This window comes from Sceloporus occidentalis, unplaced genomic scaffold (genome assembly GCF_023333645.1).
Source record: "Sceloporus occidentalis isolate IW3139 unplaced genomic scaffold, rSceOcc1.0.p SCAF_2, whole genome shotgun sequence".
In the NCBI taxonomy this organism is placed as follows: Eukaryota; Metazoa; Chordata; class Lepidosauria; order Squamata; family Phrynosomatidae; genus Sceloporus; species Sceloporus occidentalis.
The window spans coordinates 273,290,709-273,359,721 of NW_028316982.1; the positions used below are offsets into that span (position 1 = coordinate 273,290,709).

General features: G+C 46.9%; 6 protein-coding genes and 3 non-coding genes across 11 annotated transcripts; 2 read left to right on the top strand and 7 right to left on the bottom strand.

Annotated features, from left to right (window-relative positions):
- Positions 1 to 4,504: 4,504 nt before the first annotated feature.
- LOC149320225 (olfactory receptor 51G2-like) lies at positions 4,505 to 23,217 on the top strand. Of its 3 annotated transcripts, XM_089513167.1 has the most exons (3): positions 4,505 to 4,557; positions 5,750 to 6,781; positions 23,002 to 23,217. In XM_089513167.1, the coding sequence occupies exon 2, from the start codon at positions 5,772 to 5,774 to the stop codon at positions 6,744 to 6,746; it is 975 nt and encodes a 324-aa protein (XP_089369293.1). In that variant the 5' UTR covers positions 4,505 to 4,557; positions 5,750 to 5,771; the 3' UTR covers positions 6,747 to 6,781; positions 23,002 to 23,217. The 3 variants fall into 3 exon arrangements, 2 of the variants coding, with proteins under 2 accessions (XP_089369293.1, XP_089369292.1); XM_089513166.1 differs by lacking the exon at positions 23,002 to 23,217 and having other exon boundaries at positions 5,750 to 8,760; XR_016280290.1 differs by lacking the exons at positions 4,505 to 4,557; positions 5,750 to 6,781 and adding an exon at positions 20,918 to 21,250.
- On the bottom strand, positions 14,851 to 15,858 carry LOC149320226 (olfactory receptor 51G2-like). Its single transcript, XM_089508490.1, has one exon. The coding sequence runs from the start codon at positions 15,856 to 15,858 to the stop codon at positions 14,851 to 14,853; it is 1,008 nt and encodes a 335-aa protein (XP_089364616.1).
- Positions 23,218 to 23,810: 593 nt separating the features above from the next.
- On the bottom strand, positions 23,811 to 37,681 carry LOC149320227 (cytochrome P450 2G1-like). The gene is made up of 10 exons (XM_089508302.1): positions 37,667 to 37,681; positions 33,283 to 33,527; positions 32,430 to 32,592; positions 31,463 to 31,612; positions 31,208 to 31,368; positions 29,567 to 29,743; positions 27,704 to 27,845; positions 26,424 to 26,611; positions 24,389 to 24,530; positions 23,811 to 23,992 (listed from the first exon to the last, which is right to left on the bottom strand). Exons 2-10 carry the CDS (start codon positions 33,499 to 33,501, stop codon positions 23,811 to 23,813), a joined length of 1,524 nt encoding a protein of 507 aa, XP_089364428.1. The 5' UTR covers positions 33,502 to 33,527; positions 37,667 to 37,681.
- A 2,978-nt stretch (positions 37,682 to 40,659) lies between these two features.
- LOC149320228 (small ribosomal subunit protein uS17) lies at positions 40,660 to 47,022 on the bottom strand. Its single transcript, XM_089513168.1, has 5 exons — positions 46,914 to 47,022; positions 45,249 to 45,380; positions 43,733 to 43,808; positions 42,377 to 42,506; positions 40,660 to 40,844 (listed from the first exon to the last, which is right to left on the bottom strand). Exons 1-5 carry the CDS (start codon positions 46,926 to 46,928, stop codon positions 40,721 to 40,723), a joined length of 477 nt encoding a protein of 158 aa, XP_089369294.1. The 5' UTR covers positions 46,929 to 47,022; the 3' UTR covers positions 40,660 to 40,720.
- Positions 41,774 to 41,856, bottom strand: LOC149320229 (small nucleolar RNA SNORD35). Its single transcript, XR_016280315.1, has one exon. It is a non-coding gene; the product is annotated as a small nucleolar RNA SNORD35 (small nucleolar RNA).
- On the bottom strand, positions 42,713 to 42,804 carry LOC149320230 (small nucleolar RNA SNORD35). Its single transcript, XR_016280314.1, has one exon. It is a non-coding gene; the product is annotated as a small nucleolar RNA SNORD35 (small nucleolar RNA).
- On the bottom strand, positions 44,210 to 44,304 carry LOC149320231 (small nucleolar RNA SNORD35). The gene has a single exon (XR_016280316.1). It is a non-coding gene; the product is annotated as a small nucleolar RNA SNORD35 (small nucleolar RNA).
- Positions 47,023 to 49,587: 2,565 nt separating the features above from the next.
- LOC149320232 (olfactomedin-4-like) lies at positions 49,588 to 59,954 on the bottom strand. The gene is made up of 6 exons (XM_089508491.1): positions 59,931 to 59,954; positions 59,217 to 59,300; positions 57,045 to 57,206; positions 55,604 to 55,807; positions 52,242 to 52,383; positions 49,588 to 50,390 (listed from the first exon to the last, which is right to left on the bottom strand). Exons 1-6 carry the CDS (start codon positions 59,952 to 59,954, stop codon positions 49,588 to 49,590), a joined length of 1,419 nt encoding a protein of 472 aa, XP_089364617.1.
- A 6,986-nt stretch (positions 59,955 to 66,940) lies between these two features.
- On the top strand, positions 66,941 to 67,894 carry LOC149320233 (olfactory receptor 52B2-like). Its single transcript, XM_089508303.1, has one exon. It carries the CDS (start codon positions 66,941 to 66,943, stop codon positions 67,892 to 67,894), a length of 954 nt encoding a protein of 317 aa, XP_089364429.1.
- Positions 67,895 to 69,013: the final 1,119 nt, after the last annotated feature.

A 69,013-nucleotide genomic window follows, 5' to 3' on the forward strand; every position in this document is an offset into this window, starting at 1 on the left:
ACACAAAGTTAAACCGAAGTTAAAGCGGAGAAAAATGCCACCTTTTTACTTTTGGAATTTCCCGAAAGTAAAAAGCTGCCGTTTTCCTCCGTTTCAACTTCGGTTTAACTTCGCGTTATTTCACCTTAACAGCTGCGTCGTGTGATAAACTTCGGGCATTTCCAGGTTTTCTCTAATTTAACTCTCGTTTAAATCCCGTTTCCCCGCGGGATCTCGCTAGTGTGATAAACTCCTGTGGTTGTGTATTGTGATATTGTCCTAAGATTCTTGGACTCTGTAGCGAAATTCTTGAATCTTGTTAACCTCAGATTCATGAGTATTCTCTTCTTGAAAGCTCAAAAGAACCTCACATCTCTGGAGAAAGACAGGTTATAAAAGAAAGAAAGAAAGAAAGAAAGAAAGAAAGAAAGGCAAGATGGAGGATTGGAAAAACAATTCTCTTTATCAGCATCACCCTGTTCCTTCGTTTGATCTTGCGCCTTACGTGTTCATTAGGAATTCTGTGAAATGCTATTGCCAAAACCACTGTATTTTAGAATCATAGAATCACAGAATCATAGATTTGGAAGAGACCACAAGGGCCCTGATCCAGTCCAACCCCCTTCTTCTGCCACGCAGGAAATCACAATCAAAGCACCCCGAACGACAGATGGCCATCCAGCCTCTGTTTGAAGACCTCTAAGGAAGGAGACTCCAGCGCACTCCTGCTCAGAGGAACCCTTAATTGGTCCGAATCGCCAATGAAAATTGTGAGCAATGAGAATTACACAGCACCAGCCCTTTGGGGTTTATTTCCAGGAAGCCCATGGACACCAAAATCCATAGATGCTCAAGTCTCATGCTAGACAACAGAGTAGTAAAACGGTATCCCACAATCCAAGAAGGATGTGGACAAGCTGGAGCGGCTCCAAAAGAGAGCCACCAAAATGGTGAAGGGTCTAGAAACCATGACTTATGAGGAAAGGTGCCACCAATGCTCCCCAAACCCTCCTTTTTGGCAGAAACAGGCTGTGGCATCCATCTGTTTCCCTTTCAAATGCTTTAAAGGATGTTGGGAGCGGGGTGAAGCTCAGTGAGGGGGGGGAGGAGGGGCCCCAGAATTTTGTTGTTTAAAATTCACATTTCAAAATTTTAAATTAATTTTACCTTTTTAAAATTCTTCTTAATTTTTTTTTAAAAAACATCACATTTTAACCAAGTATTCACTATGCTTATGCAAATTACATTTGGATTGTGCATATGATATTGTAATTTGAAGGTATAATTTTAATTTCCCTTGTTGCTTATGACACAACTATTAGCATTGCATTCAGTGCTATGTGGGAATTGTGATTTACGAGTAACGTTAGTGCAAAAAAGCATTGCTAAGGATTCTGTATGGCGTGAAATGGAGGAAGGAGGAGGTCAATGGGGGGTGCCACCATGAGTGACCGCACCAGGGGACACTAAACCTAGGGAAGCTGCTGGCTGGATGTCCCTTGGGATCTCTCCCAACTCTATGGTTCTATCTCTTCCCACCAGACGTTCCTGAGGCAATGGGAGCAGAAGAAGGGCCTTCCCAGAAGATCTCAAACAGAGGGCCAGGTTCATACAGGGAGATCCCATTCTTTCATATAACCTGGACCCAAACTGCATAGGTCCAGTATGTGCAGAACATTAGTGACTACTATCGAGTGAAGCAGTGTAGTGTAGCAGTCGGAGCATTGGACTATGACTCTGGAGACCAGGGTTCAAATCCTGTCTCAGCCATGGAAGCCCACTGTCTGACCTCGGTCAAGTCCGACTCTCTCATGGCAATGGCAAGCCCCCCTCTAAAGAAACTTGTCAAGAAAACCCCATGATAAGTTCACTGCCTTAGGGTCACCATAAGTCAGAAACGACTTGAAGGCACAACAACATCAACAACAACAATGCCTTCTGCTCCCATGGGTCCTGCTTCTCCGAATGTACATGTCCCCTGTCCCCCTGCCCCAGCTTCAGAGATGCCTTTCCTTTCTCGCTGCTCCCAATAGGAGAGTGATGTGTCTGCTCAATGATGTTGACGGCCGCCGCTGCCACGCTGCAGCCGCCTGACCCGATATCAGGGTTTCCTTGTAATCCCTTCTTGTGTTTCACCTTCCTGCCTGGCATTGTGTTGGGTCGCAACATTTCCTGCAGAAATCTCATTATGCCCTTTATCAGCTGAGCCGCCTGGCCCTCTTTTTGCTGCCCCAAAGCCAAAGGACCTGCCCAGATCAAGCCAGTTTCCTCTGCCAGTTTCAGCCTCAGAGATTCACACAGCGACAGCACCAAAAGGACGGATCTCCGGCTGGGCTAAGGTTGCCATCCCTCTCTCCCACAAAACCAGGACAAAAGGATGCCAAACAGGATTGAGGCGGTTAATCAAAAAAATCCCATTTCCACCTATAAAAAGCCTCCTCCCCACATACATTTTGATATAACGCTGAATACAGTCAGACACCCGATATCCACGGATTCAACCAGCCATGGCTTCAAAATATTACACACCCGCCCCAAAAAGGTGCAAATCCCCCCCCCCCAAACAAACCTTGATTTTGCTATTTTATAGAAGGGACCCCATTTGACTATGCGACTCTATAAAATGGGACTTTAGCATCCACGGATTTTGGTGTGCGTGTGTGTGTGTGGGAACCAAACTATGACTGCTGATGGGCAAAGGCAGGAGGAAAGATGTTGCCTGAGACCTGGGCCCCATTCCCACCGGGCGATAAAGCGATGAATCTCGCTGCGAGTCTCGCTTGGATCAAGTTCCTGAATCGTATTTGAATCACGTCCATCGTTCCCATTACAAAAGGGAGCAAATGGACTTGGTTTTTCTTGACCCATGTTCTCGTTTCCATTGATATTTCTCCATTGCATTTTGACGTGGACTTTTTTGTTCCCCGTTTCCATTGCCTGTCTGGAACCAGTTTTTCCTTTTTTATGCTGTCAAACAAGCGCTTAAGCGATTAGACGTCACAGTGACATCCGTTGCTTCAATGCATTTTGACGTGGGCTATTTTTGCTCCCCGTTCCCATTTGCATCTTTCAAACCTGTATTTCTGGGGGTTTTTAAGAGGTCAATGGATGGCTGAAGCGCCTGAGCGCTTGGGCGGCTCGGCGTCATTGTCATTGGCCAAGAAGCAAATGGTTGCAAAGCCCATCTGCCGCCCAGACGCTGGAGCACTGAGGCACTCAGTAAGAACAGAAAAAGGAAAAAGAAGAAATAATAGTTATAAAAAGGGTGTGCAATGGGTCTCCTCACATGGGGGTGTGTGGCAGGGGGGCGCCATGCGCTTTCTGCGTTTGGGGGCCAAGGGAGCAATTTGCAATGTTCAGACACCCGACAGAGTGCCAAGGCGATCGAAAGCTTAATTTTTGAAAAAGAAATACATTTGTCTACACACACGATTGCCTTGCCCTGCTTCATGCTCCACCGGAGAAAGGCTATGCGAACGGGGGAAATGGCACCAGGAATGCAGGAAAGAGACCAAAGCGGGAGACACCCCCGGGACAGCCCCTTGAACATTGCTCCTCCCTTCTAAAATACCGATTCAGACTCCCTTGTCTTTCCCATTAGTTTGCCCCAGATCCGACACAGCAGCTGCAAAAAGAACCGCTGGAAAAGTGGTGTCAGGATAACCCGGGTCATCAATCACTGATTCGGGTTTTCGAGAAATCGATCAAAGTAGGATCGAACGCGAGTTCAAATGGGAATGATTTTCCTTAAACAAGGATCGAACGCGAGTTCAAATGGGAATGATGTCCCTCTAATCTGATTCTTGGTTTGCTTTATAGCCCAGTGGGAATGGGGCCAAGGTTTGGTGGATGACCACATGAATGGTGGAGGGAGTTTTGGAATGGAGTCCATGAAGGCTGAGAACCCAAAAGGAGATATGATGAACTGGCCAAGAGTGCCCTCCTGAGGCTGGCATGTTAACCAGTGTTATAATATGTGTGCCAGGAAATGTCCAGGGAATCAAGTGAGACATGGGAGGCACAGGTCAATTGCTATGCATCGCCTAGGAATTGCAACTGCAGAACTGGGACCTTGTCCATCTAGAGGACACCCCTTCAGTCAGTGTTTGAATGGCAGGTTGACATGTAGGGAACAGTAGGGTTTAGTAATCATATCCAGGGGTAGCTGCGTTGGCCATGTAGCAAAGTACACTAACATCCAAAATCCCCTAAACAGGGATGCCTTAATGGCCAACCAAGATGCACAAAATACATTTTTGTCATGCTTGTGGAACTCTGCTTATCCCACCATGAACTAAATGTGTCCATTACACAACTGCCAAAATCCCCCCAAAAGTGAAACCTCATGGAAAAGGGAACTCACACAATGGTAAGACACCAACAGAAACTGGTAAATTTGACTTGTTAAATAAGTTTTATTCAATTTGTCCACTGATTTATTGTTTCTGTTCCTTTGCTTTTAGATAACATCCTGGTGCGTCATGGACAGGCCTTCCCTCTCATGCCAGAGAGAAGAAGAGGAAGGCTGAGCCCATCCCTAACGCAGAGGGTCCCAGGGTCAGCCACTGTCCTCCCCAGGTAGGGCTGGGAGAAAAGCTGAACATGGGTCATCAGTGTAATGCAGCAGCTAAAAAGGCCAATGCGATTATAGGCTGCATCAACAGAAGTAGAGTGTTTAGATCAAGGGAAGGAATAGTGCCATTATCTCCTGCTTTGGTCAGGCCTCACCTGGAATAATCCTGTGTCCAGTTCTGGGAATCACATTTCAAAAAGGATGTTGAGAAACTGGAGCGTGTCCAAAGGAGGGCCACCAAAATGGTGAAGGGCCTAGAAACCATGCCCTATGAGGAAAGAGGGAGACACCCCCGGGACAGCCCCTTGAACATTACTTTTATTGATGCAGCCTAAAATTGCATTGGCCACCTCGACATTAGGAGGAACTTCCAGACAGTAAGGGCTGTTCGACAGTGGAAGTCATTCAATCGGAGTGTAGTGGAGTCTTCTTCCATGGAGGTCTTTAAACAGAAGCTAGATGGCTATTTGTATGCTTTGATTGAGAGTTCCTGCATGGCAGCAAGTTGGATGGCCCTTGGGGTCTCTTCCAGTTCTATGGTTCCATAATTCTGTGACCAGATGTCCTAATCATAAAGGAAAATAAGGTACTGTACAATGTGGGGCATTCGAGAAAAAGGTAGGACATTGCGGGGCAGGGGGGGGGAATGGAGTGCCTTCCACTGTCGAACAGCTCTTACTGTCAAGAAGTTCCTCTTAATGTTGAGGTGGAATCCCCTTTCCTGACCCAGTCTCTGGAACATAGAATCATAGCATCATAGAATTATAGAGTTGGAAGAGATCCGAAGGGCCATCCAATCCAACCCCATTCTGCCATCAAAGCATCCCTGACAGATGGCCATCCAGCCTCTGTTTAAAGACCTCCAAGGAAGGAGACTCCGCTACACTCCGAGGAAGGAGTGTATTCCACTGTCAAAGAGCAGCAGAAAATAAGCTTTCTCCAGCTGCTATCAAAGCTCTTACCATCAGGAAGTTCTTCTTAATGTTAAGGTGGAATCTCTTTTGCTGTAGCCTGAATCCATTGAGACTCTGTGTCCTATTCTCTGGAGCATCAGAAAACCAGCTTGCTCTATCCTCACTATGGCATCCCTTCAAATATTTAAACAGGGCTATCATATCACCTCTTAACCGTCTCTTCTACAGGCTAATTAATTAATTATGGCTTAATAATGTACAGTGGGTCTTCTTTTCATTCCAGGCCATGCAGCATCTGGGACAGGATGGAGACCCCCTCAGCCTCAGCCTCAGCCTCCAATGCCACCTTCTACCAACCTCCGGTGTTCTTCATGACAGGCATTCCTGGAATGGACAAGAACCTCCATAAACTGATCTCCATCCCCTTCTGCATCTTTTACTTCACGGCCCTCTTGGGGAACAGCACCATCCTCTTCATCATCAGGAGAACCCCGAGTCTCCACGAACCCATGTACTTCTTCCTCTCCATGCTGGCCACCACGGATCTGGTCCTTGTGATGTGCACCCTTCCCACCACGCTGGGCATCTTCTGGTTCAACATCCAGACCATCGGCTTTGACGCCTGCCTGACCCAGATGTATTTCATCCACATCGTCTCCGTCCTGGAGTCCTCGGTGCTTCTGGCCATGGCCTTTGACCGCTTTGTGGCCATTTCCCGGCCCTTGCGGTACAAAGCCATCCTCACCAAGCCTACCCTGCTCAAGATAGGGCTGGCCATTTTGGGGAGGGCGGCCCTCTCTCTGCTCCCCACCCCTTTCCTGCTCAAGAGGCTGACCTACTGCAGCAGTAACCGTCTGGCCCACTCCTTCTGCTTCCACCCGGACATCATGAAGTTGGCCTGCGCGGACATCAGCGTCAACGTCATGTACGGCTTGGTGGTCATTCTCTCCACCGCCGGCATCGACTCCATCTTCATCGTGCTCTCTTACATCCTGATCATCCGGACCATTGTGAAACTGGGGACCAAAAGGAAATGCCTAAAGGCTCTGAACACATGCGCCTCTCACATCTGTGCCGTCCTCATCTTTTTCATCCCCATGATCAGCCTGTCCATGATCCACCGCTTTGGAAAGAACACCCCTCCCATCCTGAGCAGCATCGTCGCCTACGTCTACCTGATCGTGCCTCCGGCTTTAAACCCTATCATATACAGCATCAAGTCCAAGCAGATCCGGAAAGCCCTCCGGAAGAGTTTACTTTGGAAGACGGACCCTGTTTGAGAGGCCGCTGGGAGGGCAACCGGTCAGTGTTTTGGGTCAGTCTGGTTTGGGGTCATGGTGTCACTGGGGATACTGGGACCTCAAGGCCATGAGTAGCTCTCTGGCTAGATTTGCATTCCATAAATCTTATTTAGATGGATTCTCAGAGGAAGGCAGCACAGTCGTTTCTGGCAACAAAAAACTGGGAGGCTACTGAGGAAGGAAGGCACAAGAATGTTAATACCTCTGGGCCTTTTATTCAGCTGTTGAATCAAATCATTGGGCCTTTTATTCAGTTGTTCTGTTTGGGGTCCGAGTTCTGATTTCCACCCTGGAAAGTCTAAATTACGGCAGTTTGCACATTACAGAAAGATTAAGCAAAATAATCTTTGGCTCTCTCATGCACAATGAATAGTGTTGGCTTGTGAAACACACTTCCACTGTATGATGGAGAGAGACTTTGAACATGTCTTTGGTGGTAGATAATCCTAGAGATAAATCAACCTAAAGCAAGATGTCTCTAGGCCAAGTTACTACACCCCTGAGCAGGAGGCTGACCGGAGGCATTCTGCTCCCTGGGATTGTAGGAGTAAGACCAGAGACCGGGGAGGGCTGGTCATTCTGACCTCACTGGCAGTGGTCAGTCACTAGTGATGACCATGTCCATAGTGCTGTGGATTTGCTCTGGCCTCCAGTCCAAACTTTAAAGGTGTTAGCACACCCTGCATCCCCATGTTGTAGATGGGCTCTGCATATTTATCGTGTCTGGAGCCAGGCATCATTTAGGACCACAATGACCTTTGAAACACAGGGAAATTTCCCACAGGAAAGGAACGCAAACCTGAGGAGTGCTGACCACTCTATCCTCCCCCATGCGCTCTGCCTAGCCTCTGGCACCAAGAGACAAAGGATTTCTCATTGCACCAAAGCTAGTAAACTAGGATCTCCCCCCTACTCCCTGCTGGGTTCCCAGCCAACCTTCCTAATCTCTACATTGGGGTTGTCCTAAATCCAATCACTGTTTTCTCAGTTCAAAGTTAAAGCCATCAGTCATTCCAGAAACCCGTTGTCGGTTCCAAGAGGGGCTGCACACTTTCACTCTTACTCATTCCTGGTCCTTCTCTGCTGGGCTCTGCAGTGCTGCCAGCACCTACTACTGCACAAGATGGCAAATAAATACTCAGAGGGGCTGAACAGATCGCCCCTAAAGAGTGGCCAGCAGCCTCCCCTTTCAGTGCTGGATCGGGGCCATGGCAACTACATGCTGTGGCCATGATCTGGCCTTTCAGAAGCTCCTTTTTGTGCCATGGAAAGGGCACCATAGACGCTGGTGCCACGGCTTTTCAGCGCTCCTTTGGCACTGCATTATCTGGACCCAGCGCCAGAGAAGCACCTGCAGTGTGGTGGGGCACATGGTATACGCCGGCATGGGGGCAGAGTTGAGGCGTGGGTTGTGCAGACACCACATTCCCACTCCACCTCAATGCCCACATTTGATGCCGGTCTGTTCAAGGCTCAGAGTCCCCAAGTTCTGTTTATGGAACTTTACTACTAAGTATATACAGTACTATACACACGACAACCAACGAACCACTACTAAACAATAACCCACACTGGCCATAGCATTATGGCCATATTTATACACATTGACCATGGCATGATCTCCTTGCGCAGGTGCCTGCAATTGCCCCTCGCATCATGCCTGTTCAGTCATCCTGGGCATGTACTCCAAATGGTGCAATGCTACTATATGTCTTTCATCATTCTGCAACCTTACCAGATGTGGCATCAGTCCCAGCTCTAGCGCCAGATGTGCCCAGAGCGCCTCCTTCACCTGCTCTCTATGGAATTCCCTGCTTTCCAAGGGCTCTTCTGCAGGACTTGTGACTATCACCCGCCTCTACAACCTTCAGCCTCCGCTATCCAATTCCCATACCTCCTTTCGGTTCACATTATATGGTGTGTCTGTTTGAATTGCCATCATGTATAGGCACTATATTTTTATTTCAAAACAAAACCTTCTTTATTGCATTAAACGTGAAGTTCTCTCACATTAGCACCGGTATTTGTTGTTTTTCTATGCCTTCAAGTCGTTTCCGACTTATGGCGACCCTAAGGCAAACGTTTCACGGGGTTCCCATTTCTTGGGAAGATTTCTTCAAGAGGGTTTGCATATTCTAACACATTTCTCTTTTGCATTTTGACTGCTTCATATTGTTTTCAAGTTTCCTCTCCTTCTTTAACTTCTTCAAATTATACATTTATACATCATTTTATTATATATTGTTAAGCCTAGTTCTCATTACATCCAAGCTTTTCTGAATCACTAAATACCGATTTATTTCCTTTTGATGCTAATTATTGACAGATTTCTTTTCTTATACTGTGGACCATCTTTCTTTGCAGTGATTGATTGATTATTATGTCCTAGTTTTCATTTCTTTTCATTAATTACTTTAGCCTTTAACAGAATTGACTTTTCCAAACATTTAAAGATGCTGACATTGTTGGTGGGGACCCCAAACCCCCCTAACCCCTTTTTTTGGTAACAAAGGAACTCTCCAAAGCATTGAACCCAATCCTTTTTAAATGGCTCAAGCTCCTTGGGAACTCTGTTCAAGTTCAGACTACAGATTCACTATCGCATGGACATGGAAGTGGGAGCCTTTGCAGGGGAAAGGCTGGTGAGGGTTGGAAAGGGGTCCTGGCCTGCTGCACCCTCAGCAATATTGCAACCCAGACTGGGGTAGGAAATGACCCCTGTTTTTTGATGGCTGGTGTTACCCCAAAAGGTGGAAGACCTTGGAATCCCCAACAGCAATGATAGTGACTCTTTGAAATTGGGGAAATTATCGCTCAAAAGAAGAACTTGTGAGAGGAAGATCTTTTCACCTGTGTCTATCAGTACTGCCAGCAGAAAGAGCTCCAGTTTCAGTCAATGTAATTATCTATCTATCTATCTATCTATCTATCTATCTATCTATCTATCTCTATCTATCTATCTATGTGTGTCCTGACTAAGTTAGGAACATAATCTTGTGCATTTTTGCAGTATACCTCACTTATCAGTATTTCATTTAGCTCTATGCATTCAAGTCATTTCAACTTATTGGAACCGTCAGGTGAACCTCTCTGGGGTCTCTCTTGGCAAAATTTGTTCAGAGTAGGTTTGAATCATAGAATCGTAGAGTTGGAAGAGACGCCAAGAGCCATCCAGTCCAACCCCATTCTGCCATGCAGGAAATCACAATCAAAGCCTCCCTGACAGATGGCCATCCAGCTTTCGTTAGACTGTCAAAGAAGGAGACTCCATCACTCTGCGAGGGAATATGTTCCACAGTCAAACAGCATTTATTGTCAGGAATTGCCTCCGAATGTTTAGGTGAAACCTCTTTTCCTGCAGCTTGCAGCCATTGCTCCATTGTGCCCTATTCTCTGGAGCAGCAGGAAACAAGCTTGCTCCCTCCTCAATATCTGAGATATCTTCAAATATTTAAACAGGGCTCTCAGATCACCTCTTAACCTTCTCTTCTCCAGGCTAAACATCCCCAGCAATTCCCTAAGTCTTTCCTCATAGGGCTTCATGGTTTCCAGACCCTTCACCATTTTAGTCGCTCTCCTTTGGACACATGGCTCCAGTCTCTCAATGTCCTTTTTGAATTATGGAGCCCAGAACTGGACACAATATTCCAGGTAGGGCCTGGCCAGAGCAAAATAGAGTGGGACTATTACTTCCCTTGATCTAGACACTAGACTTCTATTGATGCAGCCTAAAATCACATTGGCCTTATTAGCTGCCGCATCACACTGTTGACTCATGTTCAGCTTGTGGTCTACTTAGACTCCTAGATCCCTTTCACATGGATAAGTCTCCTTAAGACAGGTGTCCCCCATCCCATATCTATGCACTTCATTTTTCCACCCTACATGCAGTACTTTACATTTCTCTGTGTTGAAATTCATTTTGTTAGTTTTGGCCCAGCTTTCTAATCTATTGAGGTCATTTTGAAATGTCCTCTGGGGTATTAGCTACTCCTCCTAGTTTGGTGCCATCTGCTGATTTGATAAACATGGCTGCCTTCCTCTGAGGCTGAGAGAGTGTGACTCTTGCCAAGACCACCCAGTGGGCTTCCCTGGTGAAGCAAAGAGGATTTGAACCCTATTCCCTAGAGTCCTGTTCCAACATTAAAACCACCACACCATGTTACTTTGCTATTGGATTTCTAAACTGGATTAAGCAAAGGGGGCAGGGGTGGGGTTGTATTGGGGAGGAATAGATTAGAAGGATAAGCAATGAATTGTGGGGGGAACCTCTGAGTCAACAGTTCACCATAAAACTCCGGTCTTTATGCAGCTTTGTTAGTTTTGTCTGCAAAGTATCTCATTAACCATTGCGGGGTTGAGAGAGTTTACATTCTTTTAAGACAAAGGATGTCTTTGTATGTTAAACAGACATGATCTATATCAGATGAAACATAAGCGGTGGATACCTTGATTGCTTATGCTAACCTTTATATATATATATATATATGAGATTATTAAAATACGGCACAAAAGATCAAACGGGGGAAACTCTCGGAAACAGGGAATAAACTCACGTAAATAGCCAGCTTAAGTAAGATGACAAGCGCAATAACTCATGATCATGTTCAAAAATATGCTCAGCGGGAAATAATGAAGAGCCAGGAGGGGATTTTCAAAGGTACGTTTGTGTGGCGTGCAAATATTCACTTTCCATCAAAGTCTGGCAAAGCAAGGACTCGCAGACTCAGGTCATCTATCCTCTGGAAATGGCCTTTCGCCGGGAAATAATTTGTCATGGGCTTTGTGACATTTCCTGAATGTCTCGGTGTAGCATGGAGACTTACACAGGTCTGTAATTCATCGACTAATCCTCCGTTGTGAAAAATGCACTGTCTTTGCAAAGTACAATAACACCCCAAATCCACAAAACAGGCCAACCAAAAGGCATAAAGCACATGTTGCAGACACCTGGGAGACCAAGCATTTTTAAAGTCTAGGAAATAAACTATAAATCCCATTAGCAACACAAAAAGATGCTTCTTTGGAGATCCAGGATCTCTGAGTCTTTCGTGAGGCTAGAAACCAATTTGTTAGGCAGCAAACATTGAATTTCTCAAGAAACTGCCATGATTTTGCATCAGGAAAATGAGAAAATGCCAAAGAGGGAGCAAAAGAACTGGGATTATTTGAGGTTTCTTCCTCCAACAAAGATAAAACTTTTCTTTTCAAATGGGGCTACATTTGGCATGTTTTACCTAAACAGCACCTAAAAATTTTCCTGATGCAAAAGCATGGAGTGTAGATTTATACCAAACACATACAATGCAGGCTCTCGGCTGTGGGTTTTCCATGCAATGATCCTATTTTGCACATGAAATGTGCCTTCTAAATGGTATGTTTTGCCCAGAAAACCCTGTTCCCAGCACAGCGCATGGTTTCTCTATGCAAGGAACATGCTTTCTGTCAAGACCAACCGTGAGTATTTCTGCAGAAGGCGACGCGTCTCAAAGCGTGAACGGCAATTGAGAACTATGGATAGATAGTTCTTCCGCAGAAGACCTCAGGGATGGTTCATTCTTGTCTGCGAGGGCAGAGAACATTGAGATTGATGCTCCCAGCTGAGAATGCTGCTCACCAAGAGGCCATTTGTCTGTCTGATCTTGGAAAGGGCTTGTCCCAAAAGATATCTTTTGTTTGTTGAGCTGGAGGTGGCATCCATTGCCCCGGAGATAGCCCTCCATCTGGACACAATGGGATTTGCTTCTGAGTAAACACTTGGGTAGGTTGTAGTAGAATCATAGAATCATAGAGGTGGAAGAGACCGCAAGGGCCATCCAGTCCAACCCCATTCTGCCATGCAGGAAATCCAGATCAAAGCATCCCCGACAGATGGCCATCCAGCCTCCGTAGCGGAATCAGAGGGAACCAATTCTCTCCCAGTCTCAGTTTAGGATTGCCATTTATCCTGGGAAACCTGGAAAATCCCAGATTGAAGGGATTAAAAAATGTCCTGGCTAGCTTGGCCCAGTTGAAGCAGTAAATTCCAGGTTTCTCCTTTGTCACAGACATCGGTTTGTGATGGAGTCTCCTTCCTTGGAGGCCTTTAAGCAGAGGCTGGATGACCATTGGTCAATGGGGGTGCTTTGACTGAAAGTTCCTGCATGGAGTTGGACTGGATGGCCCTTCTTGGGGTCTCTTTCACCTCTAGGATTCTATGGGTCCATATAGACAGGCCAAAATAAAGCTGCTCTGGGTCACTTTGGAGGTATGCTGTTTAAATGACACACGCATCCAAAGAGGCCAGAAGCTGCACCAAACCTGTGCTCCAGTCCTTAGGTCTGGCGTGTGGCTTTGGCGCAGCTTCTGGCCTCTTAGGACGCATGCATCATTTAAACAGCATACCTCCAAAGTGACCCAAAGCAGCTTTATTTTGGCCTGGTCTGTATGGGCTCTATGATGAGATCTCAGCCGTACTTGTGCCTGTCAATCATGTCCATACATCTCACTTTGCGCCAGATGCCTGGATTATTATTTTTGCCAGAGCTCTGCCTCTTGAGTCCCCATGTAAATGCTTCCAGAAATAAAATCAGTGGAGGATCATGCATGGGGAAAACAGCACTTCAGAAGTAGACAGAGGTCTAAAACACACTGCAGAAACAATCCAGTTTGAGACCACTTTAACTGACCTGGCTCAATGTTAGGGAATTCTGGATACTGTAGTTTTGTGAGACATTCAGGTGGGTTACAACAATAAAATACATCAAATGACAATAGAGTTGAACCCCCCCTACAATATACTACAATTCCCTAGCACTGAGTCAGTTCTGGGCACCACAGTTCAAAAAGGATGTGGGGAAACTGGAGCGTAGGAAGAAACTCTTCTAGAACATGGCCACATAGCCTGAAAAACCCACAAAAAACTGGAGCCATGTGTCCAAAGGAGGATGACCAAAATGGTGAAGGGTCTGGAAACCATGAAGCCCTATGAGGAGAGACTTAGGGAGCTGGGGATGTTTAGCCTGGAGAAGAGAAGGTTAAGAGTTGATCCGTGTTCAAGTATCTGAAGGGATAAGGAAGGGGCAAGCTTGTTTTCTGCTGCTCCAGAGAATAGACCCTGGATCAATGGATGCAAGCTGCAGGAAAAGAGATTCCAGCTCAACATCAGGAAGAACTTCATGACAGTAAGAGCCGTTCAAAAGTGGAAGATACTGCTGCCTCAGAAGGTGATGGAGTCTCCTTCTCCAGAGGTCTTTACGCAGAGGCTGGATGGCCATTGGTCTGGGTGTTTCGACTGTGTCTTCCTGCATGGCAGAAAGGGTTGGACTGGATAGCCCTTGAGGCCTCTTCCAACCCTATGATTCTAAGGAATTCTCAGAGGTGGTTTTGCAAATCCCTTCCTCTGAAATATGGCCTTACATCACCCAAGATTCCTTGGCGGTCTCCCATCCAAGTACTATCCAGGGCTGGATAAGTAGCAGTCAAGGTTAGGTGATATATGTAAGGAGACAGTAGGATAGGTTTTAGATTAGTGAATGTAGCAGTACAGATATAGGAAGCAGGGAGACGGGCTTGAAAGGGTGGTGATGGTGATGTTGTAAGAAGATATTGTAAGAAGATAAGATATCATCAACCAATATTGATGATGATGATGATGATGATGATGTATTAATACACCACCTCTCCAATGAGATCGAGGCAGCTTACAATAATATTAAAAACATTAAAATACAATAAAGTACAGTGCCCATAAACCCACCCACCCACAATAACCAATAAATCACAGCAATACACAATAACAATAAAACAATACAGTTAAGATCATTAAAAGGGAGAAGACAGGGTAGTCAGTGGGAAGCGACTGAGGTGCCAATCCAGGAAGGTCTGTCGGAAGAGATCCATTTTGACCACCTTTTTAAAGCTGTCAAGATTAATAATATAGTGGGTCTCCTTCGGTAGGTTGTTCCATAACTTGGGAAGGCCTTGTATTGCATCTCTAACAGCTTTGCCTGGAAAGGTAGTGGGACTGAGAGTTGGTCCTCTCCCTGAGCTGCACCTTCTGCAATCGATGCAGCTGCAAGATTGGATGGTGGACCTCCAGTCTTCATCCTTCCCATCTTCCCATTCGGGTCCCAGCAACTTTTGCAGCTATTATCCTGCGGATCTCCTTCATTTTGACGCAGTAGAGGACAGGGTTGATCAAGGGGGGAGCCAGGAAGTGGAGATAGGAGAAGAGGACATGGAGGAAGGGTGGGACGCGGACCCTGAGGCGGCTGAGCAGGGACAAAGCCAGCATGGGGCTGTAGAACAGCAGGACCACGGAGATGTGGCAAGCGCAGGTGTTGAGGGCTTTGTGGCGCTCCTCCAACAGGGAGATGCCCAGGATGGTCTTCAGGATGCAGGCGTAAGACAAGACTATCAGGATCGGGTCCAAGCCCATGGTGGAGAAGACCACAAGAAGGCCATAGATGGCAACCAATGAGGGCTTCTGGCAGGCAAGCTTCATGACGTCCGGGTGCAAGCAGTAGGAGAAAGAAAGGAGGCTGGGGCGGCAGAAGGTCAGTCTCTTTAGGAGGAAGGGGATGGGGAAATGCAAGGCCAGGCCCCGCAGGACAACCGCCAAGCCCACCTGGGCCACCCTGGCGTTGGTTATGACGGAGGCGTATCTCAGGGGGTGACAAATGGCCACAAAGCGGTCAATGGCCATGGCCAGGAGGACGGAGGATTCCATGATGGAGAAGGAGTGGATGAAGAAGAGCTGAGAGAAGCACGCTGCCTCCCCAATCGCTCGGGATCCCAAGAGGAAGACCTGGAGCATTGTTGGCAGGAGGGCAGTGGACAGGCCCAAGTCGCAGGCAGCCAGCATGCCCAGGAGGAGGTACATGGGCGCATGGAGGCTGGTCTCCAGCCAGAGGAGGAGGAGAATGCTCCCGTTCCCTAGAGCTGAAAGTAGGAACGCCAGGCAAACTGGGAAGGCCAACCAGTATGGGGCAGACTCCAGTCCAGGGAAGCCCATCAGGAGGAAAACGCGCCCAGGAGAGGAGGCGCTAACATTGCTGAGAGTGCCGTTCATTGCTGGTGAAGGACCACCCTGCAGGGTCGGCAGCTCCATTCTCTGGAAGGCCAAGGGAGAAGCAAAGCGAGATCTCTACAAAGAGGACTTTAAAAAAATTAGAAAGCCATAAATCATTACTTTGCTATTTCAAGGAGAATCACAGTTGTAAAAAGGACCAGGTGAAGACATCAAGATAGTTAAAAGGAATCTAGGAGTCTTGGTAGACCATAAGCTGAACATGAGTCAATGGTGTGATGCAGCAGCTAAAAAGCCTATTATTATTATTATTATTATTATTATTATTATTTCTTCCCAGCCTCTCCTCTAGGCTTGAGGCAGGTTAAAGGTAAAGGTAAAGGTAGTCTTCATGGACAACTACATATAGCCACCTTGAGTCCCTATACTGGGAGGAAGGCAGGATATAAATAAACAGTAGTAGTAGTAGTTGTTGTAGTAGTAGCAGTACAAGTGTCCTTGCTCCTGCAGGTATAACCAAAGGAATCTTCTCAGAGAGAGTTTTGAAGCTTGGGAAACTGACTTTTGCAAAGCAGATTTATTGCTTTCAGACATCAGCATTCCCTGATCACAGTAAAGATCTGAAAGACCTGTCATCACTTTACCCAGCCCTTTGATCCCACAATTGTGTAAAGACACTTTCCACCTGAGGGTTTAATATCACTGTACTACATCTGAAAAAGTGGGTTTACATCCATGGAAGCTCATGCCAAAATAAAACCCAGTTAGTCTTAAAGGTGCTGCCACATTTCATTTCTTTTTCTCCCCTTCGCTCCCTCTTTGCCTTTTTAAAAGCCACATACAGGTTCCTTTTACTGCTGAGAAAACCATTCTGGAGCAAGGAATGAAATAACGTGCAAACAACTCTATTCCTTTTTGCTACCAGACTATGGAGTTTATCACATGAAAGAGATCAGGACTTTATCCTGTGAATATCCAGAAAAATCGCATAATTACACAAAATTATTTCACAGGCCGTCGCACAAAAGCCACCATTAAAGTGGTCACAAAGAAGCATTAACACACATCTTTATGCTTTGGGGATTTCAGCGACAATGCATTTCCGGAATCACTTTATTTGTGCAATTGCATGTGATAATCATTCGCACAATTACATGCCATTTTCACTTTATTTGCAGGATGCTTTAAATGCACCTTAACCTGTCATATTGAGGAGGGAGCGAGCTTGTTTTCTGCTGCTCTAGAGAACAGGACCCAATGGAGCAATGGATGCAAGCTCCAGGAAAAGAGATTCCAGCTCAACATTAGGAGGAACGTCCTGAGAGTAAGGGCTGTTCCACGCTCCCTCTGGGTGAAATGGAGACTCCTTCTTTGGAGGATTTAAACAGAGTCTGGATGGCCATCTCTCAGGAATGCTTGGATTGAGAGCTCCTGCATGGCAGAAGAAGGGGGTTGGGCTGGATGGCCCTTCTTGGGGTCTCTTCCAACTCTACGATTCTATGATTCTCTCTTTAATGCCAAAATTAGCCCCAGTGTGATAAACTCCTATGTTTTTGTCCCAGTCATTATAACGTATTGGGACAAAGTAAGTCCCATGCTGTTTTGGGGTGAAATATGGGGCAGTGAAGTTGGAGGCTGGGTTCTAGTTGTCAGCAGGTCGGCCATTTGGAAGAGGAGGCTGAATGATGAAGACATTGCAAGAGTCCGGGATTTTCCATCCCTTGCCTCTTTCATTGATTAGAATGGAGACTGCAGTCGAGAATTCAGAAGATTAGGACTTGGAAAGGCAGCCCTAAAGAAATGAGAAGAGATCCCCAATTGCCAAAGCCAGAATCATCTTGTTATCTTACTTAGCATGGCAAAGATTTCTCTGTGTGTCAGGACTCTGGCATATCCTGTCATAGAAAGTGGTTTACTGTTGTTTTGATAGTGGTAAAGCACATGTTTTATAAAAGTGTTAGATTTAAATATAGACACATTAAAGATACTATAAACTGGGTTTTACCTATCATAGGGGCTTGGTAATGTAGTCCATGGACGTTGTAGTGTTTGCTGTGCTGGGAAATCATTGTCTAGCTAGAGAATGCATAGCTGTCTGTGGGAGGATATACTAGGACCCCGTTCCCACGATGATTTAAAGCGAATTGCTGATCGGGTTATATGTCTGTCGCTCCCATTTGAAACTGGCTCCAATCCTACTATGACCGGTTTCAATTGTGACGGAGTGAGGCAAATGCAAAAAACCCACTCTTTCCTGACACTAAGTTCTTTGGTGGTTCTTTTGGAAAGAATCGATTCCGAAGCATGTTCAACAAGTGGAAATGACGGATCTGAATCCCATCGTTCTGAAGGAAGGGACTAATGGCAGAGGGGGGTTTACCATCCCTCCTCAGTTTTTGGGAGACCCACCATTTCCCGCCCCTCTCAGCGCTGCCTTTTGCTTCTGATGTGACCAATTGGCGCAATGTTGTTGCTTTTTTAAATAAAATTGATGGAAGATCCGATTCATTGGTTTTGCAACTACTTGCAGCCATAGAACCCAATCAAAAATTCGCTTTAAATCATAGTGGGAAAGCGCCCCTTGACTCTCTCTTTCTCTCTCTCTCTCTCACACATGAATGAAGATTTACCTCCCTGACACCAGGCTCTTTGATATGATCAGTGGAATGGTTATATTGTACGTACAATAGTCTATTTCCTACTAACTACTAACCACAACTAGGGCAGACCTAGTAAGTCAATGGGATTTACTTATATATTAGCTCACCATTCAACAATGGTGTCTACCCATAAAATTCTGGCCTGTCTTTCAGCATGCCTTATAATGGCCTGCTGGCCTGAGCAGATGGGCCAGGAGAGCACTGGGGAGTCCCTGGGTTGGCATGCGGATGGGCAGCAGCACATGGAGCAAACTTGATTTCTGCTGCTCCAGAGGCTAGCACATGGTGTACTGGATGCCAACTATAGGAAGAGCGATTCCACCTAAACATTAGGAAGACCTTTATGACGGTAAGAGCTGATCAACAGTGAGAGATGCTGCCTCGGAAGGTGATGGAGGAGTCTCCTTCTTTGGAGGTTTTTAAACAAAGGCTGGGTGGCCATCTGTCTCAGGGAGGGCTTAGATGGTGTCTTCCTGCGTGGCAGAATGGGGTTGGACCGGATGGCCCCTGGGCTCTTTTCCCACTCTAGGATTCTATGAATAGCAAGGTCTTTTGAATGGGGCATGTCTGAAAGTTTAGAAATACTAAGGGGCTGAACAGACTGCCCCTTTTAGCACTGGATCTGGTCTTTCCGCGGCCCAAAATGGAGCTGCAAAAAGCAGTTCCTTTTTGTGCTGCGGAAAGGGCGCCATAGCTGCTGACGCCGTGGCTTTTCGGTGCTCCTTTGGCGCTACGTCATCTGGATAAGTGCCAGAGGTGCGCCGTGACGCTGCCCGCCATGTGGTGGGACTCACAATGTTATGCCAGGGATGGCGTCAGGGCGTGCATCATGCAGACGACATGCCCCCGCTCTGCCCTGATGCCCACCTTTGATGCCGGTCTGTTGAGGCTCTTAATCTCCAAAATCACTAAATTACTGTAAAGTTTTTATAAGGAAAGGAATGCAGCTGTGTTGTTGTTGGGTAAAATCAAAACTCAGCATTGGGTAGAACCTTTTTAGGGCCACTAAAATGTTACTTCTTGCCCACCTTCCCCATCCCATGCCACTCACCTGTGAAGTCCAAAAGCAGCCAGCGAGGACAGAGGGGCTCTCCTTCCAAGTCCTGAGGATGCCTCTGGCGCAAGGACCACATCCCTCTTGGCTGAAGGAGTGGTGCCCATTGGCTATAAATGCAGCCTCCCTCCAGCTTTGTTGGATCAGTTGCTGGGGCAACTGTACAGCTGCCCACTGGCCCCGAGGCTATTACTAGTCCTTGGTGAGCCAAAGGCCATTAGCCAATTGGCACGTCATGAGACTGGCAAAACTGCATTGACCTGGGACCCAGGTGGATCCTCCGGAGCAGCCTGCAAGGGTTCCTCTGTGGCGTTGCACCAAGCAGTTGCATCATGAGAACCCCAGGAGTTACTTCAATTTAGCAATACTGCTTGCTTTCTTAGTTCTCACCCCATTCCCCTGCCCACCTGCCACAGTCTTTCTCTGATCAGGAAAGCCCTTTGCAGCCACCTAAACAACATCAAGCAGGTGCATGAACATGGGCCCTAAAATAGTGGCCTCCAAGCAAGGAGGGAAACAGAGGTTACAAGGCAGACCTCTGTTGAAGGCAACAGAAAAATCATAGATAAAGTGGTGCTTTTACTTCCCTCAATCTAGACACTAATGCTCCTATTGATGCAGCCTAGGATCGCATTGGCTTTCTTAGCTGCCGCATCACACTGTTGACTCATGTGGTCCACAGGACTCCTACTAGATCCCCTTCACATGTCCTGCTGTCAAGCCAGCTGTCACCCAATGTATATCTGTGCTTTTCATGTTTATGGCGCACTGGGTGACATTGACCAAGTCAGCCTGAGAGAAAAGCAAGGGCAAACCACCTCTGAATTAACCCTGAGAGGAAGCACAGTGCCGTGGTTGGAGCGCTGGACTTGGGTTCTGGGAGTCCAGGGTTCGAATCCCCCTTACTTGGCCTTGGAAACCCACTAGTTTTGTGTGAATCTGAATCACACTCTCAGCTCAGGAAGGCAAAGGCAAACCCTCCCTGAACAAATCTTGCTGAGAAAACCCTATTATAGGCTTACCTTAGGTTTGACATAAGTCAGAAATGACTTGAAGGTGCACAGCAACAACTATCACAGAAACACCATGGATGTCCACAAGACCCTTCTTCCAAGGCAACTGAGTCTGGGTCTCTCTCACCGCTTGGAAATTGGGTATACACACATCACAATAATATTAAATCCACATTGCCCTCGTGATAAAATATGTTTTATTATCTTTCATTCTTGACAAAATTACACACACACAAAGTAATATCTTGCAAAGTTTAGCATTTTGCATCACACCTTGCTAGAACCTCTAAATCTTTACAGCATTTGCAATGCAAGGAAAACAACCAACTGCAGATATATGTTTCTAATAGTTTAATTTAGTTTGGGAAGTTTGGTAAAATTTAAGGAGTCTCTCTGTCCGTCCGTCTGTCCCTCCCACCTACTTCTTTATTTTTGATCTAATGGCTTCATTCCAGTTTAAACATCATTTCAATACAGCGACTCAAAAGGCCAAGGTGCAGAAGGCGATGTTCTCAGAGTCTTGCAAAGGAGATGAGATAGCAAACTACGAGATTGTGCACCATGCATGTGAGATGATACTCTAAGCTGACAACCTCACAAGGGTTGTGCTACACCACTTGTCTGCTGAATCCTGATGTTGTGTAATCGACAGTGTCTCTGGCCAGCAGCCCTTGGAAACAGAATATTCCATAGAATTCTATGTCTGTGAGAGACAGCCGGTTGGGATATTCCTGTCTATGTATCAGGTACTGCTTTCTGCTTGTTTGCCACACCTTGTTTGGGGTGTGTGTGTGTGTGTGTATAGTATGTTGGACCCTAAATATAGGAATGAAGTACAATGGTTCTCTCCATGGCTATAAAAGAAGTTGGGAGGCTGTCGTTTCTTTGCTGGGCTAATTTGAGTCATGCGCTCCAGTCTAGTCGTGTTGCTTTGCAAATCAACAATAAAAACATGTTCTTGTTTTAATCCTCAAATCTTCTGTTCTTGTTTGGATATTGGGTATTTACTGAACAAGAGGGAATATTTGCCCTTCTTCTGGGCATTAACACTTCCACTGGAGCCAAGGGCAGGGGATGATGGGAGCTGCAGGCCAAAACATTTGAGAACCAAAGGTTCCCCAGCCTACCATGGAAGATGCTGGGATGTAACTCTCCGTTTGCGTTGGATGGCCTTTTGCAATCCTGACAGCCCCTCCAGAGCGCCAAACTGGGAAATTATTATCATCATTATGATTATTATTACCCTCCTTCCTCCCAGTAGAAGGACTCAAGGCGGCTAGCAATTTGCAGGTCTCACCTCATTACAGCCAGCAAAGACCAGGTTCCAGGATGCTGGGAAAGTAATAGCATTGGGAGGAGGTTGTTGCTTTTAGCATATTAGTATATTATTTTAGTATTTTAGCATTCAATACTGTTGTGTTTTATTGATCATTTTTGATTATATACTGTATATACTTGACTATAAGTCAACCTCAGGGATAAAATTATGGATTTTGATATGACCCATGGATAGGTCGAGGGTAAAACTATGGGGCATGTAATGAAGGATCTAAAGGAAGAAGCCAAGGAAAGCAATGCCAAAGAACTTACAAAATTTGAGCAGACATCACTGTTTTTGCTCAGCCGAAAAGCTGGATGGATGAGAAAGCAGAGGGGTGCCTAGGGCAAACTACACTCTTGCCTTTCATAAGAGTTCCCTTTTCATAAGAGTTAAAGCATAGTACTTACAATGACCCATGGATAAGTCGACTCATGTTATTCTGGTCAGTTTTGGGACCTACATTTCTAGACTTATATATGAGTATATACAGTATGTTTGATGTACTGCCCTTTGGTGAAAAGGGTGTCATCAATAAACATTGTTGTGATGATGATGATGATGATGATGATGATGATGATGATGATGTCTGTGTGACCCCAGTGGCCTGGCACTCTCTTCCCTCTGGTTCCTAAGATAAACCTTTGCCAGGCCTTGGAGGCCCTTCTCTGCCTCTGGGACCTTCTGATGATACACAGACCACCCAAAATGCCCCAGATAAAATAATAACCTAAATGCATTCAGAAATATGAAAGAGATGGATAAGCTGCTATATACTGTAAATCATAAATCATTACCGAAGTGGGGAGTAGAAAGGAAACCTTGGGGAGTTTTATGGAGAGACTCTTTAATTCAAACAGTTAAGGAATTTATATAAGTATATAAAAAAAAAGGCTTGACTGTACAGAGGGTTAATTACAAAAGATGTCGAACGATAATCTTATCTTGTTTAAGTGGTGTATAACTATCCTATAATAAAGGACAATATAAAGAGAATTGTAAACGTCAGAAATGTTAAGAAGTTCTGTACTGAGTTTTTTCCTGCAATAATTTACATGTATTTAGGACTATAAATCCAGTGAGACAAGTAATAGAAATGGGGGAATGTAAGATGAGTATATTGAAGACTGATGTAAACGTAAAGTTTAGGCTTTAAAATTATAACAATATACATTGCAGGCAAATATGAAAATCACACAACAAGGAAACAACAACAATTGGAGAGACAGTAACAACGCACAAAAAGGTTTCCCCTTGGGAGACGTCGGATTGGAAGCCATCAACTTGTTTACAAAAGGCTTTATTCAATAGAGAAGATACAGCAGAAAGATAAATGTATTTACAGCACCTTTTATTTTTACAATCTCTTGTGTTGGGTATTTTTTAAGTTTTCTATATTACAAAGCAATATTGTATAAAGAATGTCAATATACATTATTATTATTATTATTATTATTATTATTATGTAAATTTACATAAAGATTAAATAAAAATAATAATAAAAAATGCATTCAGAAATCCACTTCTGGGTTTGATTAAAAATGGCATATTTTTTAACAACGAACGGCAGAATCCAGCCGTGCAAATTAAGGAGGAATCATTGCTTTTTGGAGCGGCAATTCATCCCTTCCTTTTCCCGGTCAGGAAAACATTGGTCCAGGTGAGTTGGGGGGCATTTCCCACTTGCCATATATCCTAAACATGGGGGTTTGCCAAGACGGAAGAAGAGGTCTTAAGAACTGCCTCTCTGGGCCCATTTGGTCTGAAATTTGGTTTGCAACCATGGTCAGACAGGAGGAAAGAGGAAAGACATGCCACCGCCACCATCTCCAAAGTGTTATGGGCATAAGTGACCTCCAAAACTTTGTGTCTGTATGCGCGGTTCTGATACAGTTTGAGCAGGGAGAGGCACCACTCTTGCGGTCACCAAGAGGCACACAGGAGGAGGGTGCCTTTGCCCTAAAACGGACGCAAGGCCAAGGCTGGGGTCAGCGAGGCTCCAGGCACAGCTGGTAGGCGGGGGGGATGTTCCCGAACCCACTGATCCGGGGGCAGAGGTCAATCTCTCTGGGGGGCACCAGGGCTCTCAGGCGGAAGTTCTGCAGGACGGTGGTGAAGTAGAGGAAGAGCTCCATGCGGGCCATGGCTTCCCCCAGGCAGACACGCTTCCCTGGAGGAGAGAAGGAAGGCCGGGCAAAGGCCATTAGCCAGGAGGACACATCTGGACACTTCCAGACAGTAAGGGATATTCAATGGTGGAACACACTCTTTTGGAGACTGTGGTGGAGCCTCTTTCCTTGGAGGTCTTTAAGCAGAGGCTGGATGACCATCTGTCAGGGATGCTTTGATTGAGAGTTCCTGCATGGCAGAATAGGGTTGGGCTGAATGGCCCTTGGGGTCTCTTCCCACTCTATGATTCTATGAAACTATGCACCTATGGTGGTGGGGTTGAGCTACATGGCCCTTGCAAGCCCTTGCAAGCCCTTGCAACTCTTTAGATACTCTCATTCCTGCAATATGCGTTTGAATGAATGAAGCAAGAAGGAAGCAGAAAGGAAGCCGGTACCTGAGGAAAAGGGCACAAAGGCATCGTTCTTCTTGAAGCGGCCGTTCTCATCTAGAAAGTGCTCAGGGTTGAATTTCTCAGGGTTGCTGAAGTATTTGGGATCACGTAAGACTGAGCCAAGTAAGGGGAAGACGTTGGTACCCTGGAAGAAACCGAGGACAGACGGGGGCATTTTAAGTGCCATGGAAATCTCGTGTATAAATCTCATTTGTATTAGACAGTGCTCTGTGCAAAGATGAATTAGAAATTGCTAGAACTGAACTACATTCTGTAATGCAGCATCCAAAGTTGTACCGTTGTGAATATTGGCCAGTTAGCAAGACAAGTTGATGTCTGTTTTCACTACAAGAGGACTATACTACACAAGAAAAGAAAGGCGAGGCTGAGTGGTCCCGTTCAGCAAAAGGCACGCTTGGATAACCGCCTGCCCTTGGAAAGAGAGCAGACGTGCCAAAAGGGGGCATGCAAAAAAGGGGTTGTGTGCCACCTTGGAGCCTGGGCTGCGGGAATGGAGGGGGAAATTAAGTAAATAAAATTATACATACATCAATACATAGATACATATATTGGTTGTTGTGTGCCTTCAAAGTCATTTCTGATTTATGGCAACCCTAAGGCAAACCTATCCTGGGGTTTCCTTGGCAAGATGGAGGAAGTTTCCCATTGCTTTCCCCTGAGGCTGAGAGAGTGTTACTTGCACAAGGGGTTTCACCTGGTGGGTTTCATGGCCGAGCTTCGAATCAAACCCTGGGATAGGGGCCAAGCAAGGCTGCATCCTATCCCCTTCCTTGTTTAACTTATATGCTGAAAACATCATCAGAAAAGGAGAATTGGAATCAGAAAAAGGAGGAGTGAAGATAGGAGGAAGCGACATTAGCAACCGAAGGTAATGCGGACAATGACACCAAAATAGTAGAAGAAGGCATTCAGGAATTGGAACAGTTAATAAGGAAGGTCCAAGATGAAAGCGCAAAACGTCTGATGCTGAACATAAAACAAAAAGAATGACCGCAGAAGAAATACTCAAATTCAATCTAGACAATGAGGAAATTGAAATAGTAAAGAAAGCCCATCTCTAGGATGAAGCCTTGACCAGAATGGAGACTGCAGGCAAGAAATAAGGAGATTAGGAATGGGAAGGGCAGCTATGAAGGAACCGGAAAAGCTACTGAAGAGCAAAGACATGCAACTGAGCAGCAAAGTCAGAATGGTCCAGGCCACTGTATTCCCCATCATCCCCATGAATGGATGGGAGAGCTGGACAGTGGAGGAAGCAGACAGACAGAAAACCAATGCATTCAAAATGTGGTCCTTAGGATGATCCCATGGAGAGCCAAGAAGACCAACAAATGGGTCCTTGGACAGATCAGACCAGGGCTCTCCTTGGAAGCAAAGACGGTCAAGCAGAGACTATCGTACTTTGGCCACATCAGGAGAAGGCACAGGTCACTAGAAGAAACAATAATGCTAGGAAAGGAGGAGGGAGGAAGAAAGCGAGGAAGACCACAGACCAGATGGAGAGACTCAGTTAGGGGCTTATTATGGGCAAGGGCTTATTGCGGGATCTGGGCAAGAATGCAGCGGAGGAGAGGGACTCCTGGAGATGTCTCTTCCACAAGAAAGGCATGAGTCAGAACCCACTCCAGGGCAGCTAGCAACAACAACAATACAGAGACATAGTCCAATGCTCAAACTACTATACCAAGCTGGCAACTCTGGAGACCAGGGTTCAATTCCCAGTTTGACCATGGAAACCCACTGGGTGATCTTGGGCAAGTCACATTCTCTCAGCCTCAGGGGAAGGCAATGGCAAACCCCCTCTGACCAAATTTTGACAAGAAAACCCCATCGTAGGGTCACTTTAGGGTCCCATAAGTCAGAAGTGGCTTGAAGGCACACAACAACAGCTATACACACAAATGTATATTCATCCCTTTTCCTTCCTTCCTTTCCTGGCTCCCCATTTTATGTTTATTTTATTTCAAGGATTTATATCCCACCGGTCTCCCGCAATGGGGCTCCAGCCGTGTCTCACCTTGGGGAGGAGGTACCCCCTGAAGTGGGTGTCCCGGGTCACGGTGTGCGGCACGCCCAAGGGGACAATGTCCGTCAGCCTCTGGATCTCATGGATGACGGCGTCTGTGTAGGGCATGTTCATCCTGTCCTCAATGCCAGGGATACGGTGGTGCCCAATGACATGATCGATTTCCTGGTGGACTTTCTCTGCCAAAACAACATTAAAAGAAAGGTTTTAGGTATAGGTTTCCTGGGGCTGGTGGAAGGGCATCATGCTTAGAACATCTTTGAGAGTTGGGAAACCAGAAGATGCCAGATGTCACAGAATCATAGAGTTGGAAGAGACCCCAAGGGCCACCAGGCTACTTCCTCAGATGCATTTGGTGGAGTGGAAGCCAATATATGCCATTGGTATGTGAAGTTGTCAATCCAAATGACAAATCCTTTGTGTATGGAAATGAAGTTGCAGGTCCCTTTTTAGTGATGGTCCTTAGTGCACAAAGACATAGGGAACTGGTCATGGTGCATGGAGATAAACTGGCAGACCCAGTTTTGCAATGGGACTGGCCTGTGGGGAGGGGAAGAGATGCATGTGGGGCAGCTCCATGAGGATGGGGTCAGACAGTGTTGAAGTGTGTGTAGTGTGTCAGGAAACCATTGTCTTTGTTCAATCCATTGCTGAGGGACAGTAGTTTATGGATGAATTCTAGTTCTGCTGTTTCTCTTTCCCATCTACCTTTGTAGTTCTTTTGTTCAAGGACTGCTGTTCCGAGGACTGAGAGGGAATGCCCAGGGAGACGGAAATGTTCTGCCACCGGTTCTTGTATATTCCCATTCCTAATGTCTGATTTATGTCCATTTATTTTATCCTTTGGTGCAAAGACTGACTGGTTTGCCCAATGTAAAGTGCTGAAGGGCATTGCTGACACAGTATGCTGTGCACAACTCTTCCTCTCACCAGAGGCCAGTCCCATTGCAAAACTGGATCTGCCATTTCATCTTTATGCACAGAGACCAGTTCCCTATGCCTTTGTGCACTAACGACCATCGTTAAAACTGGACCTGCAACTTCATTTCCACACACAAAGGATTTGTCATTTGAACTGACATCCTCACATACCAATGGCATATATATGCCTGTGCCTGGTTTCCACTCCACCAAAGTCTATGAAAGCTCATGCTGCCAACTTCTTTCTTTTAGTTAGGCTCAAAGGTGCTACATAAGAGAACTTGCATGTGTGTATCATGGCAAGAGGATCCCAGCCATATAGCCAGCCCCGATCCAAGTGCCCACCTTACCTTCTACTTCTGGGTGTTTCAACAGGAAAAGGAAGCCATATCTCAGGGTAGAGCTGACCGTCTCTGTTCCAGCAAAGAACAAATTGAGGGTAGTGAGGACCAAATTCTTCATGTTGAATTCACTGGAGGGGTTCCCCTTTTCCTTGGGGGGAAACAAAGGAAGTGGGTGTCTTGAATGAGGGCATGAAGGCCATAGATTTCCCCTGCTGTCTTGTTTTGTCTTTTCTTTTTACATGGTAATTTTATCTATTCCTCTAGTTAATTGTTATTATCTTAGAGTGTACGCCTTGGGCAGGCTTTTATATACTCCTTAATTTTACCGACTTTGTACAGCGCTGTGTATAATTACAGCGCTCTAGAAATAAATAATAATAATAATAATAATAATAATAATAATAATAATAATGCTGTTGGCAATAAGCGCCCAGAGCACCAAGCTGACTAAGTCTTAACTTGCAGGTTCCCTAGAGCCACCGCCACCCCATAACCATTGGCAGCCCCATAATTATGTGCCATGAGAACATCCTCTTGAACATTCTCAGTCTCCTGTCCACCCCAGTCATGCTTTCAAAGAGAGAAAAACAAACCCTTCTCTATCCCATGCATAAATATGCAGATCCCCATCACATCTGCTTCCCTTCTCAGTTTTCGTGGCTCTAAAGGTGGACATGTGGCAGCATTTCCCTCCAGCGGCAGAGCTCCAATCTGTATTCCAACTGCCTTTTCTCCTTCATGTCTGTTTTTAAAAATCCTCTTGTGTTCTTCTGAGATGGGGTGAGGAGGACACTGTCCCTTAAATATAATTCAACCATAGATATGTACAGTGGCATACCTAGTATATTTGAGACCCATGTGGATCATTTTTAATACCCCCTTCCTTCCTTTCTTTCTTCAACGGCCTTTCTGCATCTGGTGAAACTTCGCTTTCACACCCAGCCAGCAAAGCTGCCAGACCCAGAATTTCAGCCCCCCTTCCCACCAATGTTTTAGCACCCCATTCTGAAGTGGCATCCGGTGTGGTCCATACCCCTTGCAGCTGTCACGTCCTGCTCCCAGAACATGGACCTGGACTCAAAGGAGATTATCAGAGGGTGGGTGGATGTCTTTGTCCTGTCCTTTTCCCATCCTCATTGCATGATTGTGAAAAGATTTTCATACGACATTGTGCTCATCCTGTCAGTGTCCCGTCATTAAACTCAGCTGCTGCTTAATTAATTGCTGCTCCCTATAAATCCTCTGAAACCTCCTCAAGCCCTTCCTCAGTATGACACCCCTAAACAGGGCGCTCATATCACTTCTTAGCCTTCTTTTCTCCAGGCTAAACATCCCCAGTTCCCTAAGTCTCTCCTCATAAGGCATGGTTTCAAGACCCTTCACCATTTTGGTGGCCCTCTTTTGGACATGCTTTGGCTTCTCAACATCGTTTTTAATTGTGGAGCCCAGAACTGGACACAGTAATATTCCAGGTGGGGCCTGACCAAAGCAGAATAGTATGGCACCATTACTTGCCTTGATCTAGACACTATACTTCTATTGATGCAGCCTAAAATTGTGTTGGCCTTTTTAGCTGCCGCATCACACTGTTGACTCATGTTCAGCTTGTGGTTTACTACTAGGACTCCTTGATTCCTTTGCTTGCTCATTAGTTGGTGCCATGTCACACTATCAGCTGTGTAGCAACTAGCCTTTGGCTGGTTGCCCAGTCTGTGTTTGGGACAGCATCCCTCTAGTGACACCCCTGGATCCATATGAATCTTCTTAACTTGGTATCTTCCTCCCTGCACCCCACAGACCCTTTTCCAGAAATGAAAGGACAAGCCCAAGTCGGGCATTTCCTTGGCCTGGCATGCTTCTTTCTGGCACCTTCTCCATCTGGATAAGGAAGCAGTCGATGAAATCTCGTGGGTTGTTGGGATCGAGCGTTGTCTGATTGACTTTGACTTTCTCAGCAATGAAGTCCTTCAGCTCCTCAATGAGGTGGTAGATACGGTTGTGCCTCCCAGGCAGGTATTGCATGATGCAGGAATACATGTCATAGAGCTGGAAGGAAGAGCAATGCTTGAGTGGTCTGTTACCAACACTGAGATATTCTGAATTTTGGTGTGTGTGTGTGTAATTTTCCATATGACCCCAGATGGACCCTGCCAGGCAGTCCTCCATAATCCCTAAGGCAAGGGGACATGTCCACAACACATCCAAAGATGCCAAACAGGTAATACCATTGGGGAAAAAACCCTTGGGACATGCTAAGCAGACAGTTTGGGAGTTGCTAAATGGGATATTGGCACCTCCATTATCCGAAGGATGTCTCACTGGATGAGCCTGATAGGCTTAATGAAGCACCCATGCCCACCCTCAGTACTGCCAGACCATGATTTCACCCACTGATGTGGGATCACTTTTACCCAGAGGCTAGATCTGGCCTATATAAGGTCCCCCAAAGCCTTCCGTAGAGTGCTAGCTTGGTGTTCATGGGGACACTTTGTCACTGTGCTCTCCAAACTAGCTCCAGCCCAATCCTTCACTCAGTGACTGAGTCCCATGCCACCTCAACCAGTTGGATCCTGAAGCAAGTCTTCGCTTGTGTAAGTATCGCCATCAGTTCTGCCTCCATCTATTCAAACCTCCTCTCTTATTTCCTGAGTCTTGTATGAAGATGTGTGTGTTATTGACTTGCTGTATGGTTTTCTCCCAATAAAAGAAAGATTTACTCATAAGAAGTTTGCCTTTGCACAATTCCTTTGAATCCACCTTTCTATTGGTATACACGAAGGGAAATTGTCTCGAGGGTTATTTGTAGCCTAACCCAATATTTTGAGCTAAATAACATTCTCCTACATAGACTTTTGACTAGAGGCCCTCTCCATGCACCAGCGGCATCAGATTGGTTCCAGACAAGGTATCTATCACACCATCCCCTTACTTCATTTGCTGGATTTATGGGTGAGGCACAAAAAGGGCATGCTCCACTTGTAACTTTACGTAGACTTACCTATGTAATAGAGGTGCTAAGAAACCCTGTTAGTGAATTGCAAAGATGCATACACAGGACCCCAGCAAGAGTGGCCCTATGTGCATCAGGCTCTACTGATTTGTGTTGGCCAGTGTCCCAATACACAGTGGGAGTGATGCGCATTGATCCCTGTTGTGCATTGGTCATTTTCCTGACTCTCCTACATAGTAATGTAACAGCGGCCCTTTGTTGGATAGAGATGCCATGGAACTGTCCCATTGTAATTCCTGCAGAGGCATGTCCACATATGAAGACATCGGTCCTCAACAAGATTCTGGCCGAAGTTATCAACTCCGATGCTCTACAAGGGCAAACATATTTTTAATTCTTTACCCAAAGCCCAGTTCTTCTTGGATTCTTGCAAAACAACTTCTTGGAATTTTTTTCCAGCTCCTAAGAGTTGGAGAATTGCAAGGAACCTCCAGGAGTGGAACATTTTCCTCTTATCTGGTGGAAGGTGAGTTTCCTTCCCTCGCCTGTTGCCCACTTACCTGTGCCCATGGGGTGCTCATCTCAATGAAGCTTTCATTTATCATGTGCAGCAAGGAGAGGAAGGTCCTGTCTTCGTAGTCAAAGCGGCTGCCAAAGACAACTGAGCTGATGACGTTGGAGACCGTGCGGCTCAAGAAGAAAGTGGGTTCAAAGGGCAGACCTGGCAAGGATGGAAGGGAGAGCCATGGGTCCCACCTAGGATAGACCCCTCCCGCGACCCCTGGAAGCAACTGATGCAGGTGGCCAGCACCAACCTTGGGTCTTCCTGAATTCCTCCATCAGGTACTGAGCCTCCTCCTGGATCCGCGCTTCAATGGACCGCTTCCCCATCCCAAAATTCCTCAGGGTGGTCAGGGAAAAGCGGCGCAGCTGCTTCCATCGTTCCCCATTGGCCAAAGCGACCCCTGGAAAGGAAGGGGCAAGTGTTGACTGTGGAGGACAGCCTGGGCAGGACTGCAAGGTGTAAAGTTGTTTTGCTCCAGTCCAGTGCTTATTATACTAGAGGGTGGTGGTGGTAAGAAGGCTGCTCCTTTCCCCAAATACATGGCTCAGTCTGGAAGGCTCTCTGAAGCCCCCATGGACATTGATAGAGTTGGAAGAAACCCCAAGGGGCCATCCAGTCCAATCCCCTTTTGCCAGGCAGAAAGACCATCCAAGCCCTGACTGGGACAGATGACCATCCAGCCACTGTTTAAAAACATCCTAAACAAAGAAGGAGACTCCATCGCCCTCCAAGAGAAAGTGTTCCACTGTCAGACAGCTCTTGCGGTAAAAAAAGTTCTTCCTAATGGAATCAATTGAAATCTACCCTCCTCTAACTTAGAATCATAGAATCCTAGAGTTGGAAGAAATCAACCACTCTCCAGCACTCTCCTAAGTGATATGATAGCCCTGTTTAAATACTTGAAGGGATGTCACATTGAGGAGGGAGTAAGCTTGTTTTCTGCTGCTCCAGAGAACAGGACACAATGGCGCAATGGATGCAAGCTACAGCAAAAGAGATTCCAGCTCAACATTAGGAGGAACCTCCTGACAGTAAGGGCTGTTCGACAGTGGAACACACTCCTTCCTTGGAGTGTAGTGGAGTCTCCTTCCTTGGAGGTCTTTAAACAGAGGCTGGATGGCCATCTGTCAGGGATGCTTTGAGTGAGAGTTCCTGCATGTCAGGGACTGGATGGCCCCTGGGGTCTCTTCTAACTCTATGATTGTAAGTCTACTTACCAAAACCGTTGAAGTTGCGGTCAAGGGAGGCCAGCTCTCCTCTCCCACTGAATTCCTCAGCTTGATCCACCAAGGCTTCCTTCACTGCTTCATGCCCACAAAGGACCACAACTCGGCGGGGTCCCAGATGAACCGTGAACACGGGGCCATATTTGTCCTTCAGCTGCAGGAGAAACCAAAGCTCAAGAGTTCACAGGCAGTTGGGAATCGGTGTGTGTGTGTTGCAAAACAGAGGTTTATATATTAAAAAATCACAGGTAACATGGACAAAAGTGGATGGAGCGAAGTCTCCCACCCTTTCCTTAATAACACAAGAATTTGGGAACCATCCAGGGATTGGTGGGATATTCAGGAAAGACATAAGGGATGATCTGCACAAGACAGGATTAACTGATAGTGATGGTAGCTCTTAGGAGTTTATCACACGGGGAATATTGGAAGTTTAAACAGGTAGGAACCCGCAATTATCCAGTGTATTAGGCACAATTGCGCAAGTGGTGTAAGTCTCCTTAAGCCAGGTGACCCCCATCCTATACCTGTGCATTTCATTTTTCCACCCCAAGTGCAGTACCTTACATTTCTCCCTGTTGAATCATAGAATCCTAGAGTTGCAAGAGACCCCAGGAGCTATCCAGTCCAACCCCCTTCTGCCATGCAGGAACTCTCAATCAAAGCCCTCCCTGTGACAAAAGCCTCCAAAGAAGGACACTCCTCTACACTCCTGCAATCTGAAGCATGAGAGCTCTTGAACACACAACAGGCAAGTGCCCTGGGTTCAAATGCTCACACAGTGGTTCCACCAGCCCCATCCTCTCCAGAGTTTCTCATGCCAAAGACGGGGGCAAAAACTCACTGCCAAGAAGGACTTGAAGGCATCATCAGTCTTCACTTGGAGCAGGTTGCCGATGAAGGGCAGAGGGGTGGGACCCGGGGGCAGCTTCCCCTCCTTGTGCATTCGCTTCCAGGCAGAAAGGAGGGCTAGGCAGGAGAGGCAGATGCCCAGGAAGATGGTCAAGGCCCCTCCAGGCTCCATGGCTGGGCATTCAACTGGATGCTCTGGCTCCAGTCTCATTCACACGCCTTTTATAGGTACCTGCCCTGTAAGTGAAACTTACAGGTGCTTAGTAAATACCAGGAAAACAGATTGGATTTCAAGACAAGGTTCAGCAGGAGCCATCACCTTTCAGGAGGGACAGCTTTGACCCGGTGCCAAAATCCTGGCATGCATTTCCCCAAGACTAGCCTTCCAGCCTTTGGGAGTGGGTCCAGAGGAGGATCACCAAAATGGTGAAGGGCCTGGAAAGCATGCCTTATGAGAAGAGACTTTCTAGGGAGCTGGAGATGTTTAGCCTGGAGAAGAGATGGTTAAGAGATGATATGATAGAGCCCTGTTTAAGTATTTGAAAGGGATGCCATCTTGAGGAGGGAGCAAGCTTGTTTTCTGCTGCTCCAGGGAACAGGACAAGGAGCAATGGATGCAAGCTCCAGGAAAAGAGATTCCAGCTCAACTTTAAGAGGAACTTCCTGACAGTAAAGGCTGTTTGACAGTGGAACAAATTCCCTCGGAGCGTAGTGGAGTCTCCTTCCTTGGAGGCCTTTAAGCAGAGGCTGGATGGCCACCTGTCATTGGGGATGCTTTGATTGTGAGTTCCTGCATGGCAGAAGGGGGTTGGACTGGATGGCCCTTGGGGTCTTTTCCAACTCTATGATTCTATCACTCTATAAGGCTTGATGGCCCTCTATTGGGGTTGGTTTGATTGTGAATTCCTGCATGGCTGGATGGGGTTGAACTGGATGGTCCTTGTGGTCTCAAAAGTAAAAAGTGGCATGATTTTGTCCATTTTCTGCAAGGGTTAATGTCGCGTTCATGTTCAATTAACCCAAAGTGTCTGAAAACAATGCCGCTTCTGCAGGACATTCCTGGGATCTAAGCCCCATTTATCCACGGGATTTGGGCACCCATGTGACAGGTCCCCCTAAAATCTAGGGGCAAGGAGTCTTTAAGCTGCAAACAGTGGGGTGTAACCACCAAAGAAAGAGACTAAACTCCTCTGCATCCACTCAGACAAGGATTCTGGGAGTTGTATTCTTTAAAAAGTAACTTTTCCACACTGGTTGGAAGGCAACCATGGCACTCGGTTTGGCCCATATGTATGTTTTACCCTGCCCAGTATGACCCCTGAATTCTGTGGTTTTGCCATTGCATTGCATTGCCCTCCCTGCCCCACTGGCCAGGATCCACTCAGTGTCCTCCTACTCCTGTGTCAATTCTTTGCCATCTGCAATTGCATTTCTTTTCACTGTTGTGCAACAGATGTATTGGGTTCCTGGTTGTGTAACTGGTGTTCTACAAGGGCAAACATTTCTCATGGGATTCCATGCAATTGTTTGTCTTGAATGAATAGGATTTACCTGGATGCTGACTTGCCATTCAACCATTGATTGAATGGGTCTACTCTAACCAAGAGCATGTGATTGTAAGAGCCTTTTGCAGGCAAGCAAGGGCTAGCCTTGGTTCTGCACTTATGTAAAAGAAGATTGTGTTTCTCCCAGAGCAGGTGATGTTATGCAACCCATGTGCTAGCAGGACAATCATTTCGTCTGCCTCCTCCTCTTTTGTAATCCTGACGTTTGCATTCAAGTGTCACACAGTCCCCTTGGGAATGAATGCTGGGTGGAATGAAAGGCTAACCCATCTTCTAGAAAGTTTGAATCCTAGAAGCATAGAATTGGAGGAGACCCCAAGAAGGGCCATCCAGTCCAACCCCCTTCTTCTGCCATGCAGGAACTCTCAAGCAAAGCATCCCCAACAGATGGCCATTCAGCCTCTGCTAAAAGGCATCCAAAGGAGGAGACTCTGCCACTCTCCAATGATGGAGTGTGTTCCACCGTCGAACAGCCCTTACTCTCAAGAAGTTCTATCTAAAGTTTAGATGGAATCTCTTTTGCTGGAGCTTGCATCCATTGTTCCAGGTGCTGTTCTCTGAAGCAGCAGAAAACAAGCTTGCTCCCTCCTCAATATGACATCTCTTCTAGTATTTAAACAGGGCTATCATATCACCCCTTAACTGTCTCTTCTCCAAGCTAAACATCCCCAGCTCACTAAGTCATTCCTCATAGGGCTTCATGGTTTCCAGACCCTTCACCATTTTGGTCTCCCTCCTTTGGACACATGGCTCCAGTTTCCCAATGTCCTTTTTGAATTGCTTTGCCCAGAACTGGACACAATATTCCAGGTGGGGCCTGACCAGAGCGGAGTACAGTGGCACGGTTACTTCTCTTGATCTGGACACTATACTTCTATTGATACAGGCTAAAATTGCATTGGCCTTTTTAGCTGTTGCATCACACTTTTGACTCATGTTCAGCATGATCTAGATCCCTTTCACACTTAATAATAATAATAATAATAAAAATAAATAAATAAATAATTTATGTTTCCCTGCCTCTCCCAATTGGATCAAAGCGGGGTTACAGACTAATAAAATCACAGTACATATAATTAAAATTCTCTAACCAATTATAAAGATTAGATCCAACATATTAACTAATGGTTAAGAATAACCATACAATACACAATACAGTACAATTGGCAAATAAGCAGCATCTCATTCAGGGGCATGTCAGTCATTATCTTATCACATATCTGGATATGCTTGACGAAATAGTTCAGTTTTCACTGCTTTCCTGAATATCTCTAGTGAGGGTGCCAATTGGAGCTCCTCAGGAAGGCTGTTCCAGAGTCTCAGATCCCTTCCTGAAAAGGCTCTTCGTGAAGTGGAAGCATATTTGGGATTCGTAGTTTCTAATAAATTGTTGCCCGATGTTCTAAGGGTGCGGGGCGGATTGTATGGGGAGAGGCGGTCCCGCAAGTAACTCGAACCTGAGCCATATAGGGCTTTGTAGGTCATAACCAACACCTTGTTTTGTGCCCGGACATAGTCTTGTCAACCATGTGTCCCCCATCCTATATCTATGCATTTCATTTTTTCTTCCTAAGTGCAGAACCGTACATTTCTTTGTGTTGAAGTTCATTTTGTTAGTTTTGACCTCGCTTTCTAATCTATTGAGGTCATTTTGAATTTTGATTCTGTCCTCTGGGGTATTAGCTACTCCTCCTAATTTGGTGTCATCTGCAAATTTGATAAGCAAGTCCTCTATTCCTTCCTCCAAATCATTGATAAAGATGTTGAATAGCAAACTGGGCCCAGGACAGAACCCCACTGGACAACCCACTGGTCACTTCTCTCCAGGATGAAGGAGAAGCCATTGCTGACCACCCTTTGGGTTTCGCCAGTCAACCAATTGCAAATCCATGTAACGGTTAACAGGAGAAGGTTAAGAGGTGATAGCCCTGTTTAAGTATTTGAAGGGGTGCCATAGTGAGGCTGGAGCAAGCTTGTTTTCTGCTGGTCCAGAGACTAGGACCAGGAACATAGAATCATAGAGTTGGAAGAGACCCCAAGAATGGCCATCCAGTCCAACCCCCTGCCATGCAGGAACTCACAATCAAAGCATCCCCGAGAGATGGCCATCCAGCCTCCGTTTGAAGACCTCCAAGGAAGGAGACTCTATCACTCTCTGAGGAAGGAGTGTGTTCCACATTCGAACAGCCCTTACTGTCAGGAAGTTCCTCCTAATGTTGAGGTGGAATCTCTTTTCCTGCAGCTTGCATCCATTGCTCCGGGTCCTAGTCTCTGGATGCAAGCTCCAAAAGAGATTCCTCCTCAACATTAGGAGGGACGTCTTGACAGTTAGAGCTGTTTGACAGTGAAAGACACTCCATTGGATATTTTGATGGCCATCTGTCAATGGGGATACTTTGCTTGTGAGTTCTTGCATGGCAGAATGGGGTTGGACTGGATGACCCTTGGGGTCTTTTCCAACTCTATGACTCCTGTCCAGCCAATGGATTCCTACTGGTGTGGCTGGTTGGCCACTGTGGGGAAGGACATCCAGGAGCAGCGTGGTCCCTCCTTTTGTCAGGTCAGGGCTCTTCTTACATACCCTCTTTTGGACAATTTAGGAAGGACTTTCTGTCCATGCTCAGGAATGTGTTTGTGCATAATCTGATTAAGCATTTCTCTGTTTGCAAAGACACAATGAGGAGCTAATATGGACCATCTCCATCAGAGGTGCAGAGTTACTTGCTATTCATGCTGGATTTGCCAGTGTTAATCTTGTTCTTGCTGTCTTTTAAATGCCTTTTGTCCTTGGCAGCATCTCTGCCTGCTTACCTGCTTCCTTCCTTTCTTCTCCTGGGAGTGAAGAAAGTACCTGCCTTCTCAGGGGACTTGGGTTGCATTGGGTACTACATGCAGAAGAAGCATTTAGGGTTATTGATGGTGGGAGCCCCACATATGGCATTAAAACTGCTGCTGGAAGGATAAAACAGGAACATCCAGAATCATAAGGCACTACAATTCCATTTTGAAAATATATATGGTTCGAATTCTGTTATTGGCATACACACGGGCAACTCAGGATTACACAAAAATGCTTTTTTGGATGTTGTACTAAAGGCACCAGATCCCTCCTGATCTTGGAAGCTAAGCAGGGTGAAGCCTTGTTAGTACTTGGATGGGAGACAGCCAATGAATATCCGGTGCTGTAGCCTACATTTCGGAACTGGCAAAACCACTTGTGAGTATTATTTGAGTAAGAAAACCCTATGAAAAATTCATGGGGTCATCATCAGGCAGTAGTCCCAAAACTGTGCCCTTTAACGTATTTTGGACATCAGCTCCCAGAATCCCAGACTATTGGCCAACATAGAAGAGGCTTCTGGGAGCTGAAATCCAAAACCTCTTAAAGGGCACCGTTTGGGGACATAAGGCAACATGAAGGCACAGACACACAAAGAATGAGGGCATAAAAATACCCTTTAAAAATAACACATAAACCAAGGTCCAATGTCAACATGCACTCCGGTGTTTCACAGATGAAAACCGGAATACATGTGGCCGAGTGACATCAGAGCATGGTTTAGAGGGCAAATGCTATTGCGGAAGAGCATGCAAGCAGGAACAGGCTGCATCAGTTTGCTTTTGCCTGAACCTACTGGAAAGGGAAAGGTTCTGCCCCCCTTCTTTCTATCCTTAATTGAATGCAAACTACCTTTGCACTTTTAGCTCAGTTTGCAGCTTAGTGAGGTAAGCTGAAGACAAAAGGGGAAATGGGAAGAGAACAACTGGGATATTGTAGAAGCAATTGAATAAGTGGGTGACAAGGGATTACTTGGGGCTGTCCTTGTCAAATCAGGACAGTGGGAGGGTGGAATGCCTAGTAGCTCTCAAGCCCTGCAATAGCAATAGTGGACAAAGGCAACTGAAATGATGAAAATGGAAAAGGGGAAGGCACAAGGATGTGCCCTCTTTCTTCCTGCCTAAAGGTTTCGAATGGGAAGTGAACAGCTAGAGAACAGCTCCCATTCCCCATCCAAAAAGAGACATATTCATAATCTACATGTATGTGTGATCCCTAATCTCACGTTTTCAGGACCAGCATACAAGCAATCCATACATAGAGCCATCTTGTATCCTCTTTGAGACTAACTGAAAGAAAGAAGTTGGCAGCATGAGCTTTCATACACTTCGGTCTACTTCCACAGATACATATATAATATATGCATCTGAGGAAGTAGACTTTAGTCTATGAAAGCTCATGCTGCCAACTTCTTTATTTCAGTTAGTCTCAAAGGGGCTACAACAAGATCACTCTACATACCGATTCTACAAACACAGGTTTATCTTTGAATTATACAAGCAATCCATTCTGGATGGTCTCCTGAAAGAAATGTGTCTCCATTTCCTTGTATGCATTGCTCCCCAGAAATAACTACAATGCTGCAGAAACAGCTATTAATTCAGGGCTCACGATATATCAATATGTGGTGAAGGTAGAAGATACAGCTGAGTTAGTCCCAAGACAAGTCTTAAAGAGGTGGCAGAGCCCCCAGTATCCTCCTAGTTCATACTCATTAATGAGGAACTGACAGGTATTCAGTTCCTAGAAGGTATGATCCTACCTCCCATCTGGAGACCAGGGTTTGGATCTTGCTTAGGCAAAGAAGCCCACTGGATGACCTCAGGCAAGTCACATTCTTTCAGCCTCAGAGGAAGGCAATGGTAGCAAACTCACTCTGAACAAGTCTGGCCAAAACACAACAGATTCATCTTGGGGTCACCATAAATCAGAAAGGACTTAAAGACACATAATAGTCCTATCTCTGGCAAATTTATTTAAGTATATAGTGTCTAGATCAAGGGAAGTAAGTGCCACTCTATTCTGCTCTGGTCAGGCCCCACCTGGAATATTGTGTCCAGTTCTGGGCAGCACAATTCAAAAAGGACATTGAGAAACCAGTGTGTCCAAAGGAGGGCGACTAAAATGGTGAAGGGTCTGGAAAACATGAAGCCCTATGAGGAGAGACTTAGGGAGCTGGGGATGTTTAGCCTGTAAAAAGAAGGTTAAGATGTGATATGATAGCCCTTGTTTATTTGAAGGGATGTCACATTGAGGAGGGAGAAACCTTGTTTTCTGCTGCTCCAGAGAATTGTACTTGGAGCAATGGATGCAAGCTCCAAGAAAAGAGATTCCAGCTCAACATTAGCAGGAACTTCCTGAGAGTAAGAGCTGTTTGACTGTGGAACACACTTCTCAGAGGATGGTGGAATCTCCTTCCTTACAGGTCTTTAAACAGAAGCTGGATGGCCATCTGATGGGTATGCTTTGATTGAGAGTTCCTGCATGGCAGAATGGGCTTGGACTGGATGGCCCTTGGGGTCTCTTCCAACTCTACGGTTCTGATTCCCATTCTGTTTTGGACTGTACGCAAAGAATGTGAGTGCGAGGATTTTTTTTTCTGTTCAGGAAACAATGGTCACTCCAATAGCAATAGGTAATTTGGGAGTAATTGTGAAAGGACTGACAAAACTGACTGAATGAGACTGGTTTTGCTAAGACCTATTAGTTTCACAGTCTATCAGTTTACCAACTAGAGATTTGGGTTCTAGAATTTAGGAATCAGTGAGGTATGACTGGACAAAGAGGCAGAACAATAATGCAATGTGCCATGTTATTATTGTTCTTCTGGTTATAGTGGGTGAATTACACAGCAATAAGTGTGGACTGAGCTGTGGCAATTCCAGCCATGGACCATTAAAAGAGACCACTCCCCAGATCCCCTTGCCTCCTGCTTCCCCAGAACAACCAGGTCACCGGAGCCTGCTAGGTCTTTACAAAAGGTTTATTTGCACATCTCATGGAAAGCTGCTGCAGGCAGGCTGCCTTTAGAACTTCTGGAACTGCTTCTTGGTGCCGGCTGCCTTGGTCACCTTCAGGACGTTGAACCGGACAGTCTTGCTGAGGGGGCGGCACTCGCCCACCGTCACAATGTCTCCGATCTGCACATCCCTGGGAAGGGAACAGAGGTACAAGAGCTTTAAGGTAGGGCAATGCAAAGCCAAGTAGAATGTTAAACCCCACCCCACCCCATATCCATAAAACTGAGTAGAAGTGGTTGTGAGAGGCATCCAAAGAAGCAAGCACCTGGGACTCTGGAGGTCCACTGCACACACAAGCAGGAGGCTGTGGGGCAAGACGGTCAGTTCCAAGGAGGAACACAGGAGCTCTTGGCAGAGAAAAGTCTTCAGAAAAGCACAACTCCCGGGAAGGCCTTAAGCAGCTCCATACTGCAGCTCAGAACAAGAGCCCCAAAGAAAATCACCCACTCTTGGCCTCAAAGGAAAGCTTTCCCATTAGGCAAAGGTGGGGGGAAACATGCAGTGGGGAAAGAAAGTGACAGTGTTGGGTGTCAGAGCACCTACAATCTTGCTTTGGGATGTTGCTGAGAACAGGCATGTAGCCAGTTGTCCCCACACACACTGTGACTATGGTGGCTGTGGGGGACCAAAGGCAGTAAACTGACAATAAAAATCTGCTTCTGCATTTGTAATTACAAAGCACCCCTCCCTCTGAGAACTGTGTCTGCCTCTCTCCAGCCCAGGATATGGCCCCACTTGCAGAATTATCGATCCACAAATGCCACTCTCAAGGAACTACTGGCCTCAGGATCTGCAATTGTGGATAAATAATACCTTGGGCGTTGTTTCATTATAATAATAGATATTTGTTGTATGGTTTGTTTGTTAATAAAAATATATTCTTTAATGGAGCAGCCATGAAACGTGACAGGACAGAAAGATGGATTTGCTCTGCCAGACCCTTCTTTCTTTTCCACTATGCAAACAAGGTGACTTAAACTAATTGATCTTATAATGCTTTGGAGGGTGCATATTCACCTCCTGCCAATCCACACTAGTGGAGAGTTGCACCTGAGCAAGGGCTATGGTTCAGCAACTGCTCATTTGGCATTTTCAGCAGCAAGAAGCTCTGCAGACCATCGTGAATTGAGACATCATTACCAATGCCCTTGCTCCAGACCCACCAATGGCCTGGTGACAAAATGTCTTGGGACAGGACCGCACCTGCTCCAACTTCCTTCAAAATTGGCACACAACTCTGACCAACACAAAATTATCAAGAGGTACAAAACCACAGGAAGGTAATTCACTGCACCACCTTTAAGAAATGTGTATATGTATCCATAAGTATTGCATGGGCATATTCTATTGTTGATATTTTTATTTAACTTTTAATAATTTTTTATCCTTCTGATCTTTTGTTTTATTGTTACATTGCTTATCATTCATTTTTCTTTTGGTCTGTATTAGCTGTCTGATTGATCAACAAGCTTCAACTATATACAGCTCCACCTCATCTGCAATCCCACGTGTTAAGACACTCTCAAGGAGAAATGTTTCTTTTGAGGGTCTCGAAAACCAGAAACCCTACAGGAACCAGCATGCTTTCAGGCTCCCAAGAACCTCCAGATCTCTGCCCTCTGCCTCCAAAAACAGAAGGAAACACTCCAGATGTCCCCTCACCTGAAACAAGGGGACAGGTGCACTGACATGTTTTTGTGGCGCTTTTCAAAGCGGTTGTACTTGCGAATGTAGTGCAAGTAGTCCCTTCGGATGACGATGGTGCGCTGCATCTTCATTTTGGTGACCACACCTGAAGGGAGGAAGAGAAAAGATGATTGTTGGGCCACACACATTTATACTAATGTAGAACTCAGCACTTGTACAATGTGTTAGAAAATTGCCCCCAATGGGTACTCATTTTACCAACCTACAAAAGGATGGAAGGCTGTATCTCACTTCTTCCACCCCAGACATAACAGTGTTTCAAAATAGAACAAGCACATCCCCAGGTTCCTTCAAAAGGCATCAGCTAAGACACATGTCAGTTTAATCAGAACCCCATTCACTGTGGGGTTCAGAAGACCATCGTGAGATAAACATCACTTGCAATTTGGGAACCTTGGGAATAGATAATAGAATGGGGCGGTCAGCAGAAGCTTTTAGGTCACCCACAGTAAAGCCATGCCCTGCTGCTTAATTTTTGGCCCGCAAGAGATTGAACGGGTTACTGAACTGTGCACAGATTACAACATCTGAAGACGGATGTGGCTGTGACTGTCAAGCCCATGACAGATCTTGTCTGAGTTCTAATGGCGCAGTGGTGAAATGCCTGCCCTGCAGCCACTCACACAAAACAATAAAGTTGTGAGTTCAATAGCAGCAAAAGGGCTCAAGCTTGACTCAAACTTGCATCCTTCTGAGGAGGTTGCTAAAATGAGTCCCCAGATTGTTGGGAGCAATGAGCTTACAGTTGTAAACCACTTAGACACTGTTAGTTCAGTATGAAGCAGTATATAAATGAAGCTGTTTGTTTGTTTTGCCCTGCTCACTATCAATGAGAAATCATGTAAAATCTGGGGTAATAGCCCAGAACTGTCTCAGGAAGTGGGCATGTAAATGTCAGTATCTTTGGCTCTCTGATGAACAGAGAAGCTGCCCCACTATCTGTCCAGGCCATCTTCCATCCAATCCAGTTTTGAGGGCTTTACCCCTACAGGTTATCGCAAAAGTCTTCAACAATTCAGATAAGTGGAGCTCCTCTACTGTGACCGTTTTGCAGCTTTAAGCTCCTTCTGTTTCCATGTTACTGTGATGTCAGTGTGCTGTACTTCTACACCATCCCACACTCTGGAGCCTGATAAGATGCTGCCATGAAGACAGCAGTGGACATAGTCACTGTGTAGCATGAATAATTCTCTGACTAAATAGAGAAAAATGTGTCTCCAGAAGAACAAGCCTACATGGAGCTTGAGAAAAATGCCACCCTGAGAATGTATTCACACCTTGCCCTCAGTGGCACAACACAACGTCTCCTACCTGAAAGGATGCGGCCTCGAATCGAGACATTACCAGTGAATGGGCATTTCTTGTCAATGTAGGTGCCCTCGATGGCCTGGAAGCAAAGAGACCATTATATGAGCAGATTCCATCAAGGAAGAAAGGAATGTAAACAGGAGGAAAAAAGAGCCTCTCTATTCCAAATCACATCATGATATTTGACAAAGCATCCTTGCCTTCTGGAGGCAGCCTTCAGCAAATGGAACCAAATGAAACGAGGGCTGCTTTTCAGTCCATTTTCAAGGGGCAATCTCCTCTGACTGCATTTTCAAGCAGGAAAATAAAGTGCAATGAGGCCCTTGGTATCTGCTGGGGTTTCGTTCTAGGACACCCCCCACAGACACCAAGATCTGTGGATGCTTAACTCTCATGTGCCTTTTTAACTGGGGTGGTCCAGTCCAAACACACACAGCCTTACTGAGAACGAGACCCCAACTAGAGACCCCTCTGGCATCACAGCTGACTTCAGTTAGGGCCTCTTGGCCGCTCTCGTCAAAGCCTCTTCACCAGTGAGGCTTGGAAGACCATCGTGAGAATGTACATCATGTGTCAGCACCAGGAGGAAAGAATCATAGAATCCTAGAGTTGGAAGGGACACCAGTCCAACCCCCTTCTGCCATGCAGGAACTCTCAATCAAAGCACCCCCAACAGATAAGACATCCAGCCTCTGTTTAAAGACCTCCAAGGAGGGAGACTCCACCACTCTCCACTGAGAAAGTGTGTTCCACTGTCAAACAGCCCTTAATGTCAGGAAGTTCTTCCTAATGTTTTGGGGAAATCTCTTTTCCTGCAGCTTGCATCCATTGCTCCATTGGGTCCTAGTCTCTGGAGCAGCAGAAAACCAGCTTGCTCCCTCTTCAATATGACATTCATTCAAATACTTAAACAGGGCTATCATATCATCTCTTAACCTTCTCTTCTCTAAACATCCCCAGCTCCCTAAGTCCTTCCTCATAGGGCTTCATGGTTTCCAGGCCCTTCACTATTTTGGTGGCCCTCTTTTGGACGCATGGCTCCAGTTTCTCAACGTCCTTTTTAATTGTGGGGCCCAGAATTGGACACAGTATTCCCGGTGAGGCAGAATAGAGTGGCACTATGACTTCCCTTGATTTAGAGACTATACTAGAGATAGCCTATACATTGTGGACAGGGGACCCTATTGTAAAAAGATGTCTCTTTGTACCCCAAATTCTTTACTGCAGCTCACATTAAGGCATCTGCCGCCAGGGTCAAATCATAATAAGGGAAAAGGGCAGCACAAGCCACAATAAAAAAAGCTTATTGTTGTACAGAATTATGTGATGACCACCTCCTAAGCTGATTCAAAACGTATTACTATTAAGTGTTTTTCACTTGATTTGTTTCTCACCTATCTCCTCCCCCCAAAAAAGTAAGGCCTCAAAACTTGCAAAATGCAGAAAACAGGGATTGCCTGTGCCTCCACACATTCCCAGAAGCCACTGCTCCGCTCCCAGCACCGCAGGCGGCCATTACCTCTTTGGGGGTCTTGAAGCCCAGTCCAATGTTCTTGTAATAGCGAGGGAGCTTCTCCTTGCCAGTGTCCCCCAGAAGCACTCGCTTCTTGTTCTGGAAGATGGTGGGCTGCTTCTGGTAAGCCCTCTCCGTCTGTATTTAGGAGAGGAGAGAAAAGGAAGGAATAGACCAGGTTTAGGAAAGAAAACGAGGATCAAATCAAGGGAGAGGAAGAGGAAAGAGGCCAAGGAGGAACGCCAGGCTGGAAGCTGCAAAAGGTCTTGGTGAGTCCAAGGAAGAGTTTCTGGCTTTGTGTGGCTTTTTTAGTGCAAGGTCTGAGACACACAAAAACACACACACACACTTCACCTGGAACCAAGAAATAGCCTCAAAATATACTGGCTTTAAGCCCCATTTGGGAGAAAGGCTGGATATAAATCAGCTGATCATCCCAAGCCAGGTGCTGAACCACTATGAGGTCAACCTGAGAGTGGGCTCCGCGGAGTCAGTGGATTGATCCCACATTGGACTAACAGAAGGTCAAAGGCTTTCCATAGTTGTTTTGTTGCGTCGTTCTCAGAAGATGAAAGCCACAGATGCTGCTGAAACGTCAGGAATGCTTTCTTCCAGAAGACGGCCAGATAGCCCCCAAAAACTAGTTTCCAGAGATCTTGTTGCCCCTTTGAGACTAATTGAGAGAAAGAGGTTGGCAGCATGAGCTTTGCGAGACTGAAGATGCATTTGGATCAGAATTGGAAGAGACCCCAGAAGGGCCCTGATCCATTCCAAGCCCCTTCTTCTTCTTCTTCTGCCATGCAGGAACTCTCAATCAAAGCATCCCCATTGACAGACAGCCTCCAAGGAAAGAGGCTGCACCACAACCTCCATTGAGGAAGGAGTGTCTTCCAGGGTCAAACAGCCCTTACTTTCAAGGAGTCCCTCCTAATGTTTCCCTGCACTCTGCATGCGTTGCTCCATTGGGCCCTGCATCTACTGCTTGGCACTCTAGTCTCTGGAGCATCGGAAAAGAAGCTTGCTCCCTGCTCAGCGCTGACCTGACTCCCAGGATTTTAGCCTGGCTCCTGCTAGATCCCCTCTCCCTCCGTCTTTCCTCATTGGGCTTCATTACAGAACCATAGCAGCCATGGCTCTGAGACCTACGAAGTAGTGCCTCCTCCTGTTGAGCTGGCATCCCTTTCCCTGGAGCCTGCCTCCATTGCTCCGTTGGGTCCTGTTCTCTGGAGCAGCAGGAAAGAAGCCGGCTCCCTCCCTTCAAGGACTCCTCGCATCCCTCCCCAGCCTTCTCTGGGCCTCTCCTTGAAAGGGCTTCATGGCTTCCAGGCCCTTCGCCATTTTGGGCGCATGGCTCCCGTTTTCAAAGCCAAAGGAACTTTTCCGGCTCCGTTCCAGTTCGATCCTCGGAGAAGAGAGAGAGAGAGGGGGGGGAAGGGGCCGGTGGAGGCCTGGAAGGCAGCCCAGAGGAGGAGCCCAGGGCGGACTCGGACTCTCGGCTGCAGCACCCAGAATCCACGCAGGGAAGCGGAGCGGGGCCCCGGAGGAAGTAACTTCTCCTGAAAGGATCAATTAGACACAGACACAGGCGCCCCCCAAAAAAACAGGCCCGGCGTTGCTAGGCAACCGGGAGCCCCCAAAGCCGCCTTCATCGAAGGGCCTGGAGCGCCTCACCTGCGTGTCCGCCATCTTGAGCCGCGCGAGGCGAAAAGAGGCCTCGCGGGGCACGACGGGAAACTTTATCCCCGGGTTGGGGAAGGAAAGCGGAAGTGACGACTCATTGACGGCGACGCTCTAGGCTGCTCCCTCTATTACTCTACTGCGGAGGGCAGAAATTGAGTCAGAAGTCTTGGCGGCGCTCTAGGCTCCTCTCTATCACTCCGCTTCCGAGGGCGGAAAGGGGCGCGGCGTTCTCTACGGCGCTCGTGACGTCACCCTCCTTCCATGACGCTCTCTCGCTCTCAGTCTCCTTTCCCTCGCCTCGGCACTTCCGGCTGTTTTAGGACGCGCCTGCGCAGAAGCGCCAAGGGCAGAGCCTCCATTTGCGGGGCGAAGATAGTAAAAAGGAGGAGGAAAAAGAGCGCCTCCGCTCCCAGTTTCAGAACGATTGCAGTTACGCTTCCAACTTGATCCGCAGTTGTGCCCAGAAGGGCTTAAACAGGCCCCTTTCCCTCCCTCGGCGCCACACGAAGATTTGGGCTTTATTTCAGTGCAGATGTAGTGACTGTTGTACATTTCCGCTCCAGTCCCGGCTCTGAGAGGCTGCCGGCTACAGTAGAGCAGCCAATCCTTTGGAGTGTCACTCACAGTTTCAGCCAATCAGAGAGAGGACTGGAGGGTGGTGGCCGCCCCCGCCCTCAGGAAAAGCTCTCTCTCTCTCTCTCTCCGAGAGCCAGGCTACAGAGCAACCAATCCTGTTGGGAGTCACACTAACAGCCAATCAGAGAGAGGACAGTGGTCGTCCCCACTCTCCTGGCTTAGTGCTAGGGAATTCTGGGAATTGTAGTTTGTTATCACACCAGCGTTTGCTGAGAGAGAAGGTTAAATGTCTCTGAAAACTAGACTTCCCAGGATTCCCTAGCACTGAGCCAGGGCAGTTAAAGGGGTGTCAAACTGGATTGTTTCTGCAGTGCGGTTGCAGCCGAATACGCTTCTATTTGGCACAAAGCTTCCTGGAGCCCCTTCATGTCAAAATAAACATCTTAAAAGTATTAGAAGGACTGAGAGACTCTTTGGTTGGTTTTAATGGTGATTTTGAGAGTTGAAATAAGTCACAATTATTTTATCCAATTAGGGCTCCGTTTATTTGCAAAAGATCCGCCATTTTAACATTACGGGGATTTTCCGGGGATTTTGACGGAGCATTTGGTGTGATCTGGGGGGATTCAGTGTGTTTTGGCCAAACGTTTGGGGAAATCTCTTCAAGGCTTGTTGGCAACACGATTTTCAAGGCGCCGCCAGGCAAAATGGCGCTTGCCTTGGGAAATAAAGCTGGCTTATTGGCCCAATCTCCGTCTCTCTCGGCCGGGCAGCAGCCCAGGAGCCCCACAGAACCCCCTCCAGCCGCACATCATTCCCCGCCTCAGGGCAGCACCAAACTGGTGCTTTTACCCAAGAAGCACAAGATAAGACTAGTCTGCTTTTCAGACACTTTTGGCAACCCCAGCATTCCTGTCTAAGAGCTGACAGACTACAGACACAATGACGGCCATGATGAAGATTGGAAGGGCGTCACACTGAGGACGGAGCGAGCTTGTTTCCTGCTGCTCCAGAGAATAGGACCAGAGCAACGGATGGAAGCTACTAGGAAACAGATTCCACCTGATCCAAAATGGTGGAGGGCCTGGAAACCATGAAGCCCTATGAGGAAGGACTCAGGGAGCTGGGATGTTGAGTCTAGAGAAGAGAAGGTTAAGAGGTGATATGATGATAGCCCTGTTTACATACTTGAAGGGATGTCATACTCAGGAGGGAGCAAGATTGTTTTCTGCTGCTCCAGAATAGGACCAAAACAATGGATGCAGACTCCTGAAAAAGAGTTTCCACCTCAACATTCAGAGGAACCTCCTGAGAGTAAGGGCTGTCAACAGTGGAACAGACTCCTTCCTCGGAGATTTTGGTGGAGTCTCCCTCTTTGGAGGTCTTTAAATGGAGGGCCATCTGTGGGATCTGCCTACAAAAGGGGCCTGTAGCCTCACAAAGGACGGAGAGATGCTAAATTGCAATGCATGTATCTTTTTTGTGTGGCCAATGGATGTTAAATTTCCCGAACTTTGGGGATCCCCCATTTGACCCATCATGGCCAGGAAGAGGAGGCGCCAGCCTACAGCAAGAGAGACCCCTCCATGCCATCTGAACTACGAACAAAACAGCAAAATGCAGGGCCAACATCTTCCATTTCCCGCTTCTTGTTTGGTTTGTAACAGACTGCCTGATGAAGAAGCCAGTGAAACCTTGCAGCATGTATTTTGTGTGTTTTGGTTGGTCCAATAAAGGTACCACTGTTTGGTGGGTTTTTGTTGCATCCGTGATCCAGAAAATGTAATCTTTTTGCTGCAACCCAGCCCTACGCTCTTATTTAGGATCCCTCTGCCTTCATTTTGGGAAGACATGTACAGGCATCGCTCACTGCCTCAAGACTGCAAGACACACTCATAATTTTGCTCTTATGATTTATTTTCACTGTTACAATTTTATATCCATGCGGAAACAGAGCACTGCTGTTATACATGTCAACATACATATGTATTTTGTTTTTAAATCATAGGCACGATTGGTCAGCAGCTACAGAGAGAGAAAGCCAAGAAGCCCAAGCAAAGCAGACAGGCAAGGAGGAGAGGTGTGCCGCTCATGGAGAGGGCAGCGGCTGGAACTCCAGGTCGTACATCATCAAGAAGCCATCGTTGTAGACGTACAACTTGTGGTCTGCAGGGTGGTAGTTGACCCCTTGAATTGTGCGAAATGGCTTGCCGAAGGTGATGCTTGTCCGGCCTTCCTTCCCGGTGTTGGTGTCAAAGGTGTAGAAGACCTCCTCTTGGATCGTGTTCATGGAGCGGGTGACGTAGAGGACCCCGCAGGCGACGAAGGCGCTTGAGGCAGAAGGTTTGTACTGCCGCGTGGTCCAGGTCTTCTGCACCTCCAGAGTGGTTTCGTTGAGCTTGCTGATCACGATGTTCCCAGTGTTGGACTCGGTGGAGTAAATGGCCCACAAGCTCGTCTCATCCACAGCCAAGTCTATGTCTTGCCAAGACACGCCGGCGTAGGAGAAGCGGTTGGCGTACACAGCTCCTGGGATGTCCTTTTTCATGAGCACTGAGTTGGTGTTCACGTCGTATTTGTACACATGATTGGTGTCATACTGGTTAAAGTAAAGGGCGTTCTTGTACATGGTGGCTCCACTCCCTTGCCCATACCTATAAGCAAGGGTTTTAGATGGCCTGTACAATAATAAGTTATCATAGGAGGAATAGAGATAAATGTGTTGCATTAGCTTTGCGTCGTCCAGAGCGGTCACCCAATAGGTTTCCTTTGCAGGATTGCTTGGAAAGTAATCTTTGCCCCAAGCACCGTAGGGATAACCGGACCCTCTCCAGTTCCACTCGACTGGGTACGGCTTGCTGATGTTCACAAGGCCTCCATGTTTACATGAACCTGGAATTGGGGGGGACAGGAGAGAAAACGGAAGCTATTGAAGCCACTGGGAGAAGCCTGTGGTCCTTCTTTGGTGGCCCCCAATAGAAAACGGAGGTGAATGGAAGAGCAGCTCTGGGACAGCACTGCTCTATGAATGACCATTTTGAATATTTCTTTGAATTTCTGTTTTAAAAGATTGGGTTTTATGCCTGGGGCTGATGGAGAGGCAGAGAAACCTCCTGAGCAGCCTCTCCGTGAAATGTCAAAACGGGCTGGATGGAGAAGAAACCAGTTTGTTGCCAGCCTCTGGTGCAGTGGCTCCCAACTTTTGGTCCTCCATTTGTTTTGGACTTCAGCTCCCAGAAGCCAACTGTCCCAACAGTTAGGAATTATAGGAGCTGAAGTCCAAATCGAGCAGAGGACCAAAGGTTGGGAACCACTCCTCTAGTTTAACACGTTACTGGGAATAAAGGAAAGAACTTTTAAGGCCCCAAGAAGCCTGTAGGCAGAATAAAGAACGTGGGAAATGCTTCGAAGGAAGCACTGTTGAGTCTTAGCTCTTCCTAGAAGATACATGTTCAGCCACTTCTAACCGGATAATCTGATAGCTCCCTTCCATTTATGGTTGTATTTTTTATGGCCATTGTGCAGCCAACAACCTCAGTTCATGGTTGCCTAAATGGACATCCAAATTTCACCTAGACTCCATGCTTTTGATAGTCCTGACCAGAAGAGAGCCATCGAATCTGCTGGATTTATCTATGTGATGACTCACCACCCAACAATTTATTCAGTGGATCTATTCTAGTTGAGACTAACCAAGAGGATCCCAGTCCTGCTGTTGAGAAGTCTTGGATGGTGTGTAATTATTTGTCAGGCCTTCTCTTGCAGAAACAGCCCCTGTGGCTTCTCCATTGCACAATGAGACAAGGAGCAGCAAACACATGGGAAGGGATGCCATCAGATTTGCACAACGGGAGTTGCTGTGTAGTTTGACAACTGCATTAACTATATAAATATAGAATCCAGCTACATACCCATGTTATTCTGTAAGCTCAGGCCTATGTGATTCTAGGCTGCATCAATAGAAGTAAAGTGTCTAGAACAAGTGAATTAATAACACCAATCTATCTGCTTTGGACAGGTTTCACCTGGAATAATCCCATGTCCAGTTCTGGGCCCCACCATTAAAAAAGGATGTTGAAAAACTGGAGCCATGTGTCCAAAGGAGGGCCACCAAAATGGTGAAAGGTCTGGAAGCCATAATGCCTTAAGAGGAGCAGCTTAGGGATCTGGGGATGTTTAGCCTGGAGAAGAGAAGGTTAAGAGGTGATAGGATAGCCCTGTTCAAGTATATGAAGGAGTGTCACATTGAGGAGGGAGCAAGCTTGTTTTCTGCTGCTCAAGACAACAGGACACAGAGCAATGGATGCAAGCTGCAAGAAAAGAGATGCTATCTCAACATTAGGAAGAACTTCCTGATGATAAGAGCTGTTGAATAGTGGAACTCACTCCCTTGGAGGCTGGTGGAGTCCATCTTGAAGATGGAGCAAGCCTGTTTTCTGCTGCTCCAGAGACTGGGAAATGGCGCAATGGGTTCGAACTACACGAAAGAGATTCTATCTCAACCTTAGGAGGAATGTCTTGACAGTGAGAGCTGTTCAACAGTGGAATGCACTCCCTCAGAGAGTGATGGAGTCTCCTTTGGATGTTTTTAAACAGAGACTGGATGGCTATCTGTTGGGGATGCTTTGATTGAGATTTCCTGCATGGCAAATGGGGTTGGACTGGGTGGCCCTTCCAACTCGATGATTCAGTCCCCTCCTCCCCCTTTTCGCTGCAGTTAGAGGGAGAAGCCCCAATGCTGACCTGGTTCCACCTGCTGTCCAGCTCCGGCCTCTTCGCAGTCCTTCAGCCGCTGCTTCAGGGTGACAATCTCCCTCCGGATGGCCAGGAGGTTGTTCTTATCCAGGCTTTCCAGATGAGTCACCATCAGGCTCATGTTCTTGATCTGGAGAAAGAGAAGAGGAGAGAAGAAAGAGGAGGATGAGCGGAAGGCACCAATGGAGGAAGAAGTCCTTCTCTGAACCCCACTGCCTTCCTGGTGGACGCAAGGGAGCCAGGGTCTTCTTAGTGGGGGCTCCCAGGCCTCCAACCCCCTTCCAAGAGAAGTTAGGATGATCCCCAACCCTGTTCTTCTTACGCCAGCAAGTGAAAACTTTCCTATCCCAACAGGATTTTAAGGAATTGACTGCAAGAGGCTTCTGAAGCTGTCTTTTTTTATATGCTGACCTTTGATGGTTTTTTAAATGGTTCTGAGGTATATATTGTTTATTGTTTTTATTTAAATATTGTTCATTATTTATTATTGATACACACAAACACACACATAGTGGGCCCTTGGTATTTGCTGGGGTTTGGTCTCAGGATCCCCCGCAGATACCAAAATCCATGGATGCTCAAGTCCCATTAAATACAATGGCAGTAAAATGGTGTCCCTTATATAAAAGGGCAAAATCAAGGTTTGCCTATGGGGATTGGTATATTTTTAACGTACAAATGCCTAGAGAAGCATTCTCTCTAGAAACCTCTAGGTCTTCTAGCACAACTCTATGGTCAATATCTGCCAGAGGTTGACCGTAGAATAGCGCTGGAGGATCTACAAATGCCTCTGAGAAGTGATCCCTAGGAATCTAGCTGCTCCAGTTCGATGATATAGCTGTGTTAGTCTGTAGAATCGGTCGTAGAGAGATCTTATAGCACCTTTAGCATGAGCTTTCCTAGACTTCAGTCAACTTCCTCGGATGTTTTTATGTGCCCTTGGTGTGTGGGAATGTCCATTCAAATTCAAAATCCTTTGTGTATGGAAATGAAGTGGCATCTTAAGGATGGTCATTTGTAAACTAGATGTGTGGAAAGAAGGAAGTAGCAAGCTCAGTTTTAGCAATGGTGATTTGTGAACAAAAGCATGGTAAGAAGGGTTGATCCAGTTTGGCAATGGAAACTAGCCACCTCCATTTCATTGGGAAGCCGGGGTATAAATAAACGTATTATTATTAGCCTGAAGATGAAGAGGGTCCTACACTCATCTATTCTCTTCACTTACATTCTAGTTTCCATCCAGTATTGACATTCCCACCAGGGTTGCCATATCCCGCCCCCTGGCGGGACAATCCCGGTTTGGGCGGTGCCATCCCGGTCCCGGTCCGGTTTGGCGCCCAAACCGGGACGGCCCCGCCCACCACGGCCACCTCCGCCGCCGCCGCGGCTCCAAGGCCTTTCTGAGGCCTGGGGCGAGGCCGGGGCGATCGCCGCCGGCCTCCTCCCCTCCTTCCTGGTCCCTGCGGGGGCCAAGAAGGAGGCGAGGCCGGGGCGATCGCCGCCGGCCTCCTCCCCTCCTTCCTGGTCCCTGTGGGGGCCAAGAAGGAGGCGAGGCCGGGGCGATCGCCGCTGGCCTCCTCCCCTCCTTCCTGGTCCCAGCCGGGGCCAGGAACGAGGAGAGGCCGGGGCGATCGCCGCCGGCCTCCTCCCCTCCTTCATGGTCCCAGCCGGGGCCAGGAACGAGGAGAGGCCGTGGCGATCGCCGCCGGCCTCCTCCCCTCCTTCATGGTCCCAGCCGGGGCCAGGAACGAGGAGAGGCCGCGGCGATCGCCGCCGGCCTCCTCCCCTCCTTCATGGTCCCAGCCGGTGCCAGGAACGAGGAGAGGCCGCGGCGATCGCCGCAGGCCTCCTCCCCTCCTTCATGGTCCCAGCCAGGGCCAGGAACGAGGAGAGGCCGCGGCGATCGCCGCAGGCCTCCTCCCCTCCTTCCTGGTCCCTGAGGGTCCCAGGAACGAGGCGAGGCCCCGATCCTGGCCTCCGATCGTGGCGGGGCCCAGGCGGGGAGGGAAAGCCTCCTTAAGTGGAGGCTTTCCCTTGCCGCTTGGCCTCCGCTGTGATCGCGGTAAAATGTAGGACAGAATTTTCAAATGTAGGACACACTTTTTGCGTGTCCTACATTTGAAAATTTTGTCCTACATTTTTCCCGGTTTCGAGGTCCGGCACTATGGCAACCCTAATTCCCACTCACCAAGGGCATGTTTACTGTGCCACCAAATGCATCTGAGGAAGTAGACTTTAGACTACGGAAGCTTGTGCTGCCAATTTCTTTCTTTCAGTTAGTCTCAAAGGGGCTACAAGACCTCTCTACAACTAGCTCCTCCAGTGTAACTCTTATGGTAAACCTCCAGCAGATTTGCGCTAAAGATTCCTAGAGAAAACATATTAATCAAAGCCATAAATGTTCAGATCCGGAAAAGTCAAAGCCGCAGATGCGGAGGGCGGACTTTCATGGATATGTTTACTGGTGCATCTTTGCTTTTGGTCTGTTCTGGTTCTAATATTCTGCAAGCAGAGTGTCAATACTGGGGAAAAGGCGCATTATTATTATTATTATTATTATTATTATTTACTTTTATTTTTAATACATATAAACAAAATAATAAAGCATGTTTCCACCAGTCATTTACAATATGGGGATTGTATAACATATAATCCCAACCTGAATGTCCAAATCCCTCTAGTACATGGACTTGTATCTTCTCGTTATTTTCATATCCTTGTTTTAACTATACTATAGTTACATTCATTTTCAATAAAGTCTTCATGAAGTTTATTCCATATCCTGTCATTTTTCCTTAGTAATCATTAAGTACTCTCAACAAATATCGTTCTCCCTGCATCTTTCAGCACCTGGTATCACAGTATTGGAGACCGTCCCTTCCCTACTACTTCCATGTCTTTATAGTTTATGCAACAAGTTAACTTGCCCATTTCACACATCTCAGAAAACTTCATTAACCAGTCCTCTCCTTTAGGTATTTCTCGCTTCTTCCAGTATTGTGCCAACACTGTTGGTTGTTATTAAGTACAACATAATATGTCAATGCTGGGTAAAGGGCCATTATAAATGAATAAAGAACAAGAGAAGGGGGAAGAGAAGGAGGAAGGAGAATGAAGGAGGGGGACGTTCTTGAGTCATCCAGTCCCTACCTAGAATTGTCTTCTCTTTACAACACAACTTCCAAAAACAAAAACAAAAATCATTTTGTCTCAACAAGTGAAGGGTAAGAGTAAGTGAAAGGTAAGGGTTGGACTTTGGTTGGAGAACCAGCGTCCACTTCCCAGTTTCCCTCTCAGGTCCTCCTGACCCTGGCCTCTCTAAGAGGGCCAGAGAGATCCTTCAGACTGACCTCCACATAGAGTTGTTGGACAACCACGTTGCTGTCGCCCATGGATGCCTTCAGCTCCACCACCAGCCTCTCCATCTCCTGGATCTCCAGTTTCAGAAGTTCGAAATCGAGCTCCGTGTAGGAGACCAGGCTCTTGCTCATGCGCTCCACTCGTTGCGTCAGGTTGAGCAGCTGCTGCCCAAGTCCATCAATGACCTCCATGTACTCCCTCACCTGCGGAAAGAAGGAAGGAAGGAAGTCAAGTCAAGTTGGGTATGCTTTGAATGAGAGTTCCTGCATGGCAGAGGGTTGGACTGGATGGTCCTGGTGGTCTCTTCCAACTCTACGATTCTATGATCTTAAGTCAAATAAATCAAGTCCTCCTCCTTTCCAGGACATTCTAGGTTGGGTGAAACCATTTCTTAAGATATTAATGATTTCTTTAGTTCTTTAGTTCTCACACTTCAGTTATTGCTGAGATCCTTTAGTGGGGTTGCACAATTTGAATCTCCACATGAGGACTTATGCATCATGCATGCAGTTTTGTGCGTAATGTGAAGTCGAAGGCTTTCACAGCTGGCATCCATAGTTTTTTGTGGGTTTTTGGGCTATGTGCCCATGTTCTGGAAGAGTTTATTCCACCACTCACCAAGGAAATTCCACCACCCACCGAGATGTTCACTGTCCAACATGATGATGATGATGATGATGATGATGATGATGATGATGATGATGATGATGATAGGATTTATTTATATGCCACCCAATCACTGGGAATCCAGGCAGCTTACAACAGAGGGGATAATAGACGGTCCCCTGCCCTCAGGCTTACTGTCTAAAAAGACATCTCTTAGCATAAGGAGGTACTTCCTAATGGTGAGGTGGAATCTCTTTTCCTTGAGTTCTAGGAGTCTGTCCTAGGAGACGGAGCAATGGGACCTTGGGCACCCATTAAACCCAGTTGGAAGTCTCCATAACCTTGGCAAGCAAGGTTGTGCCCAGCTTGAGGCAGGTGGCTTCACCTCACATCCAAGGTGGGTGCCCATGCCTATGTGGAGACCCACATCTGTCATGCGAGAAGTGTATCCATCAGGTGGGTTGGGTGGTGATTTCCCACTGGGTGGTTGGTTTAGCCATTGCTTGGATCTAGGCTCATGCCAGGAGCAAGCCTCTTCAGCTGCAACCAACACAAGTTGCTTCGTGTTTTATTCCAGCAAATGTAGGTTGCATTACTCTTGTTATGTAGAGCCTCAATCACCACTGAAGCTCTAATTTAAGTTTCTTGAGTGCAAAACTGGAAGAAGGGAACAGGAAGGTCCAAATCACCCATATCCCAGAAAATAGGAACAACATTCTGTCTAACAGAACCATGAAAGACACCAGATGTTTATCTCAGATGGTTTTGTGCATGTCATCAGGAATGAAATACTTATTCCTTGGTATCTGTCCATGAAGAAGAGACCTCGTTTACCTTGGAAAACTCTCTGTCGTATCGCTGTAGGAGTAAGTGGGACTGGGCTTCCAGCGTTTCGACCCGCTGGGCTGGGAAGGCATCGGCCGGCAGGAGCACGGAGCAGTGGCAAACCCCACGATCGTCCACAGAGCCCTCCAGGGTGGAAAACAGCTGCAAAACAGGGGGTGTGGGGCGGGTTTAGATTTGGGGTAGTGGTTTGAGTGCTGGGGTTTGAATCCTGACTTGGCCATGAAACCCATTGTGTGATCTTGGGCAAGTCACACTCTCTCAGCCTCAGAGGAAGGCAATGACAGATCTCCTCTGAACAAATATGGCCAAGAAAACCCCATCATAGGTTTGCCTTAGCGTTGCCATAAGTCATAAAGACCTTAAAGGCACACAACAACAACAACAACAACAACAGTGAAGCCAGATGGTTTGGCTGTGGGATTAGGAGACTCTGGAGATCAGGGTTCGAATTCCTGTTCAGGCAGGGAAATCTGCTGGGGCACTGTCTCGCCTTCAGAGGAAGGCAATAGCAACCCTCCTCCGAAGGAATCTGGCAAGGAAAACCCCCCGAAAGGCAGCATTGTGTAGTGGATTGAGTCCTGGAATAGGACTCCAGGAGTAATAGGGGAAGATCAAAGAAGAAAGGGCAAAGTCAGGCTTACTGTCCAACATAAAGAAATCAAAATAATGACCACAGAGAACTGACACACATTCAACCTCAACAATGAACGAACAGAAACAGTTAAAGAGTTCTCATATCGGGGATCAAACATTAATAGGAATGGAGACTGCAGTCAGGAAATCAGAAGAAGGCAAAGAATGGGAAGGACAGCTATGAAAGAACTAGAAAAGATCCTAAAATGCAAGGATATACAATTGAGCACAAAAGTCAGAATCATACAAGCCACTGTATTCCCTATTACTGTATTGCCATGGATGGATGTGAGAGCTGGACAGTTAAGACAGAAGACAGGGAGAAAATCCATTCCTTTGAGATGATGTGGGGCTGGAGAAGAGTGCTGAGGATCCCATGGACAGCAGCCAAAAGGACAAACCAATGGCTCCTGGAGCAGATCAAGCCGGAAATCTCTCTAGAAGCCAAGATGGAAAGACTTAGAGATTGTCGTACTTTGGACACATCATGCGAAGGCATGAATCATTGGAAAAGACAATAATGCTAGTGTGAGGGTTTGATAACACCCCCCCATACACACACACACAGCTCTTCCTTTGGCTGAGTTCACCCCCCTCTCCTCCTTTCTCTTCGCTCCCCATTTTCCTTCTCTCAGCCCCAGCACATAATAAGAATAATGATAAGCTTTGATATCAATGCGTAGTTTGGAAGGAGGCCTTCACAGGGAAGGATGGGATGCAAAAGGGAGTCAGAGATGCCCAAGGTCCTTGACTCCCCAGGAGAACAAAGAAGCCTCATAGCAGACTGAGAAGGAAAGTCTGGTTATAGAAACGAAAGTTATCCTCTGTTTGTTGTAATGTCAAAATGCTATAAAAGCTTTGCTCCCTGTTTTGGTCAGGGGCACAGTTTATAGAATAGAAAAGATTCCCCTGTGTCCATTTGCATGCAAAATAAAAGCCATCTTGGATCAATGGACCTAGTTTGTTTGTTTCTCCTGATTGGTACCTTTACACTAGGAAAGGTGGAGGGAAGTAGAAAGAGAGGAAGGCCACAGGCCAGAAGCATGGACTTTAGGAAAGAGACCACGAATATGAGTTTGCAGGAGCTGGGCAGAGCAGGAGAGGACAGGGGGGCTGGAGATGTTTCATCCATAGGGTTGCCATGGGTTGAGATCAACGCGAAGGCAGTTAACAACAACAACAACAAAGTAGTGGTTGGTGGTGGTGGCTGGTGGTGTGTATCTTCAAGTCATTTTTGACTTATGGCAACCCTTACATGGGGTTTTCTTGGTAAGAATTGTTTAGAAGAGGGGGGAAAGGCCCCTCCTGGCCTGAAATGTGCACAAATGCCACCATCTCCTAAACAGCATTTGGGGGGCAAGAGGGAGCCACAGGAAGAGGGCATCTATGGGCTGTAAGGACCACAAAGATGGCTCTAGGGTTGCATCCACCTATGAATGTGTGCAAGCATAAAACATCCAGAGGATGCCAGGCACACGCTCCCATGCCATGGTTGGAACAACATGTGGCTTTCCTTACCTGCGGGGCCGCTGTCTTCTTCCACGCATGCTCCGAGAAGGAGGCATTTGGAAAGGAGGTTGCTTCTGGTGAAGGCAGAGAGAACTGGGGAAAGAAAAATGCAGCACATACTTAGTAGCCACTGGCCGATGCCAAGAAAGGCAGAGGGACTTGCACCAATGGCATTTTAGCAGACAATGGGCATACCTACCCTTGTCTCACACCCTCCAACATTTCACAGGTGGAAAACCAGGTCATGTGTGCAAATTTTTAAGGGTGCGGTAATTCAAAGAGAATCTCCCCAATGAAAGTGCCCTTTATTCACCAGGGTTCTCCCCTTTTGCCGCCTTGTACAGGGTCTGCTTGTTCCTTTTGCTTACTGTTGAAAGCAATTTGATGCCCTCCTGCGTAGGATGTCCTTCTGCTCCAAAGCTAGGAGAGGCTGCAGGGGTTTGCTCTTACCTGAGTCGACTGGACAGGTCAAGGCTCCATCCCTACCTTCCTTTCTCCTCGGCCGTTGAGTGCAAATGACTTTTGCATTTTGGAATAAGTTTGCAGCCATTGCAATAAGGTGGAGATGAAAGGGGAAAGTGGGAGGAGGAGTTGGAGAATCTGGTACATTTTAAAGGCAGTTCAGAAAATGGGGTGACTAAAGATAAACCAGGGCCACCCTTGCACAACCGGGACAGTCGGAGGGTCCCCAACTTCACCCACATCGTGGGACCCCCTTCCTACCTCTGTTGGGCTGCTAGTGACCATGGCTGCATGACAGCCTCCATGGAGAAGGAGGAGGAAGAACAGAGAGACACCTGCCCTGGGTCCATCCATCTTCTGTCCACTTGCCATAGAAGGGGAACCAAAGCACCACCACTTTATAATGGTTTCTGGGGAAGCCCCTAATTAATATTCCTTCCTTGCCGCACCTGCAACTGAGAGCCATTGCTTGGAAAGGTGGTACTTAAGTCAACAGAGGAGGTTTCAGAGCAAGGGGGCATGAATGGGGGTCTCTGAGGAAGTTCTGCAAACACTCATAAATCTGCCATGGGACAAAGGGAGGTATGCGCGCTGTCTCCCGAAACTGGCCAGATCTGACTGGTTCCAGTATGCTGACCCTACCAGTAACATTCACTCACGTTGCTTGCCTCTCAGCATCATTTGCCCAAGGAGGATTGGTGAGCCCTTTGAGAAAGATGTAAGGGAAGTAATACTGCCATTCTATTCTGCTTTGGTCAGGTTTCACCTGGAATAATCCTGTGTCCAGTTCTGGGCCCCACAATTCAAAAGGGATGTTGAGAAGGTGGAGCGTGTCCAAAGGAGGGCAGCCAAAATGGTGAAAGGTCTAGAAACCATGCCCTATCAGGAACGACTCAGGGAGCTGGGGTTGTTTAGCCTGGAGAAAAGGTTAAATACTTGAAGGGATGTCATACTGAGGAGGGAGCTGACTTGTTTTCTGCTGCTCCAGAGAACAGGACACAATGGAGCAATGGATGCAAGCTCCAGGAAAAGAGATTCCAGCTAAACATTAGGAGGAACTTCCTGAGAGTAAGGGCTGTTCGACAGTGGAACAAACTCCCTCAATGGAGTGTAGTGGAGTCTCCTTCCTTGGAGGTCTTTAAGCAGAGGCTGGATGGCCATCTGTCAATGGGGATGCTTTGATGGAGAGTTCCTGCATGGCAGAAGAAGGGGGTTGGACTGGAGGGCCATTCTTTGGGTCTCTTCCAACTCTAGGACTCTATGGGGTCATTCCCACTGGCAGAATAATGCGGGTTGTGATTCAGCTCCACTCTGTGTCTGTACCCCGTTTCAAAAGATCCCTCATTCTCACTAATTATTATTATTATTATTATTATTTGTATTTGTATTTTCCTGCTTCTCCCTGCGGATCGAGGCGGGATTACATCAACAAATTAACACAGTACTGATATAAAATACAATCAATAAAACACTGACATGATTATTAATGCAATAAAATAGCTAGAACATCTAAAACACTCAGAAAACATACATCATAACCAGAAGGGAAGCATTTTATCTTAAAGATCTCCTATAAGAGGTCAGATGGATAAAACCGACGGAAAAGGGGAATCTTTTTTTATGCCAGTTGCATTAGTTTTTATTTCTTCGTCCCCATTTAGTTTGGGGGAAGCCGGGGGTCGGGAGTGCCAAGGCCAGCGGGGGCGGAAGCAAGTTCGGGGGACCTGGGAGGAGGAGGAGGACTAGGGACACTTTTGGGGGGGGGGGGATAAAACACCCAAAACCCAAAAAGGCAGCATCCCTCTGCCATTTGTCCCTCCTGGCAGAAGGAGTCGTTCCTGATCTGGCGTTCCCACTTTTTGGGCACCCATTAGAATCGATTCTTCCAAAAAGAACCACCAAAAATGTGCTATTGGAAAACCTCAGGGTTTTTTTTCCTTTTGCCCTGCTTTATCACAATAGAATTGGATTGAATAAGGATCAAAATCGACTCCCAATGGGAATGAAGGTCGTATAACCCGATTTGCGATTCGCTTAAAATTGTAGTGGGAATGACCCCAACGATTCTAAAGTAGGCAATGGAGACAGTGAAAAAGGTCCCGTAACTTGGATCAAATGTTGATCAGAACAGAGGCTGCGGTCAAGAAACCAGGAAAAGTCTAGGAATAGGGAGGGCAGCCATGAAAGAGCTAGACAAAATCCTAAAGTGTACAGATATACAACCCAATACTGAAATCAGAATTATTCATGCCATTGTATTCTCCATCAGCATGAATGGATGCAAGAGCTTAGACAGTGAAGAAAGCGGATAGGAAGAAAATCAACTCACTTGAGATCTGGTGCTGGAGAACCGTGGTTTGCTAGGCAGACAAAACACAAAACGAAAAAGATCCTAGGCCACTGGTTCCCAGCCTTTGGTCTTCCAGATGCCTTGGACTTCAACTCCCAGAATTCCCAGCCAATAGATCATTGTTCAGGAATTCTGGGAGCTGAGGATGCAAACATCTGGAGCCCCAAATGCTGAGTACCACTCTCTCAGAGCAAATCAGGTCTGAGTTCTCCCTGGAATCCAAGGTGACTAAACTAAGACGGTCATACTTTGGACGTATCATGTCTTCTCATGGAAAGACAATCAATGTGAAGTCGAAGGCTTTCATGGCCGGCATCCATCGTTTTTTGTGGGTTTTTCAGGCGATGTGGCCATGTTCTAGAAGAGTTTATTCCTGACGTTTCGCCAGCATCTGTGGCTTTGGCATCTTCAGAGAATGCTGGCATGGGAGTGAATGGTGTGTATACACACAGAGACACACACACACACAGACACACACAGACATACAGTGTGATCCTGGATTGGGAGGAGTGATTCCCATGTTAATCTGTGTATTGCTCTGTTGTTGAATGGCAAGGGTGGGAGGATTAGACAATGACCACCAATTAGCAGACACTCATCCTCTGTTGCACATCCTCCTACCTTGAGGCCCAGCCATCAACATCAGAACAATACACAGATTAACATGGGAATCTCTCCTCCCTACCCAGGGCCACACACAATATATATGACACTCTCTTCCAAGCCAGCATTCTCCGAAATGTCAGGTAGAAACTCTTCTCAAACATGGCCAAAGAGCCCAAAGAACCCACAAAAAACTAAAGACAATAACGTTTGGGAAGGTGGAGGGCCGAAGGAAAAGAGGAAGACCCCATTCCAGGTGAATGGACTCAACCAAGGAAGCCACGGCTGCCCTAATTTGCAAGACCTGAGTAGGGCTTTTGATATTAGGCGGACTTTGAAGTCTCTCGTCATAGGGCCATCATAAGTCAAAGCCAGTCTTTAAACTGAGGCTGGATGGCCATCCGTTGGGTATACTTTGATTGTGAGTTCCTGCATGGCAGAATGGGATTGGACTGGCTGGCTCTTGTGGTCTCTTCCAAATCTATGATTCTATGTCTCTTTCCTAGGGTTTTCTTGGCCAGATTTACTCAGAGAAGGTTTGCCACCATTCCTTTTCTCTGAGGCTGAGAAAGAGTGTGACTTGGCTAAAGCCAACCGGTGGGTTTTTGTGGCTGAGTGGTCTCCCAGGGTCTTAAACTCTCATTACTCCTCCATATATTTGGGGAGCTAGGACCTAGGTGAAAAGGGAGCCCCTTTGTGAAGTTTCAACCCACTCTCATGTCTGGAACTCAAGACAGCCTTGTTCCTTGAATGCTGGAAGATGACCAGAATGGGAGCCTAAATCTGGCCGGGACTGAATGGGGCCGAATGGGACCAAAAAGGATCCCTGATTCCCGTGCCATCCCCACGCCATCTAGTTTCATTAATGGGACTCATGGCTAACTATGATGAAACCGAAAGTCAGGGCCAAGGGAGCGACAAGTCCAGGTGGATGGATCAACATCTAAGGACCCACCTCCTTGAACAAGTATTGCAAGGATTTATTTAAGTGAGAAAGGCAATAAAAATTTTTATAATGTGTAATGATGGAGGAGTCAAATAGGAGTTGAAAGCAGCAGAGAATGTTTACAGCTGGTTCCCTTTCCATTTCCTCAGATCGAGTTCATCTGGTGCTGCCCACAACTAGCAATAACCAGACAGGATTAGTCCTGGTGGCCTGTCTGCAATCCGACAGGTGCTGCTTGCTAAAGCCTTTAGGAACCTGCGCTATCCAGAAGGGACCCCAAGGGACCATCCAGTCCAACACAGTCTGCCATGCAGGAAGGCACCATCCAAGCCCTCCCCGGGTGGGAAAGATGAATGTATCTTTACTGTTATCAGAGAATCCTAGAGATGGAAGAGACCCCAAGAGCCATCCAGTCCAACCCCCATCTGCCATGCAGGAAGGCACCATCAATGCACTCCCTGAGAAAGATGGCCATCCAGCCTCTGTTTAAAAGCCTCCAAAGAAAGAGACTCCATCACCCTCCAAGGCAGTCTGTTTGTCTGTCCAACTGCTTTACTCTCAGGAAGTTAGAAGGGACCCCAAGGGACCATCCAGTCCAACACAGTCTGCCATGCAGGAAGGCACCATCCAAGCGCTCCCCAGGACAGATGGATATAGCTTTACCGTTATCATATAGAATCATAGAGTTGGAAGAGACCACAAGGGCCATCCAATCCAACCTCAACCCTGTTTAAGCATTTGAAGGGGTGTTCTGTTGAAGATAGAGAAAGCTTGTTTTCTGCTGCTCCAGAGAGTGGGACCCGGAACAATGGATGCAACTATAGGAAAAGAGATTCCACCTCAACATTGTGGTGGAGGCTCTTCTTGGGAGGTTTTTAAGCAGAGCTGGGTAGCCATCTGTCAATGGGGATGCTTGATTGAGATTTCCTGCATGGCAGAAGGGGGTTGGACTGGATGGCCCTTGGTCTCTTCCAACTCTATGATTCTATTGTGGATAAGACTGGCATTTGGGAATATGCACTGCTGGCCATAATGTTTGTAAGGATGGATGGGTGAGAGGGTGGGACAGCCAAGACAAGGTTCCCAGGGCAATGGGGAAAAGTCACGTCCTTTGGCATGTGCATTATGGCAGCAGGAAGGAAACCACTCAGCCGAGCCAAGGAGCCCCGGTTAATCTTTAATGCGCTGCTTAGCCGTTCAGGCCCCACAGTGCGCCTGAGGGTCCCAGAAGCCTCTGTGCCACTCCAGAGGAATTCCCAGCCAGGGAACATTAATTGTGGCACCTCCATTCTCCTCCTTCTTCAGACTGGTTTTCCCACCACAAAGGTCCCATTCCTTCCCATAGCTAGTCCAGCTCCTTTTCAGCTGGCTCGGCTTTGGGGGAATTGGGCAAAACCCATGAAGGACAACTGTGCCACGAAGGAAGGGCATCTCTTCAAGTCCCAAGGCTCCAACATCTGCTGTGCCAGCTCAGAAGTAAGTTTGGGGATAACCATAGGATCTTTTGCCACCAACCCAAAACCCTGGGGCTCCCTCTGAGGAAGGCAAGGCAGCAGCAGAGCCAGAGGTCTCCCGACATGCATTAAATGGATTTGTAATTGGGTGACTGGCTGAAGCCAAAGGATGCTCAGCAATGGCTCCTCTTCTTCTTCATCCTGGAGAGAAGTGACCAGTGGGGGGTCTGCCCTGGGCCCAGGGCTATTCAAGCATATACAGTAATATCTGTGAGTACCTCTTTTCTAGTTTGACCTAAGTCATATGTAGCCAAAAACAAGACTTTGCAATTTCTTAATTCTTTTCCTTGTTGCTTGAGGGTGGTTTTTGCAGGCACAGAAGAAACGTAACAGGTAGTAATTGGCCTTTGTAAAGGAATCATGGAATCATAGAGTTGGAAGAGACCACAAGGGCCATCCAGTCCAACCCCTAATAAAGAAAAGGAATAAAAGGATGGTTGTCATTCCCTGTTCCGTGACACAGGGGTTTCGTAATGCCCCGTCTTCTTGCTGGAGAAAAGGTGTAGTTACAAGACTGTGATGCAGTTGAGGCTCAACAGCCGCTCCGTTTGATGGATCGTACAGAAACAGCCTTAGGCTCCCTGCCTACATTCCAGCTTGACTCAAGTCTGGAGTCAATGAGGTTCTTGCTGCACTTAATTTCTTTTTGTAGAGAAGTCTTGTAGTACCTTTGAGACTAACTGAAAGAAAGAAATTGGCAGCAGGAGCATTCATAGACTTTGGTCTATTTCCTCTGAGGAAGTAGACTGAAGTCTAGGAAAGCAAATGCTGCCAATTTCTTTCTTTCAATTAATTTCAGAGGTGCTACAAGATCTCTCTACTTACTGATTCCACAGACTAACATGGCTACATCTCTTAATTCCTCATTGTTTGGCTAAGAGTGTCTTCATAGAAGCATAGAATCCTAGAGTTGGAAGAGACCCCAGGGGCCATCCAGTCCAACCCCATTCTGCCATGCAGGAATTCACAATCCAAGCCAGCCCCCCCCCCCCCCCCCCCCCGTGACAGATAGCCATCCAACCTCATATTAAAAGCCTCCAAAGAAGGAAACTCCACCATGATCTATGACTCTATGATTAGCACAACATTGCTAAGATGCGTATGTATCTGAAGACCATTTGTTCAGCTGCAGAGAGGCACTGGGTCTGGAGAAGGCTGAGAGAGGGCTATGATGCAGCCACCTCTAAATTTCTGAAGGGCTATCAGGTAGAAGATGCTTGTTCATTGCTCCTCCAGTAAGAAGTGGATCATCGAATCATGCTGGAGGATCTACAAATGCCTAGAGAATCTGAGTATCTCTCCAGCATGACTCTATGGCCAACTTCTGGCAGAGTCGCACTGGAAGAGGACCTACACTTTCCTAGGGAAAAAACATTAATAAAATCCACAAATAATCAAATCTACAGAAGTCAAAGCCACAAATGTGGAGGGCCAATTGTACATAGGTATCAACAATGAATATTTTGTAGCCCCCTTGAATTCCATTTTAGGAGAAAGATGGGATATAAATCCCATAAAGAAAAAAAGAAAGAAAGAAAGAAAGAAAGAAAGAAAGAAAGAAAGAAAGAAGGAGCCCTTTACTGTGAGTTTAATCCTAGGGCTCTAAGATTGACAGCCTTCCATCCTTTCGTAGGTCGGTAAAATGAGTCCCCAGCTTGTTGGGGGCAATTGGCTAACACATTGTAAAACACTTAGAGAGCGCTTAGTTCACTAGGAAGCAGTATAGAAATATAAAATGTTAAGTGTTATGAAGAAATAAATAATATTTTGGATTTTGCTTGACAGCCAGCATGTCTCCCTTGCCCTTTCTCTCTCTTCAGGAGCTCTCAGCGCCAGCAGAGGCAGCTGCCCATCCATCATGACAGCTGTCAATCGCAGCAGCTTCGACCCCATCACGTTTGTGCTGACAGGCATCCCAGGCATGGAGGAATCCCACATCTGGATCTCGGTCCCTTTCTGCCTGATGTATGCGGTTGCTCTTGTTGGCAACGCCTTCCTCCTGCTCCTCATTGCGACAGACCGCAGCCTCCGCCAGCCCATGTGCCTCTTCCTCGCCATGCTTTCGGTGGCCGATCTCATGCTCTCCACATCCACTGTCCCCGAGATGCTGGCCATCTTCTGGTTCGGTTCCAGGCAGATCTCTTTCGACGCCTGCATCACCCAGATGTTCTTCACCCACTTCAGCTTCATCGCAGAGTCCAGCATTCTGGTGGCCATGGCGTTCGACCGTTATGTGGCCGTCTGCCTCCCACTGCGCTATGTAACCATCCTCACACCATCAGTGATTGGGAAGGTGGCTGTGGCAGCCATCTTGAGAGGCCTGTGCATCATGTTCCCACCCATCTTCCTCCTCAAAAGGCTGCCCTACTGCGGGCACAGCACCATGCGTCACACCTATTGCGAGCACATGGGCATCGCCCGGCTAGCATGCGCAGACATCACCGTCAACATCTGGTACGGATTCACCACGACCCTCTTGTCCTCTGGGGTGGATGTGGTGCTCATCGCCCTGTCATATGCCATGATCCTCAGGGTGGTCTTCCACATGCCCACCAAGGAGGCTCGGCTGAAGGCCCTCCGCACCTGCGGCTCCCACCTCTGCGTCATCCTCCTGTTCTACGTGCCAGCCTTCTTCTCCTTCCTCACCCACCGCTTTGGCCACAACATCCCCAGCTGCATCCACATCCTGCTGGCCAACCTCTATGTGGTCGTCCCCCCCATGCTCAATCCCATTGTCTACGGGGTCAGAACGAAACAAATCCGGGAACGGGTCGTCCATGTCTTCTCACAGACGGGGAGAACATGCTGCTGAGGGCTGAGGCTTGGTTGGTCCCCTCCTCAAAGGTCTTTGTGGACAGTCCATTGGGAGAGGGAACCCTTCTTCCTGTCATGCCCAGCTTTCAGATCATAGACATGGACTCTGGAGCAGTGGACCTGCTGGGACCTGATGCTGAACCAGAGCAATAGAAGTATAGTGACTAAATTGAGGGAAGTCATAGTGCCACTCTGTTCTGCTTTGGTTAGGTCCCACCTGGAAAAATCCTGTGTCCAGTTCTGGGCCCCACAATTCAAAAGGGTTGTTGAGAAGGTGGAGCGTGTCCAAAGGAGGGCAGCCAAAATGGTGAAAGGTCTAGAAACCATGCCCTATCAGGAACGACTCAGGGAGCTGGGGATGTTTAGCCATGAGAAGAGAAGGTTAAGAGGTGATATGATAGTCCTGTTTAAAAGGGGTGTCATATAGAGGATGGAACAAGCTTGTTTTCTGCTGCTCCAGAGACTAGAACACGGAATAATGGATGCAAGCTCCAGGAAAAGAGATTCCACTTGAACATTAGGAGGTACTTCCTGACAGTAAGGGCTGTTTGACAATGGAACACACTCCCTCAATGGAGAGTGGTGAAGTCTCCTTCTTTGGAGGTCTTTAAGCAGAGGCTGGAGGACCATCTGTCGAGGATGCTTTGATTTAGATTTCCTGTATGGCAGAATGGGATTGGACTGGATGGCCGTTAGGGTCTCTTCCAACTCTAGGATTCTATGATTCAATAGAGGATTCCAGAGCCACATGTCTCAGATGCAGACCAGAGTGGACCAGCTCTGGCAGAGAGTCCTGCTGCCCATTCAGAGACAGAAGACCCCTTCACTGGGTGGCAACAACAAAGGAAGGGTTTGAGGAGGTCTCAGAGGATTTCTTGGAAGCAGCTATTAATTGAGCAGCATCTGCCTTTAGCTGCTGATCTATAAATTCCCAATCCTGCCTTCCAGGAGTTGTCAGAGATTATCAGACCTACCGGCTCCCCATCATATTCCTAGACTCAATGCTTGACTGTGTTTGTTGATCCTGGGTGCCATGTACCTGACTTGGATAATGACAAACTGTCTCGCCAGACTTATGAATGAACTTGGGTTTAGACTTAAGGGTTTTTGGGTTTTG

Coding starts and splice junctions, on each gene's coding strand:
- LOC149320227 (XM_089508302.1), bottom strand. CDS start 33,501: ATGAGACTGGAGCCAGAGCATCCAGTTGAATGCCCAGCCATGGAGCCT. Junction 24,531..26,423: donor GGGGGTACCTCCTCCCCAAG/GTGAGACACGGC, acceptor GGTTTCTTCCAG/GGTACCAACGTCTTCCCCTT. Junction 23,993..24,388: donor CTTTGTGCCCTTTTCCTCAG/GTACCGGCTTCC, acceptor TCTCTCCTCCAG/GGAAGCGTGTCTGCCTGGGG.
- LOC149320233 (XM_089508303.1), top strand. CDS start 66,941: ATGACAGCTGTCAATCGCAGCAGCTTCGACCCCATCACGTTTGTGCTG.
- LOC149320232 (XM_089508491.1), bottom strand. CDS start 59,954: ATGGTCACTAGCAGCCCAACAGAG. Junction 52,384..55,603: donor TCCAACAACTCTATGTGGAG/GTCAGTCTGAAG, acceptor CTCTTTCTCCAG/ATCAAGAACATGAGCCTGAT. Junction 50,391..52,241: donor TGGACAGCAGGTGGAACCAG/GTCAGCATTGGG, acceptor CCCCAATTCCAG/GTTCATGTAAACATGGAGGC.
- LOC149320228 (XM_089513168.1), bottom strand. Junction 43,809..45,248: donor GCTTCAAGACCCCCAAAGAG/GTAATGGCCGCC, acceptor CTTTGCTTCCAG/GCCATCGAGGGCACCTACAT. Junction 40,845..42,376: donor CACCTGTCCCCTTGTTTCAG/GTGAGGGGACAT, acceptor TTCCCTTCCCAG/GGATGTGCAGATCGGAGACA.
- LOC149320225 (XM_089513167.1), top strand. CDS start 5,772: ATGGAGACCCCCTCAGCCTCAGCCTCAGCCTCCAATGCCACCTTCTAC.
- LOC149320226 (XM_089508490.1), bottom strand. CDS start 15,858: ATGGAGCTGCCGACCCTGCAGGGTGGTCCTTCACCAGCAATGAACGGC.